Raw genomic sequence first — 71,256 nt, forward strand, 5'->3', positions numbered from 1 at the left:
CCACTTTAGACTGGTCCTTTAAAAATATATTTTTGGCTATACAATGACTTTTTTTTTTTTTTTCATTGAGGGGATCAGGACACCAGATTCTGAAGGTAGAAGTGTGTTAAAGACCAGACTTGAATTTAAGCCAGATCATAGGAAGGGAACATGGCATGGACCAGTATGGGAGGCATCTCAAAGAGGGACATTATCTCTCTGAATGAGATTGCTCACCTACGATCCCACCACCCTGAAGCCTGGCCTGCTGTATGACATTCAGACATCCTCTGTCCGGGCAGTTGCCAATCCTGGTTGTTGAGTGGGACTCTGACTTGGAATCTGTGCCCACAAATCTGGCCCACGACCTTCCCCTTTAGCTCTGAATTTTCAGAATTAGAGTCCCTCCTTGGGTTGGGTGCTATTTTTCAGAAGGCCTGTTTTAAACATCGGTATCACCTGAGAAGAATAACAGCTCAGCATATATTCCTCAGCACGTAGCCCTAACAGCTCAGCATGGGTCAAGATATTGTGGAATTGTACCATCATAGGACCCTAAAAGACGTACTGCAAGGACCTTAGTGATCAACCAATTTAACTACCTTGTTTTATATAAGAGAAAACTGAGGCCAGAGTGATGAAGTGACTTTATCAAGGGTATACTGAGTCATTGGCAGTACCGAGAGGAGAACTCAGGTTTCCCCATTTCAGGTCCAGTGTTTCTTTCCCCCATATCTGCCATCCATCCCTCCTTCCAATAAAGGGCTATTGAGAACCCATTATGTGCCAGGAATTATGGTGAGAGCTGGGGATACAGAGGTCCCTAATAGACAACTCGGCCTTCATGCTGCCTACCTGTGCACATTGGCTACATGGATTAATGAACTCACCTGCCCTCTGCCACCATCAGTGGGCACAGAATTGGTAAGTGTTGATGGGAAGATAAATGAAGAAGGATGTCTGTAACACAGGCTGCCACTTACCCATCCACCAACCCAACCTGAGCAGTAACACTTGCTATGGGGGAATGCACATGAGAATATTGGGAACATGGCAGGATTGGCGGGGGGCAGGTTGTGGGGCAGGAAGTAGAAGGAAAAAAGAAGCACAGGTCTCTGAAAGCAGGCTTAGGAAGACACTGAAGCCAAACCTCCCTCCTCCTGTTGTAGCTGAAGGAGAGGAACCAGGCGTGTACTTGAGCCAACTTAATGATGAGTCTTGCTTAAGACTCTACTTCTCTAGAGGATCAAGGAAGCTCTGGCACTGAATACAAGAATAGGAGGAAGCTGGACTCAGCAGCCGTCCCCAGCCTCCCACCTCTTGGGCTCAGCAGCTGTGCACCTCCCTGCTCCTGCACCCTGGACCCCTCCCTCCACAGGGCTCCCAGCCTCAAACAGTCAAGCTCACAAGTTGGCTGGGGCCAGCTTTCCCAGAAACTAGAAAGCTATGCTATGCATCTATCGTCTGTGAATCACTGCCCTCAGGTCATTAAGGAAACTTACTGGAGGTCTGATAGCTACAACGAGCTTAAAGGAAAAACTAAAACTTTTTCATGAACTGATAATAACTAGTTGAAAGTTTCAACTGTTCTCCCAAAGGAGTCAAGGGTGGTGTTATTTGAGCATAGTAAGATTGCCTCCTCTTCTAAGAAGTCATGTCAGAGAGCTAAGTACGTACCCCTGGAGACTCCAGCCCCATTGCCAATGAAACTATCTCGTACTAACTCTGCCTCTCCCCCCTTGGAGCTGAGGTCTGCCGAGGGGCTTCCAGGGAGAGTGTTCCTATTCCATAAAGAGCTACTACCCCTCTCTAGATTCCAGGATGCCTAGGCACTAGAGAGGGAAAGCCCTTTATAGAGTTCCTCTGTGTTTCTGGCTGCCAGGATGCCTAGGCACTAGATCCCCTCACAGGCCTGAGAGCCTCCCAAAACCACTGTACACACATATGCCCCTGATCCGATGGGGCGACTGAAATTCTTACCACTATTTGAGTCATTTCTCTGATCTACTCTCTAAAAGCCCCTATAAAAACACAAATCATATACTATACAAATTATTACACAGCCCATCGTAGAAGTTTAGTTGGCTTTATTGGCTCCAGGGCTGAATGTTTTGCTCTAAGGCAGTGAATCAGAATCACTGTGGGTGAGGCTTAGGCATTTTACAATTTGTCCTGGAGATTTGAATCTGCAACCAGGATGAGGAACTGCTGCCCTCAGGGAGTGGTGCACAGAAGGGGAAAAAAGAGACTTAGGTCCCGGCCCTCCCCTGCTCCAGTCTAGACCATCTCTGTGCAATGTTAAGAATACCATTTGTAGGCTGGGCGTGGTGTCTCAAGCTTGTAATCCCAGCACTTTGGGAGGCCGAGGCAGGCGGATCACCTAAGGTCGGGAATTCAAGACCAGCCTGACCAACACGGAGAAACCCAGTCTCTACTAAAAATACAAAAATTAGCTGGGTGTGGTGGCGCATGCCTGTAATCCCAGCTACTCGGGAGGCTAAGGCAGAAGAATCGCTTGAACCCGGGAGGTGGAGGTTGTGGTGAGCCAAGATCCTACTGTTGCACTCCAGCCTGGGAGACAAGAGCAAAACTCTGTCTTAAAAAAAAAAAAAAAAAAAAAAAAAAAAGAACTCCACCTGTCTCTTTGGCTTTCAGTTTGGACTTTCTTCTGGGAAATGAGAGAATGGGACTTGATGATCTTTGAGGTCCTTTCCATAGTCCTCAGCCTCTTGGCCAGAACCAAAAGATGAGTCTCTTTCAACTGCAACATTTTGTGACTGTACAAGTTATTTTATGATTAGAAGAGCCAAATGGAGACTTTCTGGGAGTCCCTGAAGTCAAAACTGGCCAGGTTAACCCTCCTGTCCTTCATACAATACCTTTTACCTGTTTACTGGCCATCAAACTCAGTGTTAAACCAACCTAACAGAAGGCAATGGCAACATCAAGGGCTGCTCCTAGCTATAAAAGGTGCATTAATCTTCATAATGGTCCATCTTCCCCAGACCACTTCCTCCATCTGGACATTTATGGGACGGTGAATCAAGGGTTGCCCAGGAAGGTCTCTGTGCAATGCCAGCTCTGGCAGGTCACAATGTTCTGAGAGGGTTCTGAGTCCTAACCAAGAAGAGGCTTCTGCAGGCCAAGCTCCCGAAGCCTTCAGGGAGAAAAATGTCCTTATTCACTTTCTTCTGTCCAGGTCACAGTATGGCAGAAGAGGGACACATGTCCCCACTCTTCTTTGACAAGTAATAATGCCAGAAGAATTTTGAATTCACCCTTTGGCAAAAATGGGAGATTGTTAATAAAGATACATTGATAAATATGTATTCTGAGAAACACATTTTATTTTTCATGATAGATCTGTTCCTGAAAACGTGGTGTTCAAGTTGAACATATGAAAACAGAACTTCTTTCTTCTTCAATGGAAGTGACACCTAACAATTTGGATTTAGATTTCTCTGCCTCTTACATCTACTGCTTGATAATGTAGAAACCAACATTCAAATCCAGGGAAGCAAATCCTTTTTTAAAAGATTTGATTAAATTATGTGAGGATAAATTGTGCCTTGTTTTTTATTTTTAACTATATTTTTGAGAGGGAGCTTCACAAACTCTTTATTATTCCCTTAAGATCCAACTTTTGGTTCTTATGACATCAGTTTCAGATGAGGACACACAAGTCACTCTTCCCATTACTATATTGGGAGGGTGGGGTTCTGAAAATGTGCAATGTGAGTGGTGAGTCTTTGCTGGAAGGGTACTATCTGCTCATCTACCAAAGGGAAGGTGAGTAGAAAATTCCTAAAACTAAAAAATCAAGAAGTGGCAGTATCTATTTGTTATTTAAAAATATCAAGGTTAATAGCAAATAAATCTACTAAATTGAATTTAAAATGGTGACCTACATCAAGAGATACCATAAGTCAAGTAAAAAGATCAGTGACAAAATGGGAAAAAATATTTTCAACTTAAATGTCAGACAAAGGTTAATTTCCATGGTATATAAAGTTTCTCAAAAAGGATAATTAAAAAGGTCAACAATCACAGAAGAATCAGCTAGAGATATCAATAATTACTAGAAAAAGAAATGCAAATGGCCCTTAACATTATGAAAAGATGTTCAACCTCACTTAAAAGGCATTCAAATCAAAGCTAAACTGAGATACTATTTTTGACTTATCAAATTGGCAAAAATCCAAAATTTAAGAATACACTGTTGGCAAGACTGGGAAAACAGACACTCTCATGCATTCCCAGTCATAATGCAAATTGGTTCAATCCCTACAGAGGATAATTTGGCAATATATAGCAGAATTGTTTATGCATATACCCTTAACCCAGGAATCTCACTTCTAGGCGCCTAACGCAAAGATTACACTAGTGAAATATGAAAAGATACACACACACACACACACAAACATACATACATATATATCTTTATACATAGATCTATTTATCTATGTATAGAAAGAGGCAATTTATTATAGCGCTATTTGTAACAGCAAGACTGGATACAATCAGAATGCCTGTCAAAGGTGACTGGATGAATAAAGTATGGTACTTCCATACACTGGAGTATTAAAAAAGCTGCAAAAAGGAAAGAGAAACATCTCTGAATTCTCCCATGAAGTAGTCTGCAGGATATGTTAAATGAAAAAAAGAATTACAAAAAATATACAGTATGCCACTCACATCAAAAACGTCTTGCCATGCCAGAAAGCAATAGAGCTATCAAAGAATGCTAAGACTTTATAGAAAGGACTCAGGATAAAATGGTACAGCCAATTTTGAAAAAGTTTGGCAGTTCCTCAAAAACGTGAACAGAGTTATCGTATAACCCAGCAATTCCATTCCTAAGTATATACCCCCAAAATTAACAACGTATGTCCACACGAAAACTTGCACATGAATGTTCACTAGCAGCATTATTTGTAACCTGCCCAAGGTGGAAACAACCCAAATGTCTATTGACTGATAAAAGATAAAATGTGGTATATCCATACAAGGGAATATTATTTATCCATAGAAAGGAAGTACTGCTACATGTTAAAATATGGATGAACCTTGAAAACACTCTGCTAAGCGAAAGAAGCCAGTCACAAAAGGCCACATATTGTATGATTTCATTTGCATGAAACACCCAGAACAGGAAAATCTGTAGAGACAGAAAGTAGATTGGTAGTTGTCAGGAGCTGGGAGTGGGAGGGGGAATGGGTAGTGACTGCTAATGGGTATGTGGTTTCTTCTTCGGATAAGGCAGTTATCCTGAAATTAGATGGTGGTGATAGTTGCACAACTTTTTGAATATACTAAAAACCATTGGCCGGGCGTGGTGGCTCACGCCTGTAATCCCAGCACTTTGGGAGGCCGAGGGGGCGGATCACAAGGTCAGGAGATTGAGACCATCGTGGCTAACACGACTAAAAATACAAAAAATTAGCCGGGTGTGGTGGCAGGCGCCTGTAGTCCCAGCTACTCGGGAGGCTGAGGCAGGAGAGTGGTGTGAACCTGGGAGGCGGAGCTGGCAGTGAGCCGAGATTGTGCCACTGCACTCTAGCCTGGGCGACAGAACGAGACTCCCCCCCAAAAAAACAAACAAACAGAAAAACCCATTGAACTGTACAATTTAAAAGGGTGACTTTTATGGTATATTGAATTGTTTCTCAATTAAAAAGGTATATACATTAGGGCTGGGCATGGCGGCTCATGCCTGTAATCCCAGCACTCTGGGGGGCTGAGGCAGGAAGACAACTTGAGTTCAGGAGCTTGAGACCAGCCTGGCCAATACGGTGAAATCCCACCTCTACTAAAAATACAAAAATTAGTGGGGGCATGGTGGTGGGCACCTGTAATCTCAGGTACTCAGGAGGCTGAGGCAGGAGAATCGCCTGAACCCGGGAGGTGGAGGGTGCAGTGAGCCAAGATCATGCCAGTGCACTCCAGCCTGGGAGACAGAGCGAGACTGTCTCAAAAAAAAAAAAGATATATACATTAAATTTTTAAAGAAAATATTCATTGATAAACAAACAACAACACAAAAGGACTAAGGTACCAACATAAATCAGCTCCATTTGCCAAAGTCGGGACAATTTGAGCATCAAAGTAATAACTATAAGTGACTCAAACATATAAAATATGTTTAAATCCATGATTTGGCCAGGCGTGGTGACTCATGCCTGTAATCCTAGCACTTTGGGAGGCAGAGGCGGGTGGATCACGAGGTCAGGAGTTCAAGACCAGCCTGGCCAAGATGGTGAAACTCCATCTCTACTAAAAATACAAAAAAAATTAGCCGGGCATGGTGGCACACACCTGTAATCCCAGCTACTCCGGAGGCTGAGGCAGAGAATTGCTTAAACCTGGAAGGGCGGAGGTTGCAGTGAGCCGAGATTGTGCCACTGCACTCCAGCCTGGGCAACAGAGCAAGACTCTGTCTCAAAAAAAAAAAAAAAAATCCATGATTTGAAGAATTCCAGAAAACAAATTTATTATCTTGAAAACTATTAATAATAGAAAAAGAAGCATTTATTCTGTCTTTTCTGTACAAACTATGCCTAAGGATAACCAAATAGTTAATAGAGAAGATTCTCTTTACAGAATTATTTAAAGTAATAAACAATGAAGGAATAATAGAATATGATCATTTTGCAATGCTGATGAATTATTGGATCTGTGCAATAATTAACAATGGCTGATAACATCACAAAAAGAGAGACAATCACACATTACATATCCCTGATGGATGCACCCAATAACACCTATGAAACACTCTTGCTAAAAAACTAAACTAAACAAATCTAACCAGAATCTGATCAGGCATCAGCAAACAAAGAAACTTGTTAAACAACTTAACAGGGATGCAATTTTGAAAACATACATCATGGGAAATTCTACAAAACAATCTGGTTTCTTCAACAACAACACTGCAAGGAACAAAGCATACAAAGGGATGGCAGTGTAATCTACAAATCACAGACCTAAGAGACACATTAAACAATGCCAGTGCATGAACCTTATTTGAATCTGGATTCAAACAAATAAACCACTAAAAATTTAAAGACAATAAAACATTGTTTTTAGACAATTAAGAATTTATGAACACTGACAAAATATGTGATAATGTTAATGAATTATTAATAGTTTCAGAGATTGCGATGGTTAATTTTATGTATCAACTTGACTGGGCCATGGGGGTCCAGATATTTGGTCAAACATTATTCTGAGTATGTTTGTTAAACATTATTCTGGGTGTGTTTTTGGGTGAGGTTAACAGTTAAATCAATAAACTGAATAAGGCGGATTGCTCTTCTTTGATGCAGGTGGGCCTCATCCCATCAGTAAAGGCCTGAATAGAACAAACAGGCAGATCCTCCCTCGAATAAAAGGGAACTCTTTGTGCCTTACTGCTTACACTGGGAAATGTTGTTTTCCCACCTTGAAGCCCCAGTTGGAAAATCTGTTCTCCTTGAGTCTCAAGCCTGCTGGCTTTCAGACAGGAACTGACACCATTAGCTCTCCTGGTTCTCAAGCTTTCAGACTCAGACTGGAACTATACTTTGCCTCTCCTTGGTCTCCAGCTTGCCAATTGTAGATTTTGGGATGTCTCAGCCTCTATAAATTATGTACCTAATTTCTTATAACAAATATCTCCTCTCTCTCTCTCTCTCTTTACACACACACACACACACATACACACACACACACACACACACACACACACACAAAATCTCCTATTGGTTCTATTTCTCTGGAGAACCCTGACTAATACAGGGATGGTAAGGTGTTGTAGTTATAGTTAAGAGTCCTTATCCTTTAGAAATACATATATGAAATACAGATAAAATGATATGATGTCTGACATTTGCTTCAAAATAATCTTAGGATGGAAGGAAATGGATAAAGATTTAGATGAAACAGACTGACTATCTGTTGGTAATTGTTAAAGCTGGGTGATGGAAGCATGGGGTTTCCTCATGCTATTCTCTCTGTTTTTGTATATGGATACAGTTTTCTTTAGTGAAAAAGTAAAAAATGGAAGAAAACGAAAATAGGAAATTGAAAAATATTAGTAGTATGGGGAATTACTTTTTCTCATAACAACTACTGTAGAATAATTTGACTCTTTATAATATGTGTGTGTGTAAAAATAAGTATCTTTTAAAAATTAAAAAGTGAAGAGGACCTGCCATAAATATAATATGTAATGGTGAAACTTTAGATGCATTCTCATTAAAGGTAGAAACATCAACGATTCCTGCTCTTTGACATTGTACTGGAGTCTTAGCCTTCACAATAAGACAAGAAAAAGAAGAGCTAAATAGAATGGGAGAAAAAAAATTATTGTTGATACTGTATGTATAGATAATCCAAAATTATTTACAAACTGCAGGAAAACTGCTGGATATAAGAGCAAGACACAAAAATCAATATTGTTCCCATATACTGGGAATAACCAATAGTAATTAGAAAATGTGGTATAACAAAATTATATACACAATGGCAACAGAAACTGTAAGGTACATAGAAATAAATCTATCAAAAGGTGGGAAGACATTTTTGAAGAAAATTATAAAACATTATTGAAGGACATAAGAATAGACATGAATGAAATAATAAATATATCAATTATTTCCCAAATTAATCTCTAAAGTCAATGCCTCAAACCAGAAACTCAATAACAGAACTTTTTTGGAACTCAATAAACTGATACCAAATTTCACCATTTCAAAATTGTGAGAAACATTTTAAAAATGAGAACAAAGGGAGGCTTGTTTTTACCAAGAATTAAGGCTCATTAGAAAGCTGTTGTACCTAAAATAGTGAAATATTGGGATAGGGATAGAAAAATAAATTAATAGAATAGGCCAGAGATTCCAGAAATAGCCTCATATAAAATTTGAAATAATATATTATACAGATGATAGTTGAGAAATGATGGACAATTCAATAAATGGAGTAATTGGTTTGCCCTGCTGGGGAAAAAATGAAGTTAGATTCTTACTCCACACATAACACAAAAATAAACTCCAGTTGGATTAAAGCTCTAAATATGAAAAACAAAAGTTAAATTTGTTAGAAAACATACAGGGGGAAATATTTCTATTCTCAAGGTACAGAACACAAGACACAAAAAGCCAAAATAATAAAAGGAGGAATTGATTGCATCATAATTTAAATTTTCTGTGTAACAAAAGACCCCATCCAAAGCAAAAAGATAGTGACAGATTAGAGAAGATATTTTCAACATATCAGAATATATACAGGTCCTACAATTTGATAAGAAAAACAATCTAATAAAAAGTTGAGCAGAAGATATGAATGATTTACAGAAGAGAAAATCCAAACAACAAATAAATACAAGGAAAGATACTCAAAATACTCAGTAATCAGAGAAATAAAAAAGCAAAATGAGATGCTATTTTTACACCTACCAGATTGATAAAAATTAAAAAGTCTGAATATGAAGATGTTGGGAAACTAAAATGCAGCTTGTTGGACAACTAATTTAATACAACTAATTTAGAGATAAAATTCAGGATATGGTCCTATTTAGTTGAAAACTCATACATTATATGACACAGCAATACTTATACTCAGCATATACTTCTAGATATACACCTGGGAGAAATTCTGACACATGAACACAAAGAGGCATATGAGAACATTTACTGTAGCATTTTAAAATAAAAATAAATAGGGGGAAAAGCTGGAAATAAATTATAAAAGTTGAATAAATTTCTGGTGAACAAAATGTGCCATATCCATATGCTTAAATACTATGCAGTAGTTAAAAATGAATGAACTAGATCTAGCCTACGTATCAGCATAGACAGATGTCAAAAATAATGTAGAATTTATTTATTTATTTATTTATTTATTTTTGGAGACAAAGTTTCATTCTTGTCATCCAGGCTGGAGTGCAATGGTGGGATCTCAGCTCACTGCGACCTCCTTCTCTTGGGTTCAAGTGATTCTCCTGCCTCAGCCTCCCAAGCAGCTGGGATTACAGGTGCCCACCACCACGCCCAGCTAATTTTTGTATTTTTAGTAGAGATGGGGTTTCACCATGTTGGCCAGGCTGGTCTCGAACTCCCGACCTCAGGTGATTCGCCCACCTCGGCCTCCCAAAGTGCTGGGATTACAGACGTGAGCCACCATGACCCACCATAATGTAGAGTTTAAAAAGCAATTTCCAGAATAGTACAATGTATCAATTATTGAGAGTAAGAGAATGGGGACAAGCATAGACAGCTGTTTTGAGAAGTTCTGCTGTGAAATGGTAGGGATTGTAATAGCTGGAAGTGGGAGTATAGTGGCTGAGGAGAGTTATAATTATTTTTTTAAATAAATATTACTACAGCTTGTTTGCAAATGGGTGGGAATGATCTGGTAGACAGACTGAAAATTACTCATAAAGAGCAAAATCCTTGGGAAGGTGGAAGCTTGGGCTCCAAAGCACAAAAGGAGGATGCTACTATATTTTAGGCAGCTAAATGGTAAGTGGTCATGGGATGGAATGAAGGCGCTGAATTTGTAGGCTGTTGAGGAGGTAGAACCTTCAAGAAGTAATGCTAATTGGATGTCTGGTGACATTATAAAGGGGAGTCTGGTTAAAAGGCAGGACAAAGGCCGGATGCGGTGGCTCATGCCTGTAATCCTAGCACTTTGGGAAGCCGAGGCAGGTGGATCATCTGAAGTCAGGAGTTCGAGACCAGCCTGGCCAACATGGCGAAACCCCCCTCTACTAAAAATACAAAATTAGCTGGGCGTGGTTCGGGTGCCTGTGATCCCAGCTGCTTGGGAGGCTGAGGAGGGAGAATCGCTTGAGCCTGGGAGGCAGAGGTTGCAGTGAGCCGAGATTGTGCCACTGCACTCCAGCCTGGCGACAGAGCAAGACTCTGTCTCAAAAAAAAAAAAAAAAAAAGCAAGACAAAAGGACTTCTCTCCTGTCACAGACTCTGCCCTTTCTGAGAGTCTGGGACCCTACTATTATCACTCCTAAATTTTTTTTTTTTTTTTTTTTTGGGACAGAGTCTTGCTCTGTCGCCAGGCTGGAGTGCAGTGGCACAATCTCGGCTCACTGCAACCTCTGCCTCCCAGGCTCAAGCGATTCTCCCTCCTCAGCCTCCCAAGTAGCTGGGATCACAGGCACCCGAACCATGCCCAGCTAATTTTGTATTTTTAGTAGAGGGGGGTTTCGCCATGTTGGCCAGGCTGGTCTCGAACTCCTGACTTCAGGTGATCCACCTGCCTCGGCTTCCCAAAGTGCTGGGATTACAGACGTGAGCCATCGCGCCCAGTCTGTCACTCCTAACTTCTAATCTGCTCTAGGGAGAGTCCCAATAGTCCATCTTGCATACTGAAGATTAAGTGAATTTCACAGCCAACACCACACAATACCTTCTCTATTGAGCTGTAAGCTGCCTCTGGACTGGATGGTGTTTTGTTTTTATTTTTACCGTCAGCACCAGTGCCTCTCACATAGAATTTAGCCAAGCCGGTTAGGTGTTAAGTGCTGCTGCTGCGCTATCAGAAGGGCACACGGGGCTGGTTCTAGACCGGCCTCTGCTGCTTACTCGTTCAGTAACCTTCTACAGCAAGTTCTTGAACTTCTCTGGGCCTGTTTTCTACCTCGCAGAGTGGTTAACAGCGTTTAGGATCTTGGAAGCACCTAAGCACGTAAAGCACATAGGCCAGAAGTTAAGACGTCCCTTGGGGACGCAAATACCGGGAATTTCTCCCGCTGTTCCCACCGATCAAGCACCAGGGCTCTCAGGTCTAGCTCCTTCCACCCCCCACCCCCACATATACCCTCACTTTTTCTTCCTTTCCCTATGCCTCGCAGTCCCTCAACAGGGTCTGCGGTCAGACGTCACTCCCAGGTGACTGGCAATCAGGGATGCCGCCTCGCTCACCTGGCCACCCTTGAAGATTGTGGATCCTGCGCCGGCTAGCCGGCTGGCAGGGGGCGCGCCAACAGCCGCCAGCCGAAGTGCCCCCGCGTAGGTGGGAGGAGTGACTGCCTCTCACCATCCCCCGGGGATGCACCTGTGGAGAGACGGCCCGAGAGTTCCAGGGTGAGTGCGCAGAGGAGCTTATCTGCCTGCCTGCGGGTCGGTGTGTCCTGCCGGCTGCTGGGCGCTGGCCTGCGTCGCCTGCTTGTCTCGCTCCCTGTCCCTCGTCCGCTACCCCCTCTGACCCCCCTCCCTCCAGCAGCCGGCCTCTCGGTCATCCCGCCGAGTGGGTGCCTGCGAGCCTCACTCCGCCCTCCTCTGCAGGAGCCAACTGGCGAGCCGCAGGCCGCCGGGCTCGGCCTGGGAGCCCATAAAACCCGCCCGGGCCGCGCCGCTGCGCTCCAGCCGCTGCTCACCAGGCAGAGCGAGCGGGCTTGGCTGGGGCTTCCTGCCCTGAGCGCGACACCGACTGCCCCGGACCGCGCCTCTAAGCAGGCTGAAGGGCTTCCGCTCTTGGCTTCCAGAAAAGTTTGGAGAAAGTGAATTTGAGGTGGATTGGAGGGTGGTAGCCCCTCCCCAGCCTTCTTTCCCTCCCAGAAGCCTCACTCTGCACAGCCTCCCCCATTCTTCCCGTCCTGATTCCCCATCTTCCTGACCCCTCCTTCTCCCTCTCCTGGGTCGATCCCAGTCACATTTTCTCCTTCCGAATCTCATCCTCCCTCCTCCTCTCTATCCCAGTCCTCTGAACGATTTCCGCCTATTTGCAAGCCTTCTCCCTGTCATTCTCAACGCTTCTCCTTTCTCTCCACCTCCCTTGCCACTCCATTTTATCCATCAAACCTCTCCACTTGCATCCACACCCTCCCTCCATCCTTCCCTCCCAGCAAACCTTGCTCATGGATTCTGGGCCTCTGTGGGATACCAACCCCACCCCTCGGGGCACCCTCTCTGCCCCCAATGCCACAACACCCTGGCTGGGCCGGGATGAGGAGCTGGCCAAGGTGGAGATCGGAGTCCTGGCCACTGTCCTGGTGCTGGCGACCGGGGGCAACCTGGCTGTGCTGCTGACCCTGGGCCAGCTGGGCCGCAAGCGCTCCCGCATGCACCTGTTCGTGCTGCACCTAGCCTTGACAGACCTGGCCGTGGCGCTCTTCCAGGTGCTGCCACAGCTGCTGTGGGACATCACCTACCGCTTCCAGGGCCCCGACCTCCTGTGCAGGGCCGTCAAGTACCTGCAGGTGCTCAGCATGTTTGCCTCCACCTACATGCTGCTGGCCATGACGCTGGACCGCTACCTGGCTGTCTGTCACCCCCTGCGCAGCCTCCAGCAGCCAGGCCAGTCCACCTACCTGCTCATCGCTGCTCCCTGGCTGCTGGCCGCCATCTTCAGCCTCCCTCAAGTCTTCATTTTTTCCCTGCGGGAGGTGATCCAGGGCTCAGGGGTGCTGGACTGCTGGGCAGACTTCCGCTTCCCTTGGGGGCCACGGGCCTACCTCACCTGGACCACCCTGGCTATCTTCGTTCTGCCGGTGACCATGCTCACGGCCTGCTACAGCCTCATCTGCCATGAGATCTGTAAAAACCTAAAAGTCAAGACACAGGCCTGGCGGGTGGGAGGAGGGGGCTGGAGGACTTGGGACAGGCCCTCACCTTCCACCTCAGCTGCCACCACTCGGGGGCTGCCATCTCGGGTCAGTAGCATCAACACCATCTCACGGGCCAAGATCCGAACAGTGAAGATGACCTTTGTCATCGTGCTGGCCTACATCGCTTGCTGGGCTCCCTTCTTCAGTGTCCAGATGTGGTCCGTGTGGGACAAGAATGCCCCTGATGAAGGCAAGTGGGGTCTATGTGGGGGCAGTGAGGTGGGAGAGACAGAAAGAGAGGATGGGGGATTAGGTCAGGGTTACAATGCCTCCCAGGGCCAGGCAGGTGACAAACTAGTGGGGCAATGAAGGAAGATGGTGCCTGCTCCAAGTGAAAAGGGGCAGTTATGATTTCCATTCAGCCTACCAATGCACTGTCAGTATCTTTTATGTGAAATTTCCAGCTTTAAAAATTTTGGTAACTAACAATTTTAAAATGCTAGGTGGTACTAATGAAATATGACCATTAGCACATTTGGCCACCAACTACTAGTTTGCTAGATGGGCTTTAAAATCATAGAATGATAGCAATTTGTGGCCCATGAACTTGCTCTCTCAGCCTTGTCCCTCCTGCACCTGGACATGCCTTTGAGCTCCTTCTCAACAGACACTTCCAGTTAATTAGGGTTGGCACATGAAAACCCTGAAATTTCCAGTTCAACCTCTTCATGTTACTAATGAGGAAACAGAGGCTCAGAGAGGAACTGTTACCAGCTGATGTGGTGAAGTCCCAGGTTCTTGGTGCCACGAACAAAGAATTGGATGTGACACACACAAATAGCAAAGTAGCAAAAGTTTATTAAGCACAGTAACTCTCAGAGAGGGGAGAGTGGGCTGAACTCTGTGAAATGAGATCGGCGTCAGTTTGGTGTACTTTGGGCCTTTTTATGTGTTTTTTTTTTCTCTTCCCCGAGCTGCCTAATCTTTAACCAGCATCTGGCTTTTGATTGATAGGTGGGTTGCTTAGTTACTTTGGCCCTTGTGCACTTGCACGTGACCTTCATCTCATAATTTGAAGTACGTGCATGCTATGCAGTACCTATGCATGAGCTTTAATGAGCTGATTCTCACATGGGGTCATTTTAGGGATACTTTTTCTCTTTAATACACATGCCCATCTCTGAGGAGCTGCCCCTTACTGGATTGGTCTGGATCTAGCCAACCATGGGGGCTCTTGACTCACTTCATATAACTTTTGTTTTGGCTCAGCTTCTGCTTCTTATCTTGCCTCTTGCTCACCCTCCTCTTTATCCTGCTTCTGCTCCTACTTATTCTGCTTTTTATCCAACCTCTAATTCCCTCTGCTGTTTTCCTGCCTCAGAACCATGACTTGCCCCAGGCCTCACAGCTAGGGAGTGAGAAAGTGAAGAATAAAGCCCAGGTCTTCTGTCTCCTTGTCTTTTTCCTCAACCCCATTAATAACCCTGATTTTAAAAGTGGTTCTAAAAGGAGGGAGACCTTTCTCCTGTGTGAAAAACAAAATGGGAACCTCTAAGAGGACTGTGCTACAGTTGGCACATGGGAGGCCTGGCTCTCATCATTTTTCTGGGGTGTAATAGACAGTGTCCTCCTGAGCTTTAGACAGTGCCTGATGGTCTGGCCGTCCAGAGGTGAACTTGTTCTCAGGAAGGCAGGGGCTGTGTCTAGGCAGCCTAAGTGTTGGAGAGCAGTATTCAGAACAGCTGCTCCTGCTCCCCTAAGCAGGAGTGAGGCATGAGGACAAGTGCATGCTGACCTGTCTGGGTGGCTATGAAGAGGGGTGATTGTGCCCTGCAGTGAATCTCATAGTGTGCGCAGCTCAGGATGTATAGTGGGTAACACCTGCAAGTGTCCTAGGCAGGTCCTGTGCACAGGTTCCTCTGCAAGCTTCCTGAGAGTTCACTAAGCAGCAGTCTCAGGCCACCAATTCCCACCAGTGGTCCCCTTCCTTCGTATTGTTGTTTCTGATCTTATTTTGCTCATCCCAGGACAGGCTTAAGCCAAATGCTTTGCTTTTCTGGAGAGATGAAATAGAGGAGAGCCATTCATGAATTTAATACAACCATGCAAGAGGCGTGCAAAAGTAATACCGAACTTCCTTCTTAATACAATATCCCTTCTTAATCGCCCTTTTGACATCGTCTGGGCAAGAGATTATTTGCAGATTATCCTTTAAGCAATGAGCAATTCTAATTAATTCTAGCCAACTGTAGGGACCTCCCTGCTCTAGCCAAGCACAGAATAGAAGGAAGGAGGGTTTCCTAGGCACAGGCACATTCAGCCCTCATGCTACTGAGGAGTGGCCTTCTGTATTTTAAATTTGAGTCACTTGAGACTCATAGAGGCAAAATAACTGGTCCAAAATGCCACTGCTAGTGAGAGATAGAGCTTGGGCTTGAATTGAGGTCTTTATGGGCCAAGCTTCATCCAGGTCATGGCTTTACTCCCAACATTGTGGCTTAGCCAGTGGCACCGGGGTGAGATGGTCATCTGCCTCTTTATTGAGGAGAAGATGGTGCTCCTGACACTCAGCCAGTGCAGACTTTCCTACTTGCCTGTAGTATCAACCATCATCATCAACCTGTCCCTCAACACCTCAGCCCTCACTTGTGTAGAGTGATTCACCACTTACCAAGGACCTCTCTGGGCAAGGAATGCATGGGACAGTGGGTTGTCCCAAAGGGTTATCTTACAGACAATGTGCTCCCAGAAAAATGAAAGCCCTTGGGGGAGAAATTCATTACTTTAAACTTGCTTTCCAGTACACACAGTTCCCCTCCACTGCATGCTGGCCTGTTGGCCTCCTAGCCCCAAGTCTTTGGTCAGAGCCTGCTTATTTCCTTGTCCCTGCCCCTGTCCCCAACCATCAGCTGAGTTTCTGGCAGGAGGCAACGGAGGCCAGGACTGGGTGTGGTAGATCCACCCTCAAGGGCTGGGAAGCATAGCCTCCACTGCCTCTGGCACCTGCTCTGCAGCACCTCCTCTGTGGCACGTCTCCAGCCCCTACCAAGGCCTGGCTCACGTGAGCCAAACCAAACAGGCACTTCCTAAATGAAGGAACCTGCGGAACTCCTTTGTCCCTGGCTTAATCTGGACACTAAATGCACATCGATGGAGCAGACAGGATGAATACTGTCCCCTCAGCCAAAGCCGCTTCCCAAATCTTCCGCAACTTGTAGTTACACATTAACTAGGGAGCAGGCCAGAACCCAGGCAAAACGGAAGGAAGGCTGAGTTTGTTTATGGGGCTTGTCCCTTGTGTTAGTCCATTTGCATTGTTATAAAGGAATACCTGAAACTGAGAAATTTATAAAGAAAAGAGGTTTACTTTGGCTTACGGTTCTGCAGGCTGTACAAGTAGCATGGTGCCAGGCTGGGTGTGGTGGCTCATGCCTGTAATCCCAGCACTTTGCGAGGCTGAGGGAGGGGGATCAATTGATTCCAGGAGTTCAAAACCAGCCTGGGAAACAGTGAGACCTCATCTCTACTAAATATAAAAAAAATTAGCCAGGCATAGTGGCACACTGGTTCACCCCTCTGGTCCCATCTACCGAGGAGGCTGAAGTAGAAGGATTGCTTGAGCACAGGAGGTCAGGGCTGCAGTGAGCCATAATCACACACTGCACTCCAGCCTGAGGGTCAGAGCGAGACTCTGTCTCAAAAAGAAAATTAAAAAGAAGCATAGTGCCAGCATCTGCTTCTAGCGAGGGCCTCAGGAAGCTTCCAATCATGGCAGAAGGTGAAGGGGGAAGCCAGCGTATCACATGGTGAGAAAGGACAAGAGAGAGAAGGGAGAGGTCCCAGACTCTTTCAAACAACCAGATCTCATGTGAAACAACTGACCTGTGATCCAATCACCTCCCATCAGGCCCACGTCCAACACTGCGGGCTACATTTCAACATGAGATTTGGAGGGCACAAACATCCAAACTCTTTTTCTCCCTGTCTCTCTTTTTTTTCTTGAGATGGAGTCTTGCTCTTGTCGCCTAGGCTGGAGTGCAATGGCGCGATCTCAGCTCACTGCAATCTCTGCCTCTCGGGTTCAAGCGATTCTCCCGCCTCAGCCTCCCAGGTAGCTGGGACTACAGGTGCACATCACCACACCCGGCTAATTTTCTGTATTTTTAGTAGAGACGGGGTTTCACCATGTTGGCCAGGCTGGTCTTGAACTCCTGACCTCAGGTGATCCATCTGCCTCGACCTCCCAAAGTGTTGGGATTACGGGCATAAGCCACTGCACCCAGCCGACATCCAAACCATATCATCCCTCTTCTACTTCCAGGTGCTTCCCACTCTACCTTCACTTCTGTTCCCTGAACCAGTCCATCCAGGACCAGATACCTTTAGCTTCCCACTCCTATGACTCATGTTCTCTATCAAATGTTCTCGGCCTATGTCTTCCCTTCTCTTGAGCCATGAGTTGCCACATCCATGAGCATGCCCCTGGGACACGTGCACAAGGAGCCTGTGCATCTGAAGCTTTCACAGTGCTTTGCAGAGTAGGCAGCTGAGCTTTGCCTTTTATTTTACTGGTTGAAGCTCTGGTGGAGTATAGGATCTCTACCTTAGAGCTGAAAGACTTCGAGTTGTAGCTCTTACTAACTGTGCTATAAAAACTAGAAAGCTTACTTCTAAGGTTCCGTCCAGTTCTGAAATTGCTTTCAATGATTCTACAACCTCCACTGAAGAGTGAGGTGACTCAGTATGCCACCTATGCCATGGCTATAACCATGACAGATCCAGCAGGAGGCCAAAGCTCATCCTAGCAGCTGTCCTGCTGACATGAGGGTTTCATTTAGTCTTTAGAAAGAATATTTTGTCTGGAAGGAATCTTATAGCCTAGGCATCCTCACATTTTGACTGCCCAAGAGAGAAATTAGTTTTTCCCTGCAGAAAGGTATATTTCCTAGGCACAATCTAAGAACACAGAACAAGTTCTGGTCTGGAGAGGGGTGCTTAGAGGCCCAGTATGTAAAAGCTGCCCCCTCGGCTGTAGGGGGCAATGATGGCATAGGTGTCGATAGGACAGTCAGGCTCCATTGATTGCCCCATCAGGTCCCCAGCATAGAGTCAGGCAGAGTTGATGCCCACACACTCAATGACTGAATATAGAATGAGTGGGCCTGCCCCTGAGGGATAGAAGGAGACAGAGTCCAGGAGGCCATGTGAATCCATAGTGTATAATGTAAGTGGGGATGGAGATGGACGGGGCCTGAGCTTGGTTATTTTCCCTGCCTGTTTTACAGAAGTTGTCTCATTCTAGGTCTACAGCCATTAGGGGACTCAAGGTCTAGGTTTTGGAATAAAGTCAGTTTCTCCTATCTGGGCTGATCCTATCCCTGACAACATTCCTTCTTCTCAATTAAACTTGAAGCAAACCTCAGCTCCTACCTTCACCCTGCAGTTACACAACAAAAACAAACAAACAAAATCAGCATGGTAAGACTCTGGAGCCGGGAGTCCCAGGTTCAAGTCTCAGCTGTGTGTGTCTCTCTAATTATAGGACACTGAGTGACTCCTTTCTCCTCTCTAGGACTCAGTTTCCTCATCTGTTCCTCATCTGTGGGGCCTGGATGCTCTCCCAGGTCCCTTCGATCTGCCATTCTGAGGCTTCTCATGCTTCTCTCTTGGTAGATTCCACCAATGTGGCTTTCACCATCTCTATGCTTTTGGGCAACCTCAACAGCTGCTGCAACCCCTGGATCTACATGGGCTTCAACAGCCACCTGTTACCGCGGCCCCTGCGTCACCTTGCCTGCTGTGGGGGTCCCCAGCCCAGGATGCGCCGGCGGCTCTCCGACGGCAGCCTCTCGAGCCGCCACACCACGCTGCTGACCCGCTCCAGCTGCCCGGCTACCCTCAGCCTCAGCCTCAGCCTAACCCTCAGTGGGAGGCCCAGGCCTGAAGAGTCACCAAGGGACTTGGAGCTGGCGGATGGGGAAGGCACCACTGAGACCATCATCTTTTAGGAAAGACTCGCTGGGGTCTGGTACTGCCCCCAGGACTAGTGGAGTTTCTCTGCCCACCTCGGGCACTGGAAATGAGAGCTGGGAGGGTAAGGGTTGGAGTTACAGGAGCCCTGTCTGAAGCGGAGTGAAAAGGCCAGAATGGGTCCCCTACCCTGGTGTCACAGCTGCCCCTAGTGTGAGGGCTGCCTCATAAGCTCCCAATCTCAGACACTGGCAGTCAGGGAGAATCAAACTGCCTGTCTCCCTGGTCCTGCCATATTCATAGGCTGTCCATGCACACATGGTGTCCCAGATCTAGGCAGGCCTAGGATGGTGCTGTCTAGGGGTCCACGGGTGGCAGGAATTCAGAGGCTGGCCTTGTGCCCTGGCTACCTGTCTCCATTCTAACCTGACTGGCACATCTCAGCCTAACCAGGAGAGGGGAGAAGTGAAAAACTGTGAGGAGGACTCTATTTGGATCCTGGATTTATTGTTGTTGTTGTTGTTAGAGAGAAAATTGTTTCATGAAGAAAAGTGAATGGATATGTAGGGATTACCCTGCTGTGCCCAGCTGTTTGTTGAAGGGAGATGGTCTCATGGAGATGCAGGATTCAGTATAGTACCTGGTACCTAGCAGGAACTCTGCAAATGCCAGTCCCTCTTCTCCTCATGCCACCCCCCATGACAGCGTGGATGACAGGGGAAAGTGTTGTATATTCTCTGTGGTCTGGTCCACTGTCAGTGTGGGTGGGAAGAAAGAGGGAGGGAAGGAGAAGATGAAAATGGTCATCATAAAATTAACAGCAAGAATAAGCCTCAAGGGCAGCAGGGACTTGTGGCCCTCCCTCCTTTCCCCAACCCACCCCCCAGGGAATCCAGCCTGCTCTTTCCCCGGGGGCTACACAGAGGAGACCTCCTTTGAGAAAAGGTGACATCGTCATGGCTTTGGACACCCTCCAGGCTCTTCAGAGCTTCCACGATGAACCATATGGATGCTGTGATCCAGTTAGGAGCCCGGGTTTGAATCTCAGCTCTGCCTTCAGTATCTGTGTGACCTTGGGTGAGTCACTCTCCCTTTCCAGGACCCAGTCTCCTCACCTGTATAATAGGTGAGATGATCTCTAAGCTCCAACCTCCATGACTCTGCAATACTGGAAATGGTGTTACAGAGAAACACAAAGGATATCGTAACCAACAGGGTCTAGAAGAGTTGTTGCATTTTTATGACAATGGCATTGATATACTCTTTGACTCAATTCTGGTGACGGTGGGTCCCACCATGGCCATACTGCCCACTTTTGTCCTCATCTGGGATGCTGAATCCTCCTCCAAGGCTGGAAGAGGCTGCAGGCCAAGGTAGACCGAGGTAGAGGAAGAACATATATCTCCAGGGGACTTTTATCATGGCATAGCTTCCCCACCCCAATTCTGATTCCAATTGAAGAGAGAGCCTTGCTGGTGGAAAAGACATCAGCTGAAATATCAGCAAAGCTGCATCCTGGTTCTGCCACCACCAATGACACACATCAATAAAATGCTGGCCAGTCCTTGCTAGCTTGGTTCTGAGAATCAAATAGGACTGTGGATATAAAAGTCATTTGTAAAGTCATGAGCTCTATACTAATGTAAGGAATTACTAATCTAATTAAGAGCTGCTGAGGGAAGCTCTAGGGAACACTTTCAGTCTCTACCCCTGACTCCCAGGGAAGCTTTGAGGAATGACTGTGGCTTTGCGGATATACTTCTTTAAGAGGCCACTCAGCTCTAAGAAGCCTCCTGAGGCTTTCTAAAAAGAAAAGAGCCTTGCTGAATGTTGTGAGTGAGCAAAGCATCCCAGTCCTTCAGTGCTAGAGAACTGGAGAGTGAGACCCTAATGGGACCAAGGCTCAGGCAGATGGGAGGACCCACAGTCTCCCTCTCACTGAGTTCTGTTGCCCATGTCAGCCCCTGACATCTAATACTTCTTCCCTGTCTATCTGCCCTGGTGAAGTGGGCTTAGAAGCCTCCCATGCCAGCCAGAGCTGTTGAATCTGCTCCTTCCCCTGCTTACAAAAGCAGCCTCCCCACCCCCTTGCCCCGTCTTTAGACCACAGTTTCTGACCCTAATGCCTAGAGTTGGTAAATCTTTGTTCTTCATGATGACTGGGAGGTAGAAGGAACACCAGCTGTGTGCCCCAAAGACCTGGGTTTGCATCTTGATCTCACCCCTTTTCTACCTGTATCAACTTAAGCAAGTTATCCAATCTCCCCCAGCAATGCTTTCTTCATTTATTAAATAGAAATAGCAATGCCCACTTTGTTGGGAGGGATTTGTAAGATTGTAGACTAGAGATAGAGCACTCAACAGATGTTAGAGAGGGGAACAATGGCCTGGCTCCAGATTGCATCTGGTAGATGACCTCCAGGGTCCTGACCCAGAAGAGTCTACAGTTCAGAGAGGAAAAGAGACAGACCTGGGATCAAGGCTGACTAAAGCACTTTTCTTGTCTACCCTTTGCCTTCTATAGATCCCCTCTTACTACTATGATATTTTCTGTTTTGCATTGCACAAGAATAATTTACTTGGGGTGGTGGCTTTGGAGCCCTCATTGTTCCTCCCATGGAAAGGCTACACTTGATCTTTTCCAGAAAGCTGGTTCTGTCCTGTGATATGGCCAGTGGGGAGCGACTGCACACTGGCTGAGGGCCTCGGGAACCCATTCCAGGAAGCTCCTGAAGGAAATGGTGGATCTCATCGGATCTATGAGTGAAAGTTCTGCAGGACCTGTAGGAGGCTCGCCTGGACAGTCTGGGCCAGTGGAAGGGCCTTGGATAGGGTTCAAGGAGGAGGGGCCCTGTGGAAGCAAGAAGGAGGCTCTGTGCTCTCTGGGGTGAATCCCATTTCTGAAGGCTAACCCCAGGAGAAACTGAACAATGCCGTCTCTGGCTGGGCACTTGTGTAAATTGTTTATGCCATCCTGTGACTGAATGACAGTACTTTAGTCCCTTAAAACCTATGTACAAGCAGGACATGAGGGGCAGGCGGGACAGAGAGGAGGACAGGAGGGGTTCATCGGTTGACTACGGGGATTTCTCAGAATCGTTATGTTGTTTGGTACAGGCCAGTACTTTCCCAGATAATGCGTCTGTGTTTTGTATGTAAATAGATCATTTATCTACTATAGGGCTATAGATTCAGCCCAGGCTGTAGCAGTTCATTCCTGGGTCAGAAACCCAGGTTGAAATTCACCAATAAAAAGATTTAATATCCAGGAAATTCCTGTGCATCTTTAGCTTTCTAGGGACAATGATAACTGGATGTGCAAGATAAAATTAAAGTGTGTTTGTCTTGAGTGAAGGGGTGAGGTTGCTGGGGAAAGGGGCCACCCTGCATCCAGTTTAAGTGGGAAAAGCAGTGTCTTCGAGTTTGCCATAGGACCACAAGGTGGCAGTGTGGAGCCAAAAGTGGGCCTGGCCTCCGCTGGGCTTGACTTGGCAGCTCCTGCCTAACAATCAGGGTAAGGCCCTTTCTCTAGCCATATATTGCTGAGATCCAGTGCACATTCTTTAACTCTCCTGGAGGATATGAAGCAGTAATGACTAACAGGGAAGGCTAGGAAAGTCACCCAGCCTCTTAGCTTGTGAGTCCTCAAGTTCCAAAGAGTCTTGGTCCCTCACTTGACCCGGTTCTCCTGAGATACATGGACACACACTGGGTTCTCTCTAAACCCACGGAGATCTGACAAGGCAAAGAACAAGAGGTTTCTACTGCAAGGTGAGGAAACGAGTATAGGAATTCCTGCCCAAAAGGCAGCAAGACACATGAGTCAGTGTTTGAGGGCCCTAGTAGGACCTCAAAAAGCCACATGAGCTATAGTTACTTTACGGGTTCTGGTTCAGAATCTGGGGGCATGGGTTAGGAGGCCTCTCTGAGAGTGCCTCGGAGCCCAGCAATCTGTCCCAGTTCCAGAAGCAAAGAAACCCACTGATGTTGAGCGTAAAATACCTCCTCACCCTAGCACGTCTTGGTGGCTAATAGGATGCTCGTGGAATTTTGCTGCAGTTCCCATGGTGAGCATTTGGATGCTTGCTCCTTTAGAATAAGAATTCATTGAAAACAGGTCGCATTTATTATGGTCTACTGTGGTCTATATTCGTAGGTCATTGTTGGCATGTAATCCACCATCTACTGGTTGCCAATAGCAAATCAGTTTTTCTGTGTCTTATTATCAGATAATTTTGGAAAAATCTTTGTCCAGTCCGTGTCCATGGAGAAACCCAGTGTGAAACAGTATGATTGTTTCTGGGAGGTACCAATGACATATAACGTGGGAGAATGTGACTTCACTGAACTGGAAGCTATGCTCCTCAAAGGGTGGTTACTCATACAGGTGACTATTTGTACCGATTTAGACAGCTCACCCTTGAAGCTCATGGAAATATGACAAACAAAAGGCCATTTTGTTTCTGTGTGGCTTGCAATGACTTTGAGGATTAGTTCAATTTGTTAGCTGGCCCCAATTATTAGCTTATTGGCTCAAACTCCTCAGGAGGTGACATCAGCCTTCCTCTGTACTTATGAGGGCATCTGAGCAGTCATGTGCACTATTGAAGTTCTAAGCTCTGTAAGTCACTTGGTAGAGTCACACGTTTAAATCTACTGTTAAATCTAACTGTTAAATCTAACAGCACTCTCCAAGAATGCCTTCACTTTATAAGCAATCAGGGTGGGTTCTAATGTTAACCTCCATGATATATTTACTACTGAATGTCATATTTCTGAAGCAGAGTTTATTACAGAGCTTAATCAGATGGTCTACAATCATTCTAGCCTCTGGTCTCTGGTCTCCCTGACGTCAACTCCCTGCGCCAGAGTATCACAGCAGCCTCTGAGCCCAGACACAGACAGTTCTCCAGACAGTGCCACTCAGGGCCGCCCCTCAGGCATTTATTGAGAGCCTGCAGCAGGTCAGATCTGTTCCTTTTCCTCCTGCCTTTTCTCCCATCAGTTGATTTTCCACCTTTTTTTTCTTTTTTTTGAGGGGGGACGGAGTCTCGCTCTGTCCCCAGGCTGGAGTGCAGCGGCACGATCTCGGCTCACTACAAGCTCCGCCTCCCGGGTCCACACCATTCTCCTGCCTCAGCCTCCCGAGTAGCTGGGACTACAGGCGCCCGCCACCACGCCCGGCTAATTTTTTGTATTTTTAGTAGAGACGGGGTTTCACCATGTTAGCCTGGATGGTCTTGATCTCCTGACCTTGTGATCCGCCCACCTTGGCCTCCCAAAGTGCTGGGATTACAGGCGTGAGCTACCACGCCCGGCCTCCGCCCTTTTTTTCTAAACTGAGGTCAGAAATCACCTCTTTCTGGGATGTTTTTTCTGATTAAGGCTGGCTGATTCTAACATCCTATTCCCCGGATCTGTGTAAATACTGATAGGCTCTGGTTTCATTGCTCTGTGTTCATTGTTTTTTACATGTTGTTTTGTACATGTTCTCTGGCTCTTTCCTGTCCCCACAATTAGGTCATAGATGCCTTGACCCCACCCACTCTTCTTTTTGTTGATCTCTCCTCTCAACACCCAAGGCCTGTCCCAGAATTCTGTGGAAAGCAGGCAGTCTGTTTACTCTCATCCCCTCTCCTGGTGGGAGCTGTCTCAGCATTGTCCCTGCAGTGTCTCTTGGGTGCAATGTAACTTGTCTGAATCTCTTCAGTACACTCTTGAATTTTTTTTTCTTTTCTTTTTTTTTTTGAGACGGAGTCTTGCTCTGTCACCTAGGCTGGAGTGCAATGGCACGTCTCGGCTCACTGCAACCTCTGCCTCCCGGTTTAAGCCATTCTCCTGCCTCAGTCTCCTGAGTAGCTGGGATTACAGGCGTGCACCACCACAACAGGCTAATTTTTATATTTTTAGTAGAGGCGGGGTTTCACCATGTTGACCAGGCTGGTCTTGAACTCCCGACCTGAAATGATCCAACCGCCTTGGCCTCCCAAAGTACTGGAATTATAGGCGTGAGCCACCGCGCCTGGCATTTTTTCCCCCTTTTTTTAAGAGATCAGGCCGGGTGCAGTGGTTCATGCCTGTAATCCCAGTGCTTCGGGATGCTGAGGTAGGAGGATCTCTTGAGGTCGGGAGTTCAAGAGCAGCCTGGGCAACATAGTGAAACCCTGTCTACAAAACAATTTTTAAAATTAACTAGACGTCATGGCATGCACCTGTAGTCCCAGCTACTTGAGAGGCTTTGGCAGGAGGATCACTTGAACCCAGGAATTTGAAGGTTACACTGAGTCATGATCATACTCCTGCACTCCAGTTTGAGTGACAGAGACCCTGTCTCTAAAAGTAAATAATTAGATAAATAATAAATAGAAGAAATCAATAAGAAGTAGAGTTTCACTTCTTGATTGGACGATGTTGCTGTTATTATTTTTGGTATTTATTCCTCATTCTGCCTGTCTAATCAGTAGACTCTGTTGTACCCCATTAAGAAAAGCTTTGTAGGAGAGGAATGACAGTGGTAGCTAAAAGGTGAAGGGACAAACAAACCAGCAACATTTTCCAACCCCAGAAACCCAAACCAGAATCATCCCCTTAGATCATCTTGGGGAAGAAGAACTCAGGAGGAGGAAAGCCTGCCTGATGCTCTCAGCACCGGGGCTGGGAGGGTCATCCACAGCCAGCAAATGGAGCACAGTTAATAAACCTCAGGTGTCTAAAACCTGAATGCCACTGATCTTGGGTTTGAATTTGGCTAGGAGTAAACCTAGGGTTTCAATTTTGGGGGCATGTTTGTTTAGCTATTATGAGCAAAATTTCTTTTTACTTCATGTCAAATTAGCTGTTGGAGAAAAATATTTCTCTAGTCACTGGTTACTCATGTTATCAATTTTAAAGCATTTTAATTCTCTGATTTTCTAGGGCTAGGATATCTGAAAAGGATGACAAATTTTTCCTCATTTCTATTTTTTTTTTTTTTTTTTTTTTTGAGACAGAGTCTTGCTCTGCCACCCGGGCTGGAGTGCAGTGCCACGATCTTGGCTCACTCAGCCTCCAACTCCTGGGTTCAAGTGATTCTTCTGCCTCAGCCTCCCAAGTAGCTGGGATTACAGGTGCCAACCAGCACGCCCAGTAAATTTTTGTATTTTTAGTAGAGATGGGGTTTCACCACGTTGACCAGTTTGGTCTCGAGCTCCTAACCTCAAGTGATCCACCTGCTTCAGCCTCCCAAAGTGCTGGGATTACAGGCGTGCACCACCGTGCCTGGCTCCAGTTTTTCACAGTTCTTGTTTTTGTTAACTGTTTTATCAACTGATTAGAACTTCTAGGACAATGTTAGATAACAAAGGAAATGGCAGGCTTGTGGACGTTCTTACTTTGTTTCTGACTCAACAGGACTGTGTCTAGGAGCTTACAGTTAAATATCATGTAATCTCCTGATTTGAGATAAATCATTCTTAATTGAGCTAGGAAGTGTCCCTGTATTCCTAATTGTTTTTTTAAAAACACCAGGAATGAATCTTGAATTTTATTAGATTGAGCTTTGGGAGATTTTTCTTGGAATAAGAGATTATGATGCTGGTTGATATTTACCAAAATTCCATTTGTCATCTTTGGCTTATAAGAAACAGCAGATTCAAAGGTTGATTGATGGTGGGCTTTGTAAATGCACTATTTAAAGTTCTGAGGACAGAGGAGGATTACTCAGCAAAACACATCACTGAAAACAAGGAAAACTGCAGGGTTAGGCAACAGGAAAAGAGGAACTGGTGGTGGTTGCTATTTTATTTAAAACTTTTAAAGAAGTTGTTTATTGCCAATAATTAAAGAGCTCAGAGGGAAGTCATTTAACCATGAGATTGCCAAATAGAACTCTACAACAGCTGATTCAACCTTTTTAAAATTTTCCCTGGGGAGAGACTTCACTACTCTCTCTGCTGATGGACTCCATGGTTCTCATACTTTACCTGAAAGTTCTTCCTAACATCTGATCTGAACCTTTCTTGCCGGGGCATAGGCCTGTTTTCCCACCCAAGCCTTGTTTTTGTTTTTGAGGAATGAACAGCCTTTTTTGGGTACAGACCAGGAGTCCATGGGTCTTGAGGACCTCTGTGTATTTATCAGTTTTCTTCTCCACATTCTTTTTGGCCTGTCTCCGTAGACTTGTGAGCCCCATGCCTTGTTTAAGGGGGAAAAATGGCATTTCCCTACAAATTAAATGTAAGAATCCATAGAGAACTGGACCCCATTAAAAATATTTGGAATTCACATGGCCACTTGATCATATTCCGCTGGCTCAGACAGAGCAGGGTTGACAAAATACCAGAAACTGGGCTTGTGTCTTTCTGGATTGACATTGACATAATCTGTGATTTCCTTTATGTTCTCATAGTCCAGGGGGGAGTCATTTTTTAGTTCTCCAGGATCCGAAAAGACGACCTGTGTGTAATCCACATCCTCTGTGGCTTTAGGAGAAAAGCAGAGACATGTGGGTCAAGATCCCTACCACGTTTGGGGGAAATAAGACCCCAGGACTGAACTCTTACTCAACGAGGTTCGCCCATGGCTTGGTGGGGAAGATCTGGGTCCAAGTAGCTGTGTCTGAGAGCAGTCCAGGGCAATGAGGAAGATTACCAGTGACTTTGTTCCACCTGTCTGCAGGGAATGGGATTACAGACGAGCAGGTGGAGGCAACAGGAAGATGCTGAGACTCAATTCAAGTGAGATCAGGACTCAGAGCAGACTTGAGCCCAACAACTGGGGTATGGGGAGAAGAGGGTTTCCCATTAGCACTTTCATTTTTACAGTCTGTTCAGACCCACTTTGTTTGGGTGATCCATGCTGATATGGGTTATGGGTGGAAGCCTGACCCCCCTCACCTGAGGATGCTGTGATGACTCAAGAAACCCTCTTTTCTTGCTCCCACTCCATAGCTGGGGTAACCTGAGTTTTCAGCGTTTTACAGCAGGGATCCCCAGACTGCATATGTTCGTCTGAGGTCACTAGGCACATCCATTACCTGGCAGGCAGGAGGTGAACTGCAGGAGCTATCCAAGCTATCTGAGGGTGTGTCGCTGTCATCTGGGGAGAAATAGAAACGGTTCCTCTTCCAAAGCAAGCCAGAGGGTGTTAAGAGAGGATAGAGACAATGGAAGGGAGAATTGTCTTATTATCAGATAAAGACAGAGGCAGAGCCAGCAACAAAAAGGGGGGGTAGGGAAGAGAGATACAGAGACCCCAAAAGAGGAAGAAGGAGAAACAGAATAGGGGAAGAGTAGGGGGAGAGAAAGTCTCCAAAAATAGGCAGGGACATGTCCAAGAGGCCAGGCACTGCTGCTTCATTCAACTCCATCTAAAACTAATGTTAAAAAATACACTAGGTTGACTGTGCTTGGAAAGGGCTGTCTTCTAGAAAGAAAAGTCAGGAGGAACATGCTGGGACAATGTGACCCAATGCAAACAGCTCTGGCCTCAGAAGTTACACCTTCTAGTCCAAAGCTGTCACTAAATCTAGGCAGATCACATCTCTTTTTGTGCCCTGGTTTTCGTCACCCCCAAGACAAGAGGGTTGAACAAGAGTCTCTGAGGTCCCTGCCAGCTAAACAATCTATGATTCTAGCCAGGCTCTGGTGAAGCTTTGGGGCCAGGGGTTAGGGTAAGGCCAGTGCCTCTCCAGTTCTGTTGAAACATGCATATGAGCAGCACCCTCAGGTCCCCACAGGCAGGCACTGAGGCCATGTCTCAACTGAAAAGATAAAATCAGGACAGAGCAAATTCAAACCAATCAAGAGACAAACCAGTGGAAGAAGTGCAATCTCTGGTGAGTGAGCCCCTATCAGGGAGTTGCCTTGTTGCCAAAGCAGCCACTTCCACTGTGAATAGTGACCTATTGGCTCACTTGCAGGAGGGTGATATAGATTTGAACCAGCAGCAAGATTCACATTTATACACTCAGATACCCATGCAGATCTAAGGCTGTGAAGAAGGGTCCCTCTAGGGACTGTGGAGGAGCCAGCTACAGAGCCAGCCAATAACACTGACATAGCAGCAGCCACGGTGGAGGCAGGCAGAGGCAGGCGAAATTTTAACTCCACCATTAGCTGATCAATCTGAAGAAAAGATGCCATGGCTTTACAAAGAGAAGAGCAGGGACATTTCCCAAGCCGCCTGCAATCATTTGCACACGACTAAACCCGGGAAAGAACTTAGACCCACACAAACTCAAAATGATCTTCCCCACGAAATAGAATAAAACACCTTTCTGAAAAAAAGTAGGCTGGCAAGGCTGTCCTGATGTGGCTGTGAGGAATCCTCAGGCTAGAGGTTTGGGCCCATGGGGTTGCTGCAGGGAGGTCCTGGGTGTCCAGAGAGAGCAAAGTTAGTCCCTAGACAAGTTCTCCCTCCAACCCCTTACTCACGCCTGTAAAGGGAATCAGACATTGGGATGTCTCTCTCTGTCTGAGTCTCCTTCATCTCTTTGACAGCAGGTGGATGATGGTGGCCAGGGCTGGGCCTGGGAACCTGGAGACTGGCCGCTTTCAGTATCTGTTCACTCTTGTGGGCTGGAAGGGAGAGGGCAGGGATCAAAAGTGGAAGCTGGCCAGGCGCAGTAGCTCATGCCTGTAATCCCAGCAATTTGGGAGGCTGAGGTGAATGGATCACTTGAGGTCAGAAGTTCGAGACCAGCCTGGTCAACATGGTGAAACCCCGTCTCTACTAAAAATACAAAAATTAGCTGGGCATGGTGATGCGTGCCGGTAATGTCAGATACTAGGGAGGCTGAGGCGAGAGAATTGCTTGAACCTGGGAGGCAGAGGTTGCAGCGAGCCGAGACTGTGCCACTGCACTCAAGCCTGGGGGACAGAGTGAGACTCCATCTCAAAAAAAAAAAAAAAAAAAGTGGAAGCTTCCTGGGTTAGGCACGTCGGCTCTTGAATCAGTGCCTGTTGAACACTGCCCTCAGTAAAGGAAACCTTTCAGAAAGATCCCTTCAAACCTCAGCACTGCTGTGCTCAAAACCCTGCCATGGTTCCACGCCTCACTTGGAAAAAGCCAAGTCCCAGCCTCCGAGACCTCACTCCTCCTTCCTCTCTGGCTTTCTCCTGCTTCTGTCTGCCTGCTCCAGCTGCCCGGCCTCTTTGCTCTTGCTAGCATGTGCCTAACACGTTCCTCCTTCAGGCCTTTGCAGGTAGAGTTCACGCCTCACTCCCTGCAAGTTTATACTCAAAGGTTAGCCTTTTGGGGATGCCAGCCATCCACCAAGCTGTATCAACTCCCTTGCTCCATTTTTCCTCCCTAGCACTTACCATAATCTAGCATATACATGTTTTACTTGTTTATCTTGTTTGTTGTCACATGGAATGAAAGATTCCGAGGGCAGGAATTTTTGTTTTGTTCCCTGTTGTGTAGCCTAGGCCCAGAGAGTGTCTTAGATGCTCAAGAAATATCTGCTGAATGAATGAATGAACAAATGAATGAATGAAGGTAGACTTAACTAGAAAGACCCTCAAAACATCATCTTGCCCCGTCCTTTCTCTTAGCACAACCAAAGCAGCATTGTTTTATTTTCCCTAATTGAAATGCCTTTCCAGGACTGAGCTTCACTACCTTCTATTGTTTATCAGTTCAAGAATTTAAACTAATCTCTAAGTCCAACCGTATTTCCTTCTGTTGTAATTCAAGGACATTTCTTCATATTCAGTCCTTTAACAGGGATGAAGAAAATTAATTAGACCAGGTTACACGAGCACTTCCTCGTAGGCATTGCAAAAGCTGTGTCTAGGCAGAAGGTCTGGGTAGTAGACGGATGTGGATGGCCACTTCCAGCCAGAAATAGTTGGTTAAAAGGTGAGGTCAGAGTGGGGATTACCCAGATATAGTTATTGGGGGGAGGGGGAGCGGTGGGAAGGAATTTGGCCGGTGGGTCCTCTGGTAGGTTTTTGAGTGACATTTGGGAACTCCAACAGGGTCTTGTCCTGCTGGAGGCTCGAGAATGGTCTCTGAGAGTGACTAGGAGGGAAGAGGATGCTGAGCCAGTTACCCATGTGCCTGCTGAGCAGGTAGTTGATGGCGGTGAGGAAGCAGGCCTGCAGGAAGAGGGACACCACCGCAATCACTAAGCCATGCCAGACCTCCATGACTCTGTTGGGAAAGAAAAAGGGGCAAAGTCAGAGATTGCAAGGATGTGAATACAATTGCAAACCTATTCCTGTCCTAGCTGGAGGCAGACATCTGGCATTGCTGCGTGTCCCAGGGTAGGTCCCTTTGCCTCTCTGGACAATAAGGCTGGGGCAGCCAGGAAGGGTGCTATGTGTGCTTGGAAGCCAGCTACACCAGTTAGATTGGTGGGAACCTTGCTCCTGCTCTTCTTGGGCCCACTCACTCTGTCAGCATGATGAGCTCCTTGCTGATAAGTTGGGGCTCAGGCACTTTCAGGAACCACCCTGGCACCTCGTCTCTCAGTAGTGCCACCGGCAGGGTGCTGGAGATCTGCAAGAGGTAAGGAGCTGGTCAGGACTCCTCGGCTCTTTATACAAATTTCCCTTGGGCAAACTCAGCTACTTGAGGATCAATTGTGACACATGCCCAGTTTATTCATCATACTTGCTTCAGTCCCCACTTTCCTACATGATACATTCTAGACACTTCTCCTAAAGAACCTTGGTGAGTAAAGTGCACTTAACATTTTCACTCCCAGAGATTTCTGTTTAGTTTCGTTTATAAAAGTGGATTCAGAATCCAGATATGAGTTCCTTATTTGGTATAGATTCAGCATGTGAAAGGGGTAGGTGGGGAGTGAAAAGCAGCAGTGTTCTAGATTGGAGAATTCCCCTTCCTGTTTGTGCTGGAGCCCTCTCTCCATTCGTCCATGCATCCAGTGCCAAGAAGCGCCACAGGTCACCTTGTTAGCAGCAGGGCTTATGGATTCTTTCTGTAGGACAGATGTGACTTAGCTGCTGATAAGGAGGGCTGCAGGGAGGCAGGAGGGAGGGACCCTGGGGGCTTACCCAGACAGCGAGTGAGAAAAGACTCCAGGAAATTACCTGTCTGTCACCTCCTCAGAGTCCTCAGACAAATGGATAGAAAAATCCGATATTGCCCAATGATCAGCAAACTCCACAATGAAAGCTCAGTCAAAAGTGACTTGGGCCAGGTAGGATGGCTTGCCCCTGTAATCCCAGCACTTTTGGAGGCTGAGGTGGGCAGATCACTTGAGCCTAGGAGTTCATGACCAGCCTGGGCAATATGGCGAAACCTCATCTTTACTAAAAATATAAAAATTAGCCCAGCATGGTGGCATGTGCCTGTGGTCCCAGCTACTTAGGAGGCTGAGGTGGGAGGATCGCTTGATCCCAGGAGGTCGAGACTTCAGTGAACTGAGATGGTGCTACTGCATTCCAGCCTGGGTTACAGAGCAAGACCCTGACTCAAAAAAAAAAAAAAAAAAAAAAAAACAGGGGACTTGTGCACAAAATAAAAAATAAAAAGTGTAGAGCCAACACACTGGAAAGAAAACACAAACATGATTGCAATAAAGCAAGACAGGGATTTCTTGAAGGATTTGGTGACTTGATTGAAAAAGGGGCAGAGCTGTCTTGAAAATGTCCTGCTCTTGTCTAATTTTGGATAAGCCCTCCCAAGATAAATTTCAGTACAGATGCTGATTTCTCAAGCCTCATCTGGGGTTCCTCAAGAACCCTGCCAGGGCAGCTGCACAAGGAAGACTGGACTTTACCAGAAGAGCTTTATTGTATCATGAAAGAAATGGAAATTGTGGAAGAGGGCTAGAAGCTAGACCAGTGTGTTTGAGAAAACAACAATGTTCCATTTTTAAAGGAATTCTGGTGCTTTAGTATCGATTGTCTAATATTGAATATCTCATTTGTCCTTAATCACAGACACGATTCTCCCCTTGAGGGGGTTGGCCAGTAGGTTGCCTGGGCTGTCTTCCAATACTACACTCAAAGCTTTTATTTTTTAAGGCTCCTCTTCTACTTTATTTATTTAAAATTACACAACTAGTAGACATTTGTAGTCAAAGAATTAAAAATATGAATGAGCAACGCGTTTTGGAAAATCCCCCCAAATTGAGCCGGACACAGTGGCTCATACCTATAACCTCAGCGCTTTGGGAGGCCGATGCAGGTGGATTGTTTGAGTCCAGGAGGTCAAGACCAGCCTGGGTAACATAGCAAGACCCCATCTCTAAAAATATACAAAAAAATTAGCTAGGTGTGCCTGGCACGTGCCTATAGTCTCAGCTACTCAGGAGGCTGAGGTGGGAGGATCACCCGAGTCCAGGTTGAGGCTGCAGTGAGCCATGATCATGCCACTGCACTCCAGTCTGGGTGACAGAGTGAGATCCTGTATCAAAAAAAAAAAATTACCCCAAATCTTTTTTTTGAGATGGAGTTTTGCCTTGTTGCCCAGGCTGGAGTACAATGACACGATCTCGGCTCACTGCAACCTCCACCTCCCAGGTTCAAGCGATTCTCCTGCCTCAGCCTCCCAAGTAGCTGGGATTTCAGGTATGCACCACCATGCCCTGCTAATTTTGTATATTCAGTAGAGACGGGGTTTCTCCATGTTGGTCAGGCTGGTCTCGAACTCCCAACCTCAGGTGATCCGCCCACCTTGGCCTCCCAAAGTGCTGGGATTACAGGCGTGAGCCACCGCACCCAGCCAAAATTACCCCAAATCTTACTCCATATCCTTCCAGAAAATTTTCTAAATATTTTCATGAATATAAGTGCATGCATATATGCAAATAATCTGTGTACACAGAGACAATGTCTTTAAAACATGGAATCATACAGATTGTTAGCTTTTTTTTTCCTCTTAATATATCATAAACATGTTTTTTTGGTCAGAAAAAACCTCCATTAAAAGGCTCCAACCGGGCGATCCACAGGCCACATTTGACACCTAATTTTTGTCTGATGAAGTGCTTTAGTGATTTGAATTTGTATGCCCCTAAAATGGGACATGATTTCTTCACTTCCTGACTAATCCCAAAAGGCATTTGAGTTTGCCACCTTTGAGTTTTACAGTATCATTTCGAATTCCTACCATTGCCCTTGATCAGTGTTTCTCGGTAGTATCTGACATTTGGAGCCAGACAAGTCCTTATTGTCTAAAATTGTCTTGCAGAAGGCACGTTGTGGAGCCTCCTGAAAGCCCCCCAGTGTAACAGGCCAGTGTAATGGCCAAAGGGACCCCCAAATGACCCCACACATTTCCAAAGCCCCCTGAGGTAGGAGGGTTTGCTCCTAGTTGAGAATCACTGAATTTGATATATGTTCCATTATTTTAAGATTAATGCCTTATTTTGGCCCTTTATACAAAACTAGATTGCCTACACCATCTTCCACATTTTAATATATTCTGAGCATATACTCAGAGCATATACTTTGGGATAGCGAGGTGGAAGGATCACCGAGGCCGGGAGTTTGAGAAGAGCCCGGTGACAGAGTAAGACCCTGTCTCCCTTACTAGCCAAATGACAAACAGCAGCTCATCCAAATGAAAACAGTAAATAGTATGGACGTCCAACATTCTTAAATACTAATTTCAGTTTAGTTCCCTTCTAGATGTTAATTATTGAATTCAGTGTCTCAGTTTAATAATTTCAGTATCTATAAAGTGAGAAGAATAATAGTTTCCTACTTCACAGAGTTCTTGCATGAGCTCAGTGATTTATGCTGTTTGTAAAGACCTTTATACAATTCCAGGCATATACGAGGCACTCAGTAATTATTAGGTATTATTCAACCCTAAAATCCTCCACCACGATGGTGACTAGAACTATTAAAAATTGGATTGGTCTATTTTAGAAAACTTAGGCATTTGTTTTGAGTACAGTTTGGAGATAAGATCCAAGGTATGAAAATTATGACAGATGTCATTATTTAAGTGGCTAATGGCCCCTAACCACAATGAGCAGGTTGTTCCTTGGGGTCTAATTGCAGACTGCTGATCAGACAATCAGCAGAGACATCTGCTCATTTGCGCGTGCACGTGACACACACACACACACACACACACACACACACACACACACACACACACAACAAATAACCGGGAAATGGGCAATTTAAGGTAATTATGTTGTGAAAAAGCACATGGACTGTGTGAGGGTTTGGTGTGCCTCGTTCCATCCTCGAGGTAGGGACGGTTCTGTCCTCTTCCACTGTGCTGAATTTTGACATCCAGACCCCACACTAATGTAGTGCCCTGCCAGGCACCTCAAAACCAAACTTTAGGCTAGTCACGGTGGCTCATGCTTGTAATCTCAGCACTTTGGGAGAGCGAGGTAGAAGAATCACTTGAGACCAGGAGTTTGAGAAGAGCCTGGGTGACAGAGTAAAACCCTGTCCCTCCTCCCCCCACCAAAAAAAACCCTACTTCGTCCCAGTGCTAAGAGCATTTATTTTGTTTGCTTCAGACTTGAGTTAAGGCTGGATTCCATTTTATTAAGTTTCCCTCCTCCACTGATACAGGAGCTTTCTCATGGCCTTTCCAATAGGTGCAGCGTAATATCAGGGGGAGAATAAAAAGACGTCCACTTTCCTGCCAGACACCATGCTTTCTTTGGATAGGTTTATTCTAGAAAGAACGGTTTAAAACAAGATCACAATAGAAGATGATTTCTATGAAAAATCATATGGATTAGGCTAGGTGCAGTAGCTCACACCTGTAATCCCAGCACTTTGGGAGGCCGAGATGGGTGGATCATGAGGTCAGGAGTTCAAGACCAGCCTGGCCAAGATGGTGAAACCCCGTCTCTACTAAAAATACAACAATTAGCCAGGCATGGTGGCAGGCACCTGTAATCCCAGCTACTCGAGAGGTTGAGGCAGAGAATTGCTTGAACCCAGGAAGCAGAAGTTGCAGTGAGCTGAGATCACGCCACTGCACTCCAGCCTGTGTGACAGAGCAAGACTCTGTCTGAAAAGAAAAAAAAAAAAAGAAAAATCATATGGATCAAAGTAATTATAATCAACATTGTCAACTGACTTTATTAATCTTTTCAAATGAAGTAGCTGTAAACTTTCTTTGCTGTCTCCATTAATTTGTTGTTTTTAACATTAGCTAAGGTATAATGGAAAGAGAACAAAAAGAAGGGAGAACAAAAGAAGGGGAAAGAAGGGAGCTAGGGCCTGCCTTCTCCTGGCTCTGTCACTTGCTAACGGTGTGACTTTGGACAGGGAGATGTCCCCTCTAGGCCCTGGTGAATTAGGGAGCTTGGCAAAGTACTCCTAAGGCTCTTTTCAGCCCTGAGCATCCTGCTCTTTAAAGGCTGGGGTGAAGTAAGGCGAAAAGAAAGCAAAGCTGGATGGAAATGGAAAATTTAAAAATAAAAAAATCTTTATTTCCATTTTGTAACATCCAGCCTCCTCCACATTGCTAGACTTTCTCTCCCAGTTTAATATGCAGTTTCCAATAATCAAGAAAAGGAGGAAACACAAATAAACCAAATTAATAATATAGGGACTATTAATCTCAGAAACAGAAGGGATTAACATTTTTCAACAAAAATGGGGTACCAAAAAAAAGAAGAGGTTTTAAAAAAAGTTAGACTACAAAATTTTTTTTGACGAAATCTCAGTAAAATGGATAGTTTCCTAGAAAAGTATAAATTAACAAAATTGATTCCATATGGCATGGAAAGCTTAGACCAAAACCAAACCAAAATAACAAGAAATAAGTTTAGGAAGCAGCATGGTATCTAGCCACTAAAGACAAAGAACCTGGCGTCAGACTGCTTGGGTTCAAATCCCAGCTCATTCTCTGCATGAGCTTGGCCTGGCTATTTAACCTCTCAAAGCCTCAGTCTTTTAATATGTAAGATGGGAGCAGTAACTAATTTCGGGACTAGATAAGACAAATATAAATGATAACTACTTCTGAGGATGAAATTAGATGAGCTATGTGAAATAGTTATTAGAACTTTTGGCACATAGTACTAAGCATCCAATGAATGCAAGCTATTATTATTTAGAAATTAAAAGCATTGGCTGAGCCCAGTGACTCACACTTGTAATCCTAGCACTTTGGGAGGCTGAGGCAGTTGAATAGCTTGAGCCCAGGAGTTGGAGATCAGCCTGGGCAACAAGGCAAGACCCCATCTCTATTAAAAAGAAAAGAACGAAAGAGAGAGAGAGAGAGAAAGAGAGAGAGAAAGAGAAATCAATAAATAAATAAATTAGAAGCATTATCAGACTTATCTCCTCAAAACCTGTCCAGATGGTTTGACAAATGAGGAGTTTCAAACTTTTAAGGAACACATAATTATTATTCTACAAGCCAATACAGGGCACAGGAAGACAGAAACTCTTGGGTTCATCTCATTTATGAATATGGAGGTATATATATATATGGTAATATCAAGAAGTTAGCCCAGAATGTTGAGGAAATTGATTATTACAAAGATGGAAACAAACATTGAGTATTTTCCATGTGCTTTAATCCTCTCACTCTACAAAAGCAGACATTACCACTACTTCATAGATGAGGAAACTAAGGCTTAGGAAGATTGAAAAATTTGCCGCGTTGCCAGCTGGAAGACTCATGTTTCCTAAACCAACTGACTCAAAATCCTAAATCCCAATCATGTCAGGAAGCTGTCTTTTATATAATACAAATACAATATTGATAGAGCAAATTTTTAAAATTATGATCTTGGTAAAGTGCCAAAATGTACTGGATAAACTGAATACTTATTACTGATTTTTGAAGTTAATAAAAGTATGAGGATTTTTTCTTACTATAATAAAGAATAATAAGTCAGTGCAGTATTGATTACTGCACCAATAATCAGTATCTGACAAAATGGTAAATTATTTTGCAGCTATTTGAGAGCAAGGGTGTATGCTGCAACCCTTATCCGAAATGAGTGCTAGAAGTTATAATTTCTGGAAATGGAAAGTTCCTCCCATCTCTAATAATAATAAGGGTATTGAATATTTACTGAGCATGTTTTATGTGACAGACACTTTTATATACATTAACTCATCCAATTCTCACAACCACCCCAGGAGGTAGATACTATTATTATTTTTTAATTAACAGAGGACAAAACTAAGACACAGAAAGGCTACCTAATATGCTCAAGATGACAAAAACAGTTCATCAGCCTTTGTGCTCAGGCAGGCTGGTGCTGGAGCCTGAGCTGTCAGCTGCTACATTAACAAAATGAAAGTACAGTTTTGGGCAAGGAGAAGTCAAATTCATTCCTACTTGCAAAATATATGATTTTACACCTAGAAATCCAAAAGAATGCATTGCAAAACTAGAGGAATTAATGAGATTGCTCAGTAAAGTCCTGTAGATATAATAAATATTCTAAAATTACCAGCTATTCTTACTATTATACTAGCAACAGACATAATAAAATGGGGAAAAATACCATGAGATTTAGCAACTACAACAATAGAAATATCTAAAAATAATATTAATTATAAGAAAATTATTTTGAAGAAAATGATAAAAATTTATTGAGAGACATGAAAGACTTAAACTCATAAAAAGATGCTATTTCAGGTTGAGAAGCTGTAACACTTAAAAATCACTTTTAAAGTTAATTTATTGGCCTAATATAATTCTAATAAAAATTATGGTGAGTTTTTTATAACTTGAGGTTACTCTAAAATGTATCTGGGAAAACATAAGAACAATCAAAAAGAGTGGAAATTGCAATTTGAAGAGGAATTGTGGGCCAGGCGCGGTGGCTCACACCTGTAATCCCAGCACTTTGGGAGGCCAAGGAGGGTGGATCACCTGAGGTCAAGAGTTCGAGACCAGCCTGGCCAAGATGGTGAAACCTGTCTCTATTAAAACAATACAAAAATTAGCTGGGTGAGGTGGTGGGCACCTGTAATCCCAGCAACTCTGGAGGCTGAGGCAGGAGAATCACTTGAACCTAGGAGACGAGATTGCAGTGAGCCGAGATTGTGCCACAGCACTCCAGACTGGGGGATAGAGTGAGACTCCGTCTCAAAAAAAAAAAAAAAAAAAGAAAGAAAGAAAGAAAAGAAAAGGAATTGTGGTAAGGTAGATTTCTGACTACCACTTTTTAAGAGAAGTGTAGACCTGAAAAAATATGCCTGTGTGTACAATAAATGTTATAAGAGTAGTTCACAAAGCAAGTGGAGGAAAGGAAATCATTATTTAACAAATGTTGCCCACAAGACAATGGGTTAGCTACCCGTAAGGGAAAAGAAAATAACTTAGATCCAGACCCTAGATAGCAAAATGAATTCCAAACAGATTAAGGAGGTAAATATTTTAAAATCGAGCCATTAAAATTAGAAGAAATTAGGATTGAATATTACTATATTTAATAATATTTGTTAAATCCCCAGATGAGAGAAAACTTTCTCAGTTTATATGCAATGGAAGAAATCACAAAGAAACACATGAAAAATAGATTTGGCTTCAAACTATTAGAACTTCACATGTTAACAAAATTTAAAGGCAATCAGAAAAAAAAAAACTGAAACTAGTATGGCAAACCACTATTTTAAAGATTTTGCATCTTTGGTTTATATAAATTTTTAAGAAAAACACTAGGGCCCCCGAACAGCAAATGGGTAAAGAGTGTAGAGCAGACAATTTACAAACAATCCAGAACAGACCAAAGCTATTATGCAAAAGAGCTCTGTACAGCGTCATTATAAAAGTGAAAAATGGGAAGCAATCTAAAGAAAAAAACAAAAACTGAAGAAATGAGGATTGAGGCTTCGAATGGAAGACCATATGGCCGTTTAAAATTACATTTAGGAAGAACTCATCTGGAGAAAGAAATCTGCTCTACGAAAATATACAATGCAGTTGTATTTAGCTACATAAAATATAATCACAATTTTGTAAAAAGTGAACATAAGGCTGGGCGTGGTGGCTCATACCTGTAATCCCAGCACTTTGGGAGGCAAAGGTGGGAGGATCGCTTGAGTCCAGGAGTTTGAGACCAGCCTGGGCAACATAGTGAGATCCCCATCTCTACAAAAAATGTTTTAACCCATTTTCTATTTAGAAAAAAAAAAAGTACAACTAATTCTCTTTGAGGCTGAAGCAAATCTGACTCATTTTCAATATGAAAATAAAATATAAAAACCATTCTTGGGAGATATTTCTAAATAGAACTTGTCTCTAATCATCATGTAGCAGAAATGTATATGATGTTACATGAGGGTAAGAGACAAAAGTATTCTTGGGGGAAACAGGAGATGGGTTAAAAAATTAGCTGGGCCTGGTGGAGTGCACCTGTACTCCCAGATACTTGGGAGGCTGAAGCAGGAGGATCACTTGAGCCTGGGAGATCAAGGCTACATGAGCCGTGGTTGCACCACTGCACTCCAGCCTGGGCGACAACGTGAGACCCTGTCTCAAAAAAAAAAGTGAACATAAAAAGAATGAAAATTTATAAAGAGAGAAAACTCTGGGTCATTAAACTGCTTTCTCATCATATTAGTTCAGTAATAACGCACCCAATTCATGTGTCAGCTCCCCAAATCCAGAATATTTCTTTCATTTGTTTGTTTTTTGAGATGGAGTCTCGCTCTGTCGCCCAGGCTGGAGTGCAGTGGCCCAATCTTGGCTCACTGCAACCTCCGCCTCCCAGGTTCAAGCAATTCTACTGCCTCAGCCTCCCGAGTAGCTGGGATTACAGGTGTGCAGCACCATGCCTGGCTAATTTTTGTATTTTCAGTAGAGACAGCATTTCACCATGTTGGCCAGGCTGGTCTCAAACTCCTGGCCTCAAGTGATCCACCCACCTCAATCTCCCAAAGTGCTGGAATTACAGGTGTGAGCCACTGCACGCAGTCCAGAATATTTCATTAACAATAATTTTGTTTATCAAATATAGATTTATTCATAAATATGAATCTATAGAAAATAAGTTTAGGATGTTATTTAAATGTACTTTATTCATATGGAGGGAATGAAAGAAGATACATGTAAGTGTTAACAAAACCAGGTATTGGGATTGAGGATGTTTTATTTCATTTGTTATACTTTCTGTCATTTTCAAAGTTTTCTGCAATTAACATGCATTTTTTCCAATTAAGAAAAATATTTATTTTTTATTGTTTACTTAGTTAATAAAAAATAAATTAAAAATTTTTCCTAATTGGCTGGAGTGCAGTGGTAGGATCAAAGCTCACTGCAACCTTGAACTCCTGGCTCAAGTGATCCTCCTCAGCCTCTCAAAGTGCTAGGATTATAGGCATGAGCCGCTGCACCCGGGCTATTTTTTTAATTGGTGAAAATTATCCATATTTATCGTGTACAACATGTTTTGAAATAAGTATGCATTGTGGAATGGCTAAATCAAATGAATTGACAGCTACATAACCTCACATATTTATCTTTTTTTGTAGTGAGAACATTTGAAATCTACTCTCTCAGCAGTTTTCAAGAATACAATACGTTGTTATTAACTATAGCCAAAAAAGTTTTCAGACATTGAAATAAGCCTAGATTTTCTGAGTGCCTTAAATCAGCATGACACCAAATTTATCTAAATAAATTATATCTCACCATGTTAATAGAACATTGAGATGATCACCTAAATGTCTGAATTTCAGTCAATCAAATATTTATCGAGTGGTCCATGCACATGGTCCTGTGTGAAATACTCTTGATGGTGTGAAGGAGAAAAGGCCATTTGTACTTTCAAGAGTTCGTTTGCACTTGGAAAATCAAGACATTAATATGTGAAAAGTCAAAAAGCAGAAGAGATGCCGCAGGTGAAGAATAATGAATTGTCAGAAGGAGTGGTATCAATAATACATTATATTTCAGAGGAAAAAGAGATCCCCAAGAGATAGAATGTTCAGGGAAGAGTCACTGAGAGGGAATTATTTGAAGGACAGGCAACGGATGGATGGAAGGAGGGGAGAATAGCAATCTAGCTAAAGGTGTCTTGCCAACCCTGGCCTTGGGGTCAGCTTTAGTGGAACTGATTGTCTTCTAACAAAGTTGGATTTATATTTGACCACATGTAAATAGCGTAATGTGGAAACAGCTGAGTATACTGCAAAGCGACCACACAAGCGAGCATAGGCAAATGGTCAGGTGTAGAGACTCAGTGGCCAAACAGATTGTGTTTAGGACATCAGCTATGGCCTTCCTAGCTGTGAGTTGCTTTACTTTTCCAGCTTCAGGGTTATATCTGTAAAATGGGGATGACATCTGTTTTGTGGGTTTTTCTTTTCTTTAGACAGGGTCTTGCTCTGTTGCCCAGGCTGGAGTGTCCAGTGGTGCAAGCACGGCTCACTGCAGCCTCGACCTCCTGGGCTCAAGCAATCCTCCCGCCTCAGCCTCCCGAGTAGTTGGGACCACAGGTGCATACCACCATGGCTGGCTAATTTTTTAATTTTTGAGAGACAGGATCTTGCCATGTTGCCCAGGCTGTTCTCAAACTCCTGGGCTCAAGCAATCCTCCTGTCTCAGCCTCCCAAAGTGCTGGGATTACAGGTGTGAGCCACAGTGCCCAGCCTGTTTCATGTTTTTAACTCACACATGTCTTGTGTTTACCATGTATGTGCCATATCATAAAAAACATTTTGCATCAATTATCTTATTTAATCCTCAGAATAACAACCTTATGAGGTAGATACTATTGTTCTCCCAATTTTACATATGAGAAAACCAGGTTGTAATCCCCCGTGGAGGGGACGTAATTCAGACACCGGTGGTTTGAGGCCAGAGCCTTCACCACATTGCATTCAGTATTGAAAATGCTGGCCGGGCGTGGTGGCTCACACCTGTAATCACAGCAATTAGAAAGGCAGGGGTGGGAGGTTGGCTTGAGCTCAGGAGCGTGAGACAAGCCTGGACAACATAGTGAGACCCCATTCTTCAGAAAAAGAAAAGAAAACAGGAAAATGCTCAGTAGAGGGCCTGGCATATATAGGTACCAGGGGATGATCCTTGGACCAGAACATTCAACTCAAAATTGTCTTAAATTTATAAATACACCCATTTCCATAAGGCCTTGTAAGAACACTGGGCCCACTCATGATTTTCACGTGGGAGCAACACAATGTACGAAACCACGGGGTCCTGCGACGTCCCTGGTCCTAAACAATGCCTGTTCCTATGACTGTCAATGAGTCACTCACCAGGGAATAGAGAAGGTCAAAACGCCAGGCTGAGGGAAGGGAGGGATGGAGTGTGCCAAATATCATGGGGAAAAGGACAACAGAGGGTTACAGGATCACCTTCATTCTCATATCAGAGAAATCTTTCCTGGATTCTCTTTGGCTCTGGTCACCATGTCAGGGTCCTCACCCCAGGTGGTTATGAGGCTAGGGCTCATCTGGAATATGGCATGAGAACCTAGATGAACATTCCAGCTCAACAACTTTATACATTCCTTGGGCACATTATTTCCTCTCCCTGAGCCTCAGTTCCCCTGTCTATAAAATGAGAGGAGTGGGCTAAATCAATTCAGTTCTGACATTTTGTTATTTTAGAATTTTTCTGAAATGGACTAAAAAGTGAGATTCAAAAGTGAGAAAGAGCAACTTTGAGCCTCAACTAGATAAACCACACCTCCAGTCACATTTATTTCTAGGTGCAAGCACTGCCAATTTCTAGCAGGAAAGCAAGTCATCCAGAGTTTCTAATTAGTAATTTTGGGGAAAGCAGTTTTGCAAGGAACTACTAGAGATGAATGCAATGTGGATGCAACTTAGTTCCAAGACTAAATCAGCAAGAACACAAAAAGTTGCAAGCTACTCAAGCAGTATTCATGGATTCATTTTGCTAGTTCCCACAAAGCTCCAGATGAATTAGAAGGGGTCAAATTATTCTGTTTCATCGATTGGCCTGCTAAATTTTAGGGAAACTAGGCACCTTCTACAGATTATGCACCCTCTACAGATTATGCATCTTGTTGGCTGGGACTGCATATATTACACTCCGCAATTCATAGCACAGTACGTAGAGACACGGCAGGGATAGGGATGGAAAAAGCATTTCAATGTGTAACACTCTGTACATATTGCTATTAAATCAATTTGCATATAATAAATGTTTAACCTTGCGGGAGCCACTTAATGTCTCAGAGTTTCGCTTTTCTCCTCTTTCAATTGGGCAGTCAAATGTCTCTTTATTTGACTTATTTTCCTGTTGAAGAAACTGAGGCAGCAAGGTGTTAAGGGACTCGACTGATTCAGTGAAAGAAAACTCTTCTGGAGAACTTTAGCACAGAAGAGTTAGACCAGGCCTTTCTCCATCTCTCCAGCCCGGGGGTGGGGGGGAACTCAGAATTATTAGGAGGGCTACATGAGACCATGGAAACTTCCAGTACCATTCCTGCCTCCTCGTCAGGATTCAGGGCCAGTGCTGGCTTCATGGACTTGCAACCCGTGCAGACTAGTAGGGCCCTGTGCTCACAAGGACCCCATGATTGGCCTGATGCTTTGTGGCTGTCATCTTTAAATTCATAATAATTTTTGAGTTACGGACCCCAGATTTTCATTTTGCGTTGTGTGCCACCAATTATGTAACAGATCCTACTCAAAGCATTTAATTGGGTAGTTTGCCAAAGCTCACAAAATAGGTCAACACACAGAACGAGAAGCAGGATCAGCCAATCAACAAGTCTTCCTTGAGTACCTGATACATGCTTCCCAGCACCGCATTGTCTGAGCCCCTCCCAGGTTGGAGAGATGGAGAAAAGCCTGATCTAACTCTTCTGTAATGAAATTCTCCAGAAGAGTTTTCTTTCACTGATTCAGTCAAGTCCCTTAACACCTTGGCGCCTCAGTTTCTTCAACTGGAAAATAAGGCTGTTAGTAGCACTTACGTCTTTAGGGTTGTGAGGAATAAATGGGCCAATCTGCATAAAATTCTTTGAACGGTCCTCGGCAGATAGTAAGCTCTATATAAGGGTCGACTGTTTCTGTTTTGTGCTGTTATTAGCTTTTCCTTGTCCAGATGCTCGCATGGCTTTTTTCTTTCATGGTGCACATTCTCTGACCTCTATTCATAAAATTTTAAAACTCCCAGGCTGGCTCTCTTTCCTCCACACATACTAGTCCTTTGCTGCTCAGAGTGTTTTCTCAGGGAAAACATTCCTATAGGATGTTTATGGGGGAAGATATTCTGTGAGATCTGGTTCCCATTTGACTTAAAAAGGAAACTTCATAGCTGTTATTGGTGGAGCCTATACTGGCACTAAATGTACATTGTCTGAATCCATGTAGCAACCCTGTAAGGTGGGTGTTTTATGCCCATTTTACAGATAAGGAAACTGAGGCTCACAAAAGTTTAGCAGAGTGAGGATTTGGAACCAGTTTTTGCTGGACCCAAAATCCATGTACCTTCTGGCCGAAGCCCCAGTGGCTGCTGTTGCTAGTGTAGACAGATGTCAGGTCTCGGGCACAAGAAATTCATGTCCATAAAGTGTAATCTTAGGCTCACAGTAAGCTGATTGCAAGTGGAATTCCGCACCCTGGAATCTCAGCACATAAACAGAGAATACTCTCTAAAACTTCTATGCATATATGCTCGCAAACAAATGCACACTTCAAACTAATTTAAAATCCTGTCTCCACAGACAGTACTTACCCCTAGGACTGTGAGCACAGTCTGATCCCAGTCTGTGTTTCAGCGATGTCCTAACGGAAATATCTCCCCGACCCTTCTCCAGCCCCTACCCAGAAGCTTCTGTGTCACTGGAGGTCAGCCACAAGTGTTTCAACATTTCCAACAAGGCGGGAGCACTGCCACTCAGAAGATAGCAATCTTGCTCGTTGAGTACAGCAGGGTGAAGGGAGAGATAATGCCTCCTGTCTCTTTTGGCCATGCTCTGCCCTGGTACAGACAGTTTGTGTAGATGGAGGAGATTAGTAATCTCTTTCTCTCCCTGTGGGCACATATTTAGATACCACAAATACACACGCAGCCAGGTAGAGTGGAAAGAGCACTAAAGGAGGAGTTAAGAGGCCTAAGATCAAGTCCCAGCTCTGGCACCAATGTGCCACATGAGCTCAGACAATTTGTTTTCCTCTAAAGGGACTCATGTTCTTCCTCTGTAAAATGAAGAAGTAGGTCTCTAGATATTAGCAAAGATCCTTTCCAACCTAGCTCATCTGTGAATCTATATGTGATGTATTCAAAGATTAAGTGAGTAGGGGACGTTGGGCAATAGATAAGAATAAATTTTTGAGGACAGCTTCTTTGTCATTAAGCATCAAATGAGGCCAACCAAAAATGGCTGTTACAGTTTGTGGGATAACAGCAGGAAGGGAAGGAAGGCTGATTTCAGGCTCTTTGGAGGGCCTAAAATCCCAAAATAGAAACTTAAGAGGAAAGAAGAACGGGAGGAGGATAAAACGGCCCAGATATAAAACAGACAAAGAAAACAGATTTGTAGGCCTCTATGATGTCAGTCCCTTGCTGTGAACAAATTGCCTGGTGCAATTTGAGTAATAGCTTCTGAGTTAGATACAGTCAGGTTTCAATCCTGGTTCCACTACTTGGCAACTGGGTGACTTGGGAAAAGTTACTTAACCTCTCTGATCGTCAGTTTTTTCATCTGTAAAATTGGGTTAATAATAAATATCTGATATTTTTTAAATCTCATAAGGTTGTTTAAGGTTAAATAATATAAGTAAGTAAGCGAAGCACTTAACAGAATGTCCTTTCTGTAGTGAACAACAGATGGTAGCTATTAACATTTTTTTTTTTTTTGAGGCGGATACTCTCTCTGTTACCCAGGCTGGAGTGCCATGGTGCGACCTCGGCCCACTGCAACCTCCGCCTCCCGGGTTCAAGCGATTCTCCTGCCTCAGCCTCCTGAGTAGCTGACATTACAGGTGAGTGCCACCACACCTGGCTAATTTTTGTATTTTTAGTAGAGACAGGGTTTCATCATGCTGGTCAGGAGCTGGTCTCAAACTCCTGACATCGTGATCCACCCGCCTCAGCCCCCCAAAGTACTGGGATTACAGGCGTGAGCCACAGCGCCCAGCCGCTATTAACATTTTTATTCTCTAAATGCAAGTCAGAAAGCCACCCCTTGGGCTGAGTCCCTTTCAGTGTTTTATGACCCGTTGATGTATCACAGCTCACTGTGGAACTACGTCTATTGCTGCCGTTTGCTTCCCTTTGCACAGTTCATGTTAAAAACATGAAGCCCCTTTATTACTCAAGATTTGAGGAAAGCAGAACACTGGGAGCCATGTGGAGTGATTTCCTAACTGGGCTCTCCACCTGCTGTAGGTTTGCCCTGCCAGTGTCAATACACACTTCGCTCTGCTCCTGACTCAGCCATGGACACTAAGTAATCAATTCAAGCTACAGCTAACTGTGGGATCATGCCAAGATGCTTGGCCTGCTATTTCTATTATCCATTCACAGGAACCCAGTGTAGATATGGCAGCATCCAATGTCGCGTAACATTCATACAGCTCTAGCCTCTGTGTGGACCACTCTCGGACCAGAACCTTCCATGATGCTACTCCAAGATTCACAAGATCATAGGATTGTTAAAGATCTTTGAACAAACATATTTCAGTGTCATTTTAGAGATCCTCAGTTGATTAAGGACAATGATGCGGCATTTTTATCACGTATCAGAGATAATGATTCCTTTATTTAAGCTACACTTCTGCGCACACTCTTGCTAGGACTGCGTCGCAGCAATATGCTTCTATCTTTATAAGACGCACCAGAGTTTAGTAGAAAATCCACTTGACTTGAACTTCGATGACCTAAAAATCTGAGGCATTTATCCTCTCTGGACTACATTTTTCTTATATCTCATTGTAAGAATTTTTGATTAGATCATTTCCGCATCCTTTCTGCTCTAAAATCTCATGGTTTTGTGTATTACATGTCATCCACAACTCTGCTTTAAATAGCAAAGTCAGAATTATTGAAGTCTGTCTCGTTCTCTGTATCCCCACCAGCCGGGATTGTGCCTGTACCTAGTATGTACTCGATACATGTTTGTGGCATGGATAAATGAGTGAATTAAGGTGCTGTGTTACATATGCATGGTGTATACATGCATCGTGTCCACTCCCTACTACATGCAAACACTTGCTGATTATGAGAAGATGATTTGCTCCAAAAGACTCTTCAGCCTATAGTTCCAGCACTTTGGAAGGCCAAGGCAGACAGATAGCTTGAGCCCAGGAGTTTGAGACCAGCCTGGGCAACATACATATAGAGACGAGGTTTTGCTATGTTGTGTCTGTGTCTGTGTGTGTGTGTGTGTGTATGTACAAAAAAATTAGCTGGATGTGGTGGCATGTGCCTGTAGTCCCAGCTACTCGGGAGGCTGAGGTGAAAAAATCGTTTGAGCGCCAGAGGCAGAGATTGCAGTGGGCCATGATCACGCCACTGCACTCCAGCCTGGGTGACACAGTGATGCCCTATTTCAAAAAGAAGGCATTTTGCCTGCTCCTGCTCAGAGGCTACTGGGAATGGATGCACGCTGATGCTTCCTACTGAGGTCTGGGTTCAGGGCTCCAACTGCCAAGCCCTGGGACATGTGGCCCCCTTATCTCTGCTTTGAGCTGACAGACTCCTGCCCCGAGGGTAGGATGCAAGGGGAGATCAGACAGTGATAAGTGAAGTTATAACATCTGTAACATCAACAGGAAGCTCTTTTTGATGGTTTATCATCCACTGGAAAAGGAACCTCTGATCGAGGTCGATAACGCACTTTCACCTCCTACCCCACCCCGTAGCCCATTTCATAAGATAACAGCCTCCTTCCCAAGCCTCCCCACTCTGTGCATAAAGTCTCCTACATTTGTGGGACACAATGTTTCACAGAAAACACAGCTACTCTCTGTAGGATAACTGTTTTCTCTATTTTAAAGTAGGGAATGTTGCGTCAACAGGATTGGGGATTTTTTTTTTCTTTTTTTGCCTAAACCCCAGGCTTGCAAAATAATAATAAGACTGCACATGCAGCCTTCATATGAAGTGTCAGAAATAGGATTGGGGAATTTTTGACAAGGGAGAAAAAACCCTACTCTCTATGCAATCACCCTAATATATTTTTGCATAATGCCTTGTCTGCATACTTGCATTTAAAAGAATGGTTTTGCACATTATAAGGAAGGATCATTTAAAACCCACCATTCTGGTTATGTCACCCTCTGCTCAGAATTCTCCAGCGGCTTCCCATTGCAATTAGGATGAAACCCATGATCCTGAACAACGTCTATAAGGCTTGCCCCCTCTGGTAGCCGCATGCCCTTTTAACTGTATTTCTGCCACTTTGCTTTCTTTTCTGTCTTCACACTCTACCAGGCTTTCAGGATGTTTGCAAATGTGGGTGTCTCTGCATCCAAAGAGTTTTCACAGTACTTGCAATGGCTGCTAAATATTTTGCCTCGCTGGTGGGGCACGGTGGCTCAGGCCTGTAATCCCAGCACTTTGGGAGGCCGAAGAGGCAGATCACAAGGTCAGGAGTTTGAGACCAGCATGACCAACACGGTGAAACCCCGTCTCTACTAAAAATTCAAAAACTAGCCCGGCGTGGTAGCGCACGCCTGTAATCCCAGCTACTCAGGAGGCTGAGGCAGGAGATTCACTTGAACCTAGCAGGCAGAGGTTGCAGTGAGTTGAGATCGCACCACTGCACTCCAGCCTGGGTGACATAGCGAGACTCCATCTCAAAAAAATAGAAAAAAAATGCCTTGCTGATCTAACCCTAAATTCCTAACCATTCCTTTGGGTCATCATTCAGTCACTCCAAGGGTTTTACTATTGGCAACTACACTGTGATGGGTACCTTTGTACATACTAATTTTTTTGGTTTATTTTAGATTATTTCCTTAATTTAAAGCTCCAGGAGCAGATATTGAAGTTAAAGGAAACGTCTTTATGGCTCTTGCATCATACTGACCTTCTGCTTTCAAGTCTGTTTTACTACACCACTAGCAGCATTTGAGTGTATCTATTTCACTGCAACCTAGATAGCAATGAATTATCATTTTTCCAGTAATTATATACTTCTCCACTGGTTTTTAAATGTATTTTTAAAAATCTATTATTAGCAATAAAATATTTTACTATTTTTCAGCACCAGCCACTATATCAGCTGCTTTATATACGCTTCTTTAATCCTCAGAACAACTTTACAAGGAATATATCATGAACACTATGTTAAGATAAAGAAACTCAAGACTGGGGAGGTTAACTTGCTCAATGTCACAGAATTGTTTAAGTAGCAGAATCAGGATTCAAATTCAGATCATTTATTATTGTTATCATTATTACTTCAAAAGCCATTTGCTTTATGCAATATTTGTTTACCTTCTGCATCCCCCCAGCTAAATGACTTTTTGCACAGTCAACATGTCATGGCTTAGGGTGCAGTCCGGCAGGTCTAGACAGAATGACAGCATGGCTTCATGTGTGTCTTCAGGATCGCACTCTATAGACAGTTGTTTCTTGCCCCCAAGGCACCTCTACCACCCTTCCCCTTCCTTTCAGATTAAACTTTTTATTGATTAAAGGTCTCACTCCATACACCGAAGTTTAACCCTAATGACAGGTGCATTAAAATGTCCACCTTACAGAGTTGTTTAAGATTCAATGAACTCATATGAAGCACTCTGTTAACTAGAAAACCCTACAAATATCAGGCTTTGTTATATAACTTTATTTTATTTTTTATTTTTTTGGAGACAGGGTCTCACTCTGTTGCCCATCCTGGAGTGCAGTGGCATGATCATGGCTTGCTGCACCTTCAACCTCCTGGGCTCAAGCCATCCTCCTGCCTCAGCCTCCTGAGTAGCTGGGACTATAGGCCCAAGCCACCAAGCTTGGCTAATTTTTAATGTTTAAAAACTTTTAAAAAAATGTTTTGTAGCTACGAGGTCTCACTATGTTGCCTAAGCTGGTCTCAAAGTCCTGGGCTCAAGGGATCCTCCTGCCTCGGCCTCCCAAAATGCTGGGATTACAGACATGAGCCACTGCACCCAGCCTGTTATGTAACTTTAAATGTGGATTAACTATCCCTTACCCAAGATGCTTATGACCAGAAATATTTCAGATTTGGTGGGGAAGGGAGTTGAATTTTGGAATATTTTCATATACATAATGAGATATCTTGGGGATGGAACCCAAGCCTGAACATGAAATTCACTTATGTTTCTTATGTACCTTATAGACATAGGCTGGAGGTAATTTTATGTAATATTTTGAATAATTTTGTGCATGAAACAAAGTTTGTGTGCAGCGAAACCTCAGAAAGCAAAGGTGTCACTATCTCAGCACCCATGTGGACAATCTGGCTATTTGGCATCACCATCATTCACGGCTCTGAATTTACTTGCTACTGGTAAGCAATCATTTTCTTCCACTTATTCACAGGTAAGTACTTAACAGAAAAAAATGTGATGTGCCCTTAATACAGTGAGAAAACAATGTGTTCAGGGTAACTAAGAAACTACATAGCATCCCTATAATACCTGTACCAGCTGTTAGACAACAGCAGCAACAAGCATCCCCAGGCTTTCAGTCTCCACCTACGATGTTGTAGCCTTGAGTTCCCAGGCTCAAGCAATCTTCCTGCCTTGTGTGGCTAGGCCTACAGGCACTCACCACCATGCCCTGCTAACTTTTTAATTTTTTGTAGAGACAAGGTCTCACTATGTTAACCAAGCTGGTCTTGACCTCCTACCCTCAAGTCATCCTCCCTCCTTCCCCTCCCAAAGTTCTGAGATTACAGATGTGAGCCACCGCACCCAGCCTCACCGTGTTATTTATAGGCACTTACTCTGCAGTATTAATGTCATCTTGATGGTCACTATTATCACAGTCACCTTGAATCAGAACCATTTCAGCTATTTCACCATTGGTCAATGAATGAAGAGCTGTAGTCCCAAGAATGTTAAAAACTTCTTTGACATACACTTCTTCCTGCTTACTTACAGACTCTGAAGGTATATATTTTGCATATATAAAGAGCTTAGACATCTTTTTTTTTCACTTGACATAAGGAATCCTTCCAAGTCATCACCGGCTCACCATCATCACTGAACACAGTTGCAGGCCAGAGTTCATTCCAGGCATGCACAGCTGTGTTTTTGTGTCGTTGTCTTCCAAGCACTGGCAACAACCTCTTCTCATCATCGGCAAGTGTTTGCATGTAGTAGGGAGTGGACACAATGCATGTATACACCATGCATATGTAACATAGCACCTTAATTCACTCATTTATCCATGCCACAAACATGTATCGAGCACATACTAGGTACAGGCACAATCCCAGCTGGTGGGGATGCAGAGAACAAGACAGACTTCAATAATTCTGACTTTGCTATTTAAAGCAGAGTTGGGGATGACATGTAATACACAAAACCATGAGATTTTAGAGCAGAAAGGATGCTGGAAATGATCTAATCAAAAATTCTTATAAGGAGATATAAGAAAAATGTAGTCCATATAAGCCATCCTTCAGCTAAATTCCTTTTGAAAACCTTCCACACCCACACTTCTGTTCACTGCTTCCAGGATGCTATTCGAGAAAGTGTTTTTATATTTATTCTTTCCTGGTCTAAGGATATGCTGGTCACATGGCTGAATTAGTGAAGTCAGATTTGGGGGAAGTACATGGCATAAACATTTTTGATGAGAATTTCAGCTGGAAGATGAGCAGAACAGTTGTCAAGGAACAAGAAAATCTTGCAGTTGTCATCCAGTCCGACTTCCCTGCAGTGGGTGTGAGCCTCTGGTACAAAAGGTTTATGAAACCAAGCATAAAAGATGTCCCTGGGCTGGGTGCAGTGGCTTATGCCTGTAATCCCAGCACTTTGGGAGATTGAGGAGGGTGGATTGCTTGAGCCCAGGAGTTTGAGACCAGCCTGGGCAACATGGCAAAACCCTGTCTTTACAAAAACATAGAAAAATTAGCCGAGGGTGGTGGCACATGCCTGTGCATGCCTGTAGTCCTAACTACTCGGGAAGCTGAGGCGGGAGGATGGCTTGACCCCAGGAGTTTGAGGCTGCAGTGAGCTGTGACCATGCCACAGCACTCCAACCTGGATGACAGAGCAAAACCCTGTCTCATTAAAAAAAAAAAAAGACTCCCTGGTGATCCATGTTTTTTTGTTAGCATAATAATGGACTGGTAGGAAATTCACTTACAGAAAACAACAAGTTTTTGCTTCTCGCAGCAAGTACACTTATGCATGCCTATTGCATTAGCACATCTAAGCATAGTTATCCTCTCCTTGGCATCCTTAATTCCTATAAGTGCTGTCTCATCAGCTGTAGTCAGTGTCTTTCTGGGGCAATAATGCCAAGACAGTGATGTCTCATCAGCATTAAAGACTTGTTCTGGCTGTGCACGGTGGCTCATACCTGTAATCGTAGCACTTGGGAGGCCGAGGCGGGTGGATCACTTGAGGTCAGGAGTTCAAAACCAGCCTAGCCAACATGGTGAAACCCTGTCTCTACTAAAAATACAAAAATGTTAGCCGGGCGTAGTGGTGGGCACCTGTAATCCCAGCTACTGGGAGGCTGAGGCAGGAGAATCGCTTGAACCCAGGAGGTGGAGGTGGCAGTGAGCAGAGATCATGCCACTGCTCTCCAGCCTGGGCAACAGAGTGAGACTCTGTCTCAAAAAAAAAAAAAAAAGACTTTGGCATCAGATTTCATCAACCATGACCTTGGCAAACTCACCAATGAATTTATCTGCTGCTTTATAACCAACAGATGCTTTGTCACCACAATTGTTTAAAAATTTAATGCTGTATCTTTACTTAAATTTCTGCCGCCAGCCTGTTGAATATTCACAGTTCTCTTCAATTTTCAGTCCATCATCATAGATCTCTGCTTGCTTCATGGTCAGCATACCATTAAGTGGCATATGTCCACTGCCAATGATCCACTCTTTTCATACATGATTGAGGTCTTCATTTTTAGCTTTATGCGGTGTTTTTCTATTTTTCATTAACTTCTGTTCATCGTATTCAGCACAGGACTCCAACAGTTTATCCTTGTTTCTTCATGTCATATATGCTGGCCATTCCAACACCACACTTTCCAGCAAGATGCTACACACTTACACTGCTGTCCAGTTTCTCCAGCAGCTTGATGTTCTGTGCTATAGATAAACATGAATGCTTCCTCTTTTTCTTATCACTGTTACCCATAGAGATATTTGCAGGCCTTCTGGACATTTTCAACAATATATTTACACCACAGGCAGAGAATGAGCAAAAAAACACAGTGAGTAATGCACACAGTTTTGGCCCCCTGTGGGGCATTGTGGGAACGGGCCATTAACACGTCTGGCCCTGTTATTACCCTTTGTGGGTGTGCCTGGGTGAAGGGAACCTGGGCACGTGCATAAAAAATACATCACCTATGAGGGGGCTGGGAGGGTCTTTTTCCCTTTGGGAATGTTGAATAAACTGTGTGCTCTGTGCCTACATTTTGAATGAGACCTGTCACATGAAGTCGAATTAGAAGTTTTGTGCCTGTGGCATCATGTCAGCACCCAAAAAGTTCCAGCTTTTGGAGCATTTCAGATTTCAGATTTTCAGAGTAGGGGTACCCAACCTGTAATAATATAAAGGAAATGGGGGATGACTCCTGAGTGCAGGGTTTCCTTTGGGGGTGATGAAAATGGCCTGAAATTGATGGTGGCGCACAACAATGGGTGGTTGCCTAACTCTGTGAATATACTAAAAACCACTGAATTGTGCACTTTTAATTGGTGAATTGTGTGGTATGTGAATTCTATCTCATAAGGCTAATATTAAAAAGAATCATATAAAACATTTGCTTTGCTACTATGGCCAGTATGCCATCCGTCCAAGTGGCTCTGACATTCATTCATTTATTCATCCATTCATTCATTCTACAGATATTTCTTGATAGTCCACTATATATGTGGCTCTGTGCTAAGCACTGGGATACAGAGTTGAAGAAGATAGACATTGTCCCTATCCTCATGCTATTGGGAACATAGACTTTAGATAAAAAATTGCACTGAGGTGTGATGAATTTTGTATTATGGAAAGTTAAAAGGAGACAAGAAACATACAGCAGAGGGTCCTATCACAGTCTTTGGTCAGAGAAGGTCCCAACTCTGATCTAGGGAGTGGAGGGAGGATTCTGGGCAGAGGAAAGAGCATAAAGTCCCATGAGAGAGAAAGTGCCCAGTGCATTTGAAAAACTGAGAGCCAGCCAAGATAGAGGGGAGCGGGTACGAGGCAGTGAGGAGTGACGAGGCTGCAAAGGTGGGAATGGGCCGGATTACGGAGGCCCTTGTATGCTGTGTTAAGGAGTCTGGATTTAACCGACACATAGTGGTAGCCCATTGAAGGCTAGCTGGTCAGTCAAAAGGAGGCAAGATTAAGTTCTTTTTAGAGGAACCCTCTGGTTGCAATGTGGAGAATAGACTGGAGGAGATAAAGAGGCCATTAAACAGATGTTTTAAATATGTAGGAGGTAGAAATGATAGGATTTGGTGATTGAACTACTTTGAATGGAGGTGGGAAGGAGAGAATTCCAGGGTGACTCACAGATTTCCAGCTTGGGCAAATGGGTTGGTTGCGTGAGACAGGGAGTCATGGAGGAACAGCGGGATACTGTCGTTTCAGATGTGTTGAGTTTGAGAACACGGGGCCCAGTATGCATAGTGACAAAAACTCAGACTCCGAAGCCCAACAGGCCCTTCCACCTTATTGCTGTGTGATCTTGGAGAAGTTACCTAAGCTGTCTGTAACTCCACTTCTTAGAGATGATGATAATAATAATACTAGCTTTCTCAAGTGCAGTCATGAGAGTTATGAGTTAATATATGTGAAATACAATGTGTCTGGCACACTTAAAGACTATACAAGTGTTTATCATCATCATCATGATTGTTGCTATGATATGCCCAAAAGATGAGTCCAGGAAACAGATGTATGCACCTGTCTGCTGCTGGCAATGTAGATTTTAGTGGCATCAGCAAGCAGATGGCACCTGAAGCCTTGGGAGTAGAGTGAGAGGGCAAAGGGCCAGGACAGAGCCCTGAGGTGCTCCCACATCAGAGACAGGTAGAGCCTGCCAAGGAGATCCCAAAGGCCTGGTAAAGACACAGGAGGAGCCAGGCATGGTGGCTTATGCCTGTAATCTCAGCACTTTGGGAGGCCAAGGTAGGTGGATTGCTTGAATCCAGGAGTTTGTGACCAGCCTGGGGAATATGGCGAAACCCTGTCTCTACCAAAAATACAAAACTTAGCTGCCCAAGGTAGCGCACGCTTATAGTCCCAGCTACTTGGGGGGTTGAGGCAGGGTGAGGGGGATTGCTTGAGTCCAGAAGGTTAAGGTTGCCGTGAGCTGTGATCACACCACTGCACTCCAGCCTAGGTGACAGAGCGAGACCCTGTCTCAAAACAAAACAAAACAAAAGACACAGGAGGAATGTGGTGGGTGTATACAGATGCTGAGCCATGAGGAGCAGTCATAAATGTTAGGGCTTCTGGCTGTCACCCTGCTTTCTTTGGGCGGTAAAGACCACCTCCAGTTGTGGTGTTTCAGGGGACATGCTGGAATTCAGTAAATTGAGTTTTTAATATCTATGCCCAGAAACATATTTTCAGAGTACATTACGGGAATATGGTATTTTTACAAAGCCTAAAATACATCCTCTTTTTTTTTCTTTTTGAGATGGAGTCTTGCTGTGTTGCCCAGGCTGGAGTGCAGTGGCACGAACTCGGCTCACTGCAACCTCCGCCTGCCAGGTTCAAGCTATTCTCCTGCCTCAGCCTCCTAAGTAGCTGGGATTACAGGCTCTTACCACTATGCCTGGCTAATTTTTTTGTATTTTTAGTAGAGACAGGGTTTCACCGTGTTAGCCAGGATGGTCTCGATCTCCTGACGTTGTAATCCACCCACCTTGGCCTCCCAAAGTGCTGGGATTATAGGCGTGAACCACTGTGCCCGGCCCATTCTCTTATAAAAACAAGAATCCTCTTGGAATAAGGGCCATGTTTCTATGTTCATCAGTTTTGTACGTTTGGACCTTTGTACATTGAATGTGTCCTTTCTTCCTTCTGGGCTAGATTTTCTTCCACTGTTTTGTGCCAGTTTTAAATTCCTACCTAGATCATCAGCTCCTTAAGGAAACGAAAAATTAGTGGCGGCATGAAAGACTTATTTGTTGCATTCCTGTTTATGAGGATCTGTTGCTAAATGGTACCTGAGACAGGTTCTAAAAATAAGGGTTTTAACTCATATGGCTTCTTCCATCTAATGATGGCAAAATACGCCTACTGATTTAGTCCATTCGATTGAACAATGGGAAATAATCCTTTATAACATAAGCAGTTATAATCAGTTGTTAATTTTTTACACTTTCTTTTTCTCTTTTTTTTTTTTTTTTTTGAGTTGGTGGACAGGGGGCGTTTCACTTTGTTACCGAGGCTGGAGTGCAGTGGCACGATCATAGCTCACTGCAGTCTCAGCCTCCTGGGCTCAAGGGATCCTCCTGCCTCAGCTTCCCTAGTAGCTAGGACCACAGGCATGCACCACCAAGCCTGGCGACTTTTTATTATTTTTTGTAGAGATGTGGTCTTGCCATATTGCCCAGACTGGTCTTGAACTCCTGGCCTTAAGTGATCCTCTCACCTTGCCCTCCCAAAGCGCTGGGATGACAAATGTGAGTCACTGCTCAGTGCCTTTTTTTTTTTTTTCATTTTCAACAGCATCTTATAGTTTACAGAATATTATCATATAATATCATCAGTATGATGGTTAATATTGAGTGTCAATTTGATTGGATTGAAGGACGCAAAGTATTGTTCCTGGGTATGTCTATGAGGATGTTGCCAAAGGAGATTAACATTTGAGTTAGTGGACTGGGAGAGGCAGACCCACCCACAATCCAGGTGGACCCATCTAATCTGCTGCCAGCATGGCTAGAATAAAAGCTGGCAGAGGAACCGTGAAGGGCTAGACTGGCCTGAGTCTTCTGGCCTTCATCTTTCTCTCGTGCTGGATGCTTCGTGCCCTTGAACATTAGACTCCAAGTTCTTCAGCTTTTGGACTCTTGGACTTATACCAGTAGGGTGCCAGGGGCTCTCAGACCTTCAACCACAGACTGAAGGCTGCACTGTTGGCTTCCCTACTTATGAGGTTTTGGGACTCCGGCTGGCTTCCTTGTTCCTCATCTTACAAATGGCCTATTGTGAGACTTCACCTTGTGATCGTGTGAGTCAATACTCCTTAATAAATTCCCCTTTATATATACGTATATCTTATTAGTTCTGCCCCTCTAGAGAACCCTAATAAAATCAGCCAATACGTATCAATATCATTATTATTTCAATTTTACAGGTGAGAAAGCCTGGACTTATAGAAATTCGTTACCTTGCCAAGTGTTGTACACAGTAAGTGAAGGGCCAAGACTGATGGCTGATAGGACAGGGGTGACCAGTGGTGGGGAGGGTAATGGGAGCAGTCCATCCTGGAATCTGGCATTCAAGGGGCGCATTGTCTGTGGAGGATTTAAAAATGATAAAACCAACTAAAGGCAGTCTGCTTTTTATGGTCACCAGGCGCCAGCAATTCTAAATTTCAGTGATAAAATATTCCTCCTCACTGGACACGAGAAGCTGGCTTCTCCTATTCCCCAGTACAGTAGAAACATTAAGAGAGCAAGCAAGCCTCATTTCCAGACACATGGGAGATTACTCTCAGGACTGTGCAAAGCATTTCATGTTCCAAGACTCTGCCTTTGTTAAAACATAGATGCATTTTTTTTTCTTTGGGGATGTTCAGAGCCTTCCAGAATTATGCTTTCCCAGGAGAGATAACAACGGTCACATAGCCAAACGTCTAGCAGTGCTTCTGTCTACCAAACAGAATTTCCTGAGAATCTTCTGGAAAAGCAGTGCCCAGTCACTCATTCTGCAAAATGCACTCAGCAGCTCCTCTGAGAGAAGCCGTGGATATAGGGGGATGGCAGGAGAGAAAGGCAGCTCTCCCTGCCAGGCGGGTGAGGGGCAGGACTATGGACCCTTCTACTGAGGGTGAGCTGGTAGAATTTCTCTTAATGCTCAAGACCGAGGAGTTTATCATTCCCTTGACCCCTGGGCTTTAGCTGGAAATGTCCAGAATTCCCCCATCCTAACTGAGAAGGGCAGTTGCTTGCCCCAAACCCACAAAGACTAATTCTTTTTTTTTTTTAATAGTAAATGCTATTTTTTTCTGTTGGATTTTATAGTATTGCTAAAAAGTAACGGTGAATTTATACATATATGTGGTTATCTTCATATGTAAACAATAGCATATATTTGATGTTGAAATAAAGAATCTTTTTATTTGTCCATCCTCTAAGCTCCCAAGGAAATTGAAAATACCCGAATACTGGGTTAATCCAAGTTTTTACTATTCATGTAATTTTTAAAAATAGGTAAAAGCTAGTTTTATACCAGCCCTCGAAAGTTGTAGAGCAGCTGTATCTGGTAGGCAGAATACGTACTCAATGAAAATGTCGGTGCAGACAGAACAGGCTTCAGTAGATGTTTATAGATGTTTTCACGTTACAAATTAAAGTATATTCATCTCCAGTGCACAAAGACTAATTCTGTATTGAAGAGTCCCTCAGCTGCTAGGGTGACCAGCAGCCCAGGCCTGAGGGCTTTCCTGGAACCTGAAACTTTCAATGCTAAAACTAGGACAGTCCCAGGCCAACCAGGATGGTTGGTCATTCTTCTAGTTGCTGAGATTTTGAAATCAATATTTAGTGTTCATTCTACTGTTATTGGAATTGCCTTGAGCCCTGGCTCGGGACGTTGAGGGCCTGGGCAGTGTCTTTATTTTATATATCTACAGAAGCCAGAACAAAGGCAAGCTTACCTATGAAGCCCAGTAAGATCCTGCGGTAGGTTTTCTCGACAGCAGTGTTATGGACATTGGGGGCTAGATAATTCTCTTTTGTGGGGCTCTGTCCTGTGCGTTGAAAGATGTTTAGCAGCATTACTGCCCTCTATGCATTAGATGCCAGTAGCATGTTCCCCACCCAGGTGTGACAATCAAAACACGTCTTTAGGAATTGAAAATATTCACTGGGATGGGGGTAAGGGTGGCAAACTCACCCCTAGTTGGGAAGTACTGCCCAAGAGAAAAATCTCTTACTGCTTCATTAAGCATTTGGAGCTGTTAAACACAAATCAAGGCAACCAGAAAGGGCATCCTGGCTTCAGGCTGGGCATAACCATCCCATTTGCCACATAAAAGTCTAGTGGCTACTCTGCACCCTTTCTGGGTAGAAGCAGAGTTAGTTTGGTCATGGGGGCCCCTGTGGGACAGTGTTGCCCAGACAGGCACCCCTTTAAACCAGCTCTTCCCACAGAGCGTCACAAAGAATGCTTCTTGTCCTATGGGATGCCCCCTGGGGAAATAAAAGAGAGTTTGAAGAATGCTATCTGGATATTCACAAAGTACCTTATACAATGAGCGCTCTGAGAAGTGCTGAAATAAAGAAACCTGTTTAAAATTTCCACCAAGTTTTATGCTGAGGTCAACCTATCCATTAAGATTTATATACAATTGGCTCAATCCATTGAACTGTAGCGTCTTTAGATACTCTGGGGCCCATCCTGAGATTCTGAGAATTTCCAGAGGGTTTATCTTCTCAAGGTCACTTCGACTCTGAGTTCAGCCTCCTTTTAAATTCTCCAGCTCATTCATAGTGCACCTCTTACCACTTCCCCATTATTTCTGCTCTGTGCTGATTGAGTTGTGGATTTCAGTCCCTTCTTCATGAATTTCCCTTCCCTATAAGGCATGTCTGTGTTCAGTGGCTTTACTGAGGTTTGTGGTAGTGAAAGCCTTTTATGTCTCCATAATTTTAGCCCCTTTTCCCCCTCAAAACTTTCCTCTTATCTCCCTCGCCCCCTCCACCCTACCCCAACTCAACTCTCCTCACTTTATTGTACAAAACAACTTTGCTTTCCTCTCCTTATTTGGTCTTGAACCTACTTTTACATTTTCAAAGCCTCATTAACAGGTAACCACATAATACATCGTCCAAACTATGACACTTTTGAGATTGAAAGTGGGCCTAGTAATAACTTTGCTGGCCAACAGGTGTACAGCAGGAAAGTCTTAGGCAATCAGGTCACATGGGCTGTCTGCCCTACACTTGCAGGTCATCAACATAGAAAAGACGCAGAAGCACAGAAATGTTAGTTTCCTTTCTACCTTCTCCTCCCCTCTTCAGTCCCCGTAAGTGGAATGGAGCCATGGAGTACATATTTTCTTATCTATGTGAACCATTCCACCCTCCTTAGAAGACAGAAGTAGCTGTCATCTGATGCAGGTGCAACTGGCTGGGGCTGACGTCACAGATGGTAAAAGAATTTACCAAGACAGTAGTAAGTTAAAGAAAGCAAGCTCATTACAGGGAGAATATGTTGCAAGGAGGCAATGGGCAGCACGGCAGAGAAGGGGCTGTCTGCAAAGAGGCAGGGACTGGAGGGAAGTTTTCTAGGGTTGTACTGGAGGGGGTATGTGCAGAATGAGGTTGTGCTGTTGGGGCTATGTGTGGAGTGAGGTATTTGGGAACAGGATGTCCTGCCAGTGGGTTGTCAGTGATGAGCTGTCTGGCAGAAAAATTGCTCTCCCCACCTGGGGCCCCCTCCAGGTTGTTGCTCACTTATCTTATTAGGAATCCACATCATCAGCTTTGGTTTTAAATGAAAATTTCTTCTTCTACGTTACCCTTTGCTTATTCATCATTTTCCAAACTTATTTGATCATAGGTCTCATTTAATCTCTATCCCTACACCCATTAATGTCTCTCATAACTAGAAAAATACACTTTGGGAAACTTTGAGCTCAGAGCTAGGAAGAACTATCTACATTGCCACTAAAATCTCCTAGGATGATGACAGGATTAGGGTGGAGAGACCGGGAATCACATTCTAGAGTCCCCTGTGGAACCAGAATAAAATCTGATGCCTCTGACAGACTGAATGGACCCCTCTTGGCCCAGATCACCCAGAAAAACTTTAAGTTTCCCTGGCTTTGATGAGATAGGAGGTTAGATATGCCTCAGTACCCCCTCTTTGTGTTGTTACCAGACTTTCTAAGAGATAAACAGAAACCAATATCTGAAAAACAAAGACTGGAAGATCCTTCCATGGACTTCAGCAGATCACCTGACACCATGGCCAGACTACACTCCCTTATCACAGGTTCACCATGAAAACTGAGCGGCCTGACAAAGAATTCCGTCCTGTCCTAATAACTGACCACCAACCACTGACTGGCTCTGGCTGGTTTGCAGAGATTAAGCACAAAGTGGCTTTGTGCCTTATGTTTCACCTTTTGACATACAGAGCCTAAATTTACTGCATTTTAATACTGTCTCTACAAATATGGGTCATATGTAACATATATGTTTATGCACTACACATGCATTAGGACCCCTCATAAATATTTATAAGATTGTCCTATAACCTACTGAATATGTATGTACAGCCAGTCTCACTAAGCATAAATCTCAGCCTCTCCCTTCTGTCTCTGAAGTGTCTGCTTTCAGTTTCAGCCAGAGGCTCCACTTCCCTTCCTGTAGGTTGTAACCCTTTTTTTTTTGAGACAGAGTCTCTCTCTTGTTGCCCAGGCTGGAGTGCAGTGGTGCAATCTTGGCTCACTGCAACCTTGACGTCCCAGGTTCAAGCGATTTTTCTGCCTCAGCCTCCCGAGTAGCTGGGATTACAGGCATGTGCCACCACACCCGGCTTATTTTTGTATTTTTAGTAGAGACAGGGTTTCACCATGTTGGTCAGGCTGGTCTCAAACTCCTGGCCTCAAGTGATCTGTCCGCCTCGGCCTTCCAAAATGCTGGGATTACAGGCGTGAGCCACTGCGCCTGGCCCAGGTTGTAACCCTTTATAAGAAAGAGAGTTCTCCTTTTTTAAAATTTAAAGATATCAATAATTTTAAGTAGACACCCCTATAAATTAGGGGAATGTCTAGTTAATAGATAAGAGATTCGCAGATAAGAGCAACGAGACTGCAGAGAGTGGTAGAACCAGAGGCATACGCCTCTAAAGACCAGGGCTCTGGAGGGATTCTCCATGGAATATGCTGGGAAACACTGCCTGCAGTCACTGATTCCCAAACTCAGGTACTGATTTGAATGAGAATCTTCAGAAATCCCTGGAGGGACCAAAGGTGCTGAACACATCCAGCCAGCGATCTTCCCGGGCCCTGTGTGTCATGGCAGTCTAAACAGTGGTTCTTCTTTTTGGTCCCTCTAGTCCTGGGGCCAAGCCCAGTCCTGGCTAAAGCAGATACAGGCCACTGAAAAACTGAAAAACTGATGGTTGGGTTCCCACTGCCTTCTGCGCCCCTTCTGTGCAATGTCCCACTCTCCCCACCCTATCACCAAGACCAGACCAAGATGAGGGTGCAGGAGAAGCAGCTGCCCATTCTGAGACTGAATATGGATGGAGAGGCAGGTTCCCAACATGCTGGTCCTGGTGAGAGGCCTAAGACTTGTTGAGTGCCTGATCCCTGTTGTCCCACAGGCAGGACTTTCCTGTCCCTATCCTCTCACCACCTCTAACTATCATGCCCATTAGACTTCTCCCTAGATGGGAGAAGATGAAAGAAGAGGTGGGGTTGCCAGAGCAAGACTCAAGGTAGAAGGCTTCTGGCCTTGTTAGTACTTGACCAACCTCCCCAGGAACCTTTCCCACTGCCACCATTGGTCCAGTCTGTGGGGTCCCTGCCATCCACAGACTGACCTCAACATGGGTTTCTCTCTTCTGCCTGGAGTCCTGCCTTCTAGCTGCCTCCAGAGAAACATGCAAGTCCTTTTGTTATGAGGGTTTAACCACTGGGCATTTCTGCATTACCACCTTCTCTACTTCCACTCTTGCCCCTACAGTCTGGCTCAATACAGTAGCCAGAAAAATCTTTTTAAAACACAAGCCATGCTTGAAACTTTCCATTTTCCAAGCCCCCTCCTAATAGTGAAGAACCCTGACTCTCCACATCGTTGCTGTGACCCTTGCAACCCCCCAACTCCATTCCAGACACATTCATCTCCTCGCTTTTCTTTGACCATGTCAGGTACACGTCTACCTCAGGGCCTTTGCACTGCCATTCCTCCTGCCTGAAATACTCTTTCCCTATTTATCATCAGGTGTCACATTCTTACCTTTTTTTTAGGTCAAATATCAGTAAGGCCTTCCCTGAACACCTGATACAAACTAGCAACCCACTCTTACCTCTTATAAGGAAGTGTAGGGTAGGGAATGCTTGCTTTATTTCCCCGTAGCACATCCCACCATCTGACATGTTGTGTGTTTATGTGTTTCTTTGTTCGTTCTAGAAGGTAAGCTCTGTGAGGACAAGGCTTTGTCTGTTGGGATCACTGCTGTATTCCCAGGACCTAGATCACGGAAGTGCTTAATGAGTACTTGTGAATGACGAAAAGAAGGAGTAAATCAATTGTAAAGTTCCAGTCATCTACCACAGTTCCCACGGGAGCTGTTCCTGGCCAGTGGTGACACATAGCCCACTTCCCGCTTGGCACTCCTCCCCCGCCCCCTTTCTCAGGTGGCCCCCATGCTTCCTGGGAGCTCTCCAAGTTCCTCAGTAAGAAGCACTTCCCAGGCACCTGCAGCCCCCCATGCCTCCTCCCCCACATCTGGCATATTGTCCAGCAGTTGTATTGTGCAGACACACGAGGCAGTCAGCCATGCACATGATCACAGATACAAGCATGACTCCTAAGTTGACACCCATGGGGTGTTAACTCCTGACAGGGTAAGACTGGAGAGACAAAAGCAGCTGGGCCTGAAATGGTCTGAATCCCCCTCCTCGGCCCTTTTGCCTCAGGAGGGGCAGGAGCTCAGAGGGCTTCCTTGTTGGCCAGTCTGTCTCAGGAGCCTGCCTCTGGGGCAGCATGGACGAGCATGTCCTGTGTTTCTTGTATGTCACCCCTTTCTATTAGAACTGTACTTTGATTCTAATAAATCAGAAGAAATGTCTAGCCATCCACCTCCATCAGAATATGTTTTATGTTTTATTTTTATTTATTTACTTTTTTTAGAGATGGAGTCTCACTCTGTCGCCAGGCTGGAGTGCAGCGGTGTGATCTTGGCTCACTGCAACTTCCGCCCCCTGGGTTCAAGTGATTCTCCTGCCTCAGCCTTCCAAGTAGCTGGGATTACAGGCATGCACCACCACACCTGGCTAATTTTTGTATCTTTAGTAGAGACGGGGTTTCACCATGTTGGCCTGGATGGTCTTGATTTCTTGACCTGGTGATCTACCTGCCTCAGCCTCCCAAAGTGCTGGGATACAGGTGTGAGCCACTGCGCCTGGCCTATGTATTTTTTTTTTAAACACACACATAAATCTAAAGCAAAGGGTATGCCAAGATTCAGCTGGGGCCAGGTCTGACCCCCACTCTGAGCATCTCATTAGCTTCCCATCAGTGGAATACAATGGAGACGTATTCCACTTGGTCTGGTAATGTCCTCCTGGGGTGATGAAAAGGAGCATGTTGGCGTAGACAGCAAACTTGTCCTCCTTCTGGGGGGCCAGGTTGATCACGTTGGAATATATGCCATCAGCATGGCAGGAAAGATCCTTTAGAGACAGAACCCTGGTTAGAGGCAGATGGCTGGGCACCAGGGACTTCCAAAGACAAAACCAGGCATTGGGCTGTTCCTACAGGACAGCAAGTAGAATGCTGAGTTCTTGCTGCACAAGCCCTAGATCTCAGTTTTCACAGGCATTTCCTCCAGATCTGCCCCCCGCCTCATCCCACCACCCTCTGTGTGGGGTCTAGGTAAGGAAGCAGCCAGAAGGCCAGGATCCCCCCCCCCCACTTGCGACTGGACTAGTTCCTTACCGAGGACTTGTGGGGAAAGTTGGTCTGATGCCTCAGTTGTTTCTTAAATAGTCCTAGAAAAATGGATAAACTCAGAGTCAGTCTGAGTTGGGTTAATAACCATCTTTACTAGGTTGTTTGCTGGATTTAGGGCTTAACTTTGAAATGCAAAATCCACCACACTCAGCCCATTGGGCCTCTGAGACTAAGTTAAATTCCCACGAAGACACAGGGGAAATGAGTACGCTTTATAATTTATAATTTTGTTTATTATTTAGAAGAGATTATTTGGCATCAATATTTCTTTTAGCTGAGGCATATAGGCCATAAGCATATATGCAGATGGCTTATACTATATATAACTTTCAGCATGAAGAACTTGTGTGATGAGTAATTCTTATTGCTGTGTACAGAGTCCCCAGCAAGTCTAGAGAAGAGGTCTTATCTTCATATCTCCTTCATATTACCCTCCCACTACCCGCTCCCCTCCCCGACAAGGCTGCTCCATAGGAAAAACACCCCAATCTCTGCCCCCAGTTTCTCCTCTCTTCATTCCCAGTTCCAGGGCCAGCTTGTTCAACTCACTCTCGTGCCTCCATTTCTTCAGGGTCATGGACAAGAGACCCACCAGGAGCAAGATGAGGGACACCACAGCAATGGAGCCAGAAAGGGCTGTGGCTGCTGTGCTTAAGCTGAAGGAAGCAACTAAGAGACATGAGGACCATCCAGCTGCTCTGGCTGGCTTTGGTGACCCTCCACAAAAGTGCCCTGGGGCCTCCTCGCCCTTGTAGAAGCTCTCCCACTTCCAGGCTTCATCTCCTTAGTGGCCAACCATTTCCTGCCTCCACTTTAGCCCGTCTTTTCAGCTCTAGCCTCCATACCCATGGCCCCCACTCACACCAATCCCCACAGATCCTTCCCCAGGAGCCCACCTTCCTCCTTCATGGATCCAGCCCTTCTCTCACCCACCTGCTGAGTCCTGCAGTGTTAGTCTCTGGCTTCAGGGTGGTGATGTTCTCTGCATAAGGGGAAGGAGAGGAAAGTAATACGAAGGAGATAGGAAGGTAATTCTTGCACACCTATGCAAATGAGCTCTACAGAATCCTAAATGGTAATATTAGCTACTGTTTATTGTGAACTTAGTATATATTGGGCACATTCATTATCTTGTTTAATCTTCATATATAGACCTGAGATAGGAACAATCATTATTCCTATTATACAGTAAAGAAAAACAGCTCTTGGGGATCACACTTGCTCAGGGTCATAGGGCTGGTAAGTGGCAGAGTTTGGACATAAACCTCCATCTTTCTGACTTTAAGTCTAGTGCTCATACACAGTATATTCTGCTGCCTCCATGTGATTGTTTAACTCCAGAGCTCTACCATTCCTACCAAGGGTTAGCAGATATGACAGGAGGTCCAGAAAAAGAGATAACCAGGATGTGCAGTGCTAGGTACCTGGGGGAGGGCATGTGAGAGGGGTTGACAGGATCAGGACATAAGCAAGGCCAGTAGAGCTACGACTAGGAAGAGGTGGCAGGCGTAGGAGCCTGCCCATGCTCTGGTGGGGAAGGGGAGAATTATTCACACCAGGAAAGAATTTCTCCTGCCTCGAGGGATGGAGACACAAAGTCCATCCCCTCTCCAGACACATTCTGTCCATAGATTCTCAGAGCTAGAAGGAATCTTAAACCCTTCCATTGTATAGGTAAGGAATCTCAGGGGAAGGCACTTGCCTGAGGCAAGTGCTGTAGCCAGGACTGGAGTCAGGCATTTGACTCCAAACCCAAAGCTCTCTTTATCTGCATTCAGTCTCCTTCCTGTTTCTTCCCCATAAAGTGAAGCTGCATGATTCAGCCCTTATAGCAGATAGCACCTTTCAGGCCACATGTCTTGGGGAGCTGGCTGTGCAATGCAGAGACTGTGGCCAAGGTGGGGTGGGGGGAACCCATTGGATCACTAGGGCAATTTACTAGCCACCTTGGATAAATAGCATCTGGGAATACAAGTACCAAGTTTTACAGACTTTAGGGGCACCAAGGCCAGATGGGATTCTGTTGGGTATCCTAACAGCTCCCTTCCTTTCTGCCTTTTTCCCTGTCTCCCTTCTGAGTGAGATAGCTGACCTCACCAAGTTTCCCTTTGACAGCTACTGGATGGAGGGTAGGAAGGGGTCTTGGAAACCAGACCTTTCCAGTGCCCATGGCGCCAGCCATGAATCATGCAAGATGAAGCATCAAGTCACAGGGCATGATGTATGGGGGAGTGGGGTGGGGCAGATGACACACCTAAACCCTGAGCAATGAGAAGGGAACTTGGGTCTCCAGCTGGGGCAGGCTGGTGGGAGTGGAGCACACCTGTTATGGCAGGAGGGAGATAGCATGAGGGTGTCTATCCAGGGCCAGAAAGGCAAGTACCTATCCTGGGCAGGCAGAGGAGGTGGGTAGGAGCAAGAAGAACAAAGGAGGATGTCATGAAAGTGCCTGAGATTTAAAGTCCAGTTGTAGCAGGATGAGCCGCAGACAAAACCTCCCAGACACTGAATTGTAGAAGGAAGGGCTTTATTCAGCTGGGAGCATCAGCAAGCTACTGCCTTAAAATCCGAGCTCCCTGAATGCACAATTTCTGTCCCTTTTAAGGGCTCACAACACAAAAGATTTCACATGAAAGGGTCATGATTGATTTGAGCAAGCAGGCGGTATGTGACAGGGGCTGCATGCACCAGTGGTCAGAGAGAAACAGAACAGGGCAGGGAGTTTCACAATGTTCTTCTATACAATGTCTGGAATCTATGAATAACATCAGTTTCTAAGTTATGAGTTGATTTTTAACTACTGGGTTTAGGCCACGCAGGCCCAGGCCTGGTTTTGGGCCTGGCGCTGGGCTGCTTGTCTTTGGTTTTACTTCCTTGTTGTTTTTTTCTTAAAACAGGTACTGAGTATAAAACAATATAAAACAATGTGAGAGGGTCTCTCTCTTCCCTCATTTCCCCCCTTTGAGACTCTCACTTTTTATCAGTGGGAGTTCTCACTCTTATTTTTGCTACTTATGTCTTTTCGTGCAATAGATTGATAGTGATTTATATAGTATGCTTGTGCTGAAGCATTTTGGTGAACTAAGGTTAAGCGACGAAGTTTTTTATCATTTGGAGAAATACAGGTATCAGACAAGGGAGCAGTAAGCAGGTTCCTATTACTATTATTACTCTTATTATAAGAGTTTTAAATCCACCTATTCCTGGGAACCAATTTCCAAACATGGCTCCCAGATTGAGTCCGTGCCACACTTGCACAGGTGCATGTGCCAGTTTTGTTATATCTTTAACTATATCCTCAACTACTTGCCCCTGATCATCTATGTGTAGACAATAATTAGTAAGGTCAAATTTTTCACAAACTCGTCCTTCAGCTGCTAGCAAGTAATCAAGAGCTAGTCTATTTTGATAGATAGCATTTCTCATCAGAGTCTCTTGCCAGGCAAGAACAGTCAAGGCTTGACCAGTTTTATTAGTAATAATTTCTAAAACAGCTTGTAACCATATGATTTGGTTGAGCATGTAGATGGGGGTTCGATATCCCCATGAGACATCTTGTGCCCAAGTGGCAGGTCCATAGTATTGTAAGATTTTTTCAGGGGGCCATTCATCGTCTTTCCAATCACCTATGGCTATGCTTCATTTTTCACAGGAAGCACAGACTGGGAAGCCCAGAAGTTTACCTGTTTTTATGGGCACTAAGAAGAAAGATGGCTTAATGGTGCCAATTACACAGCTACCTGTCCACTGATCAGGCAGCTTAGCATAAGCTCTGTGTCCACATATCCAGTATAACCCAGTGGGGGCTGTCCAGTCCCAGTGCAATTCTGGGTGGGCCCAAACAGTCTGCAACTTTGGAAATTTACTGAATGGATTTCTTTCTGTGTAATTGGAACTCCACCATGTAACTGTTTTTGTGGTACCATTATACAGCTTTTGCCCAAGACAACTAAGCTGCCCTACAGGATGAGTAAATCCTTTTCCTTCTCTAGCTATGCAACACTATCCAATAATAAGACTTTCAGAACCCAAAATTTGTCAGGGTGGTTCTTTTGGGCTGGGAATTCATCAGGAACCGGGTCTATAGGAACTAATTCTCGGGCTTCCCATGGCCATTGATCTCCTGTTACAGTTCCTCCACAAACATAACATGAGGCGACTTGTAGAGACTGGGCTACATGTTCGGCTAATTGCAAAAACAAATTTTTAGTTTTTCCTGGAATCTCAGGTACTGGCACATTTAGTTCATCACAGAAAGTCTGAAATACTGGTTCTGGAGAACGTTTTTGAACCTCTCCTTTTATTAGGATGCCTACACTAGGATCTAGTCCTTTTCCATCAATGCCTAATGTTACATATTTTTCTTTATTCCACTTTGGGTCTGAGGGGTTTGTGATTATCAATTCTAAAAGGTCGCAGCTCCCACTCATGCAGGAGAGGCTGACTTTTCCTTTTTGGAGCCAAACACTATCTTTTTTAACTTCTTTTCAAGTAGCCCAAATAACGCAAGACCCGTATTGACACATCTCACATAAATATGATTCTTGACAGATATACTTATTTTTTTTCACTGTGTAACTTTTTTTTCCAATTTAGAGAACCACATCCTCATCCATGCTGCTTACTATCAATAGTGGCACAAGCGTCAAATTTTAAGGTTACATTTTTGGGGACCCCTCTTTCTTCTGTTCTAGCTATTACCTTACTTGTGTCACCTAGAAAAGGACCAGTCCTTAATTTTATTTTAAAAACTGTGATCATGGGAGGCTTAAAATGGGTCATAACACGCATCAAGTTGGTTATTTCCTGGGCTACCTACCTTGGATAGAATAGCATTATACAAACAAGTTTCTTTTAGAGTCCTGGTACACTTATAATAACCATAAAATAATAG

General features: G+C 44.5%; 2 protein-coding genes, 1 long non-coding RNA gene and 2 other non-coding genes across 6 annotated transcripts in view; 1 reads left to right on the forward strand and 4 right to left on the reverse strand.

The window, feature by feature from the left end:
• Nucleotides 1-2,942: 2,942 nt before the first annotated feature.
• Nucleotides 2,943-11,940, reverse strand: LOC134758342 (uncharacterized). The gene is made up of 3 exons (XR_010133427.1): nt 11,898-11,940; nt 11,383-11,653; nt 2,943-3,258 (listed from the first exon to the last, which is right to left on the reverse strand). It is a non-coding gene; the product is annotated as an uncharacterized lncRNA (long non-coding RNA).
• Nucleotides 11,941-12,334: 394 nt separating this feature from the next.
• Nucleotides 12,335-22,765, forward strand: AVPR1B (arginine vasopressin receptor 1B). Its single transcript, XM_004028271.5, has 2 exons — nt 12,335-13,772; nt 19,196-22,765. The coding sequence occupies exons 1-2, from the start codon at nt 12,833-12,835 to the stop codon at nt 19,528-19,530; spliced, it is 1,275 nt and encodes a 424-aa protein (XP_004028320.1). The 5' UTR covers nt 12,335-12,832; the 3' UTR covers nt 19,531-22,765.
• Nucleotides 22,766-27,239: 4,474 nt separating this feature from the next.
• On the reverse strand, nt 27,240-31,959 carry RHEX (regulator of hemoglobinization and erythroid cell expansion). The gene is made up of 5 exons (XM_063705436.1): nt 31,869-31,959; nt 31,527-31,627; nt 29,905-30,048; nt 28,497-28,567; nt 27,240-27,943 (listed from the first exon to the last, which is right to left on the reverse strand). The coding sequence occupies exons 1-5, from the start codon at nt 31,877-31,879 to the stop codon at nt 27,752-27,754; spliced, it is 519 nt and encodes a 172-aa protein (XP_063561506.1). The 5' UTR covers nt 31,880-31,959; the 3' UTR covers nt 27,240-27,751.
• A 17,428-nt stretch (nt 31,960-49,387) lies between these two features.
• On the reverse strand, nt 49,388-49,473 carry LOC115932327 (small nucleolar RNA SNORD60). Its single transcript, XR_004068615.1, has one exon. It is a non-coding gene; the product is annotated as a small nucleolar RNA SNORD60 (small nucleolar RNA).
• A 15,198-nt stretch (nt 49,474-64,671) lies between these two features.
• The window catches only part of LOC101154259 (regulator of hemoglobinization and erythroid cell expansion), a 10,462-nt gene continuing 3,877 nt past the window's right edge, over nt 64,672-71,256 (reverse strand). The window contains exons 3-5 of one of the 2 annotated variants that reach the window (XR_010134916.1): nt 67,296-67,344; nt 66,348-66,400; nt 64,672-64,877 (exon numbers count right to left, since the gene is read on the reverse strand). This is a non-coding gene — a transcript (regulator of hemoglobinization and erythroid cell expansion). Of the gene's footprint in view, nt 64,878-65,553; nt 66,083-66,347; nt 66,401-67,295; nt 67,345-71,256 lie in introns of those variants that run through there. The other variant, XR_010134915.1, reaches the window with a different exon arrangement.

Source organism: Gorilla gorilla, chromosome 1 (genome assembly GCF_029281585.2).
Source record: "Gorilla gorilla gorilla isolate KB3781 chromosome 1, NHGRI_mGorGor1-v2.1_pri, whole genome shotgun sequence".
Classification (NCBI taxonomy): domain Eukaryota; kingdom Metazoa; phylum Chordata; class Mammalia; order Primates; family Hominidae; genus Gorilla; species Gorilla gorilla.

Excerpts from the sequence above, each read along its gene's own strand:
- AVPR1B (XM_004028271.5), top strand. The coding sequence starts at position 12,833 with ATGGATTCTGGGCCTCTGTGGGATACCAACCCCACCCCTCGGGGCACC. Across the intron at positions 13,773-19,195 it reads CAAGAATGCCCCTGATGAAG|ATTCCACCAATGTGGCTTTC; the intron begins GCAAGTGGGGTC and ends CTCTCTTGGTAG.
- RHEX (XM_063705436.1), bottom strand. Across the intron at positions 28,568-29,904 it reads GTCTGATTCCCTTTACAGGC|ATGACAGCGACACACCCTCA; the intron begins GTGAGTAAGGGG and ends ATTTCTCCCCAG. Across the intron at positions 27,944-28,496 it reads CTGCCTGCCAGGTAATGGAT|GATGTGGATTACACACAGGT; the intron begins GTGCCTAGTGAC and ends AAAGCCACAGAG.